Source organism: Watersipora subatra, chromosome 8, assembly GCF_963576615.1.
Source record: "Watersipora subatra chromosome 8, tzWatSuba1.1, whole genome shotgun sequence".
Lineage (NCBI taxonomy): Eukaryota > Metazoa > Bryozoa > Gymnolaemata > Cheilostomatida > Watersiporidae > Watersipora > Watersipora subatra.
In genome coordinates, this window is record NC_088715.1 from 32,978,481 (window position 1) to 33,050,569 (window position 72,089).

The window sequence follows — 72,089 nt, forward strand, 5'->3', positions numbered from 1 at the left end:
TGGCACAAAGCCTTGCTCCAGATTAAGTAAGTCATGACCCCGGCTTGACCTGGATCATGAGAAGGATGGATGGCTGTAGTAATTGGACACTTCAATGAATGAATAGGCTAGAACATTTTGCCATACTGATGTTGATTAGATCAAGCATCCATGTATGTAGCAGTGTCTCTATCTCTTTGATTTTCGCTCCAGCCATGTTCCACTGACCAGCTCTCAATAACATTTTACAGTTAGTATATACACAGTACTACTGCACTAGCATACCATAGGAATAAGGACATGTACATGTGCTGACACATGTTGTAATTGCAAACGCTTAGTAAATACTGTAGTTTAGGTGTTCTGAAGTATTGAAATTGTATGCCATACTTAATTAAAAATTAGCTTCTGTTTTGGTACTGGGTCTGAAAAATAAGCTTGCTAAATATGAAGGATTACTCAACTATATTGGGGATTAGATGTCATAGTTATGTGCCTTACTATCAAGCTTTCATAAATTGCTTAGAATTAGTAAATATAATGGCTCGAACTGATCAGCCACAAAAACAAGACGACAATTTGGTGTGCTGATCTCAACCTAATCACTACAATAACTTTTTTGGAAAATAAAAGGTTGTATAACCTTTTTTTAATCTTTTATTGTTTCCTTATGACAAAAAACAAGCAAATTTTATACAGAAAATTAAATTTGAGTAGCATTACAAACATATAATAATAAAACTTGGATTGAAATAGTTTTAATTAAATTACAATGTAATTGAAATCAAGCAGAACTGAAATTTGAAAAGAAAAAGTTTGTCTACCACACCAGGTAAAACCAACGACTCAAAAAAAAAATTTCATGCAATGTAGTTAAAAAAATTATGCGTTATATTTTAACATCAACCATATATTCTCATGATTTGAAAGGCTCATCAAAAAAAATAAAATATCTTTAAATGTTTAACTTCTAGCAGTTTATCTCTACACTAACATACTTAAAACTATAGATGTATGCAGAAGATGTCAAACACATCTAATTTTGCTTTTTTAATGTTATTTATTGTCTTCCCGTTTTCCTATAAACATATACAATTTGTATAAATAAAACTAATACATATTTGCTATTAGCTGACTTGTATGCCAGTAAGAATTTGAGTGCTGTTACTTTGTGATTTTACACTAACTTAAACATTCTGATTTGATTTAAGTGGTATTGTCATCAAAATATAGCTTATTGTAAATGTAGTTAAAAAAATTGGTCAAGCTTAGAACCTTAACATAGGAAACTCACGATTTGGTTACATATTCTAGATTGTAGGAGGGAGTATGTACTTTAAAGGAAAACTTTAATTGATTGCCTACCAGATCAACTTTAAAATTGCTTCATGAAGCATTGCCAACATTGTTATACTTCTACATGACAAGTTGTCTGAGAGAAAATGTTCATGAGCTGATGTTTATAAGGCCATATCTACGAGAAGATGTCAATAAAACGATATCTATAAGATGATGTCTACGAGATAATGATAGCTAGATTATGCTTCTAAGAGACAAGGTATTTTTATCTAAACAGCAAACTTTTTTTAAGAAGGTCACACATGACAATATTATTTAAATTGAAAACCTGCTAGAGATTTGTAAAACTAAAAAGACTTGGGTAACTTGGGACTGTTTTTAAATGTACTTATTACTTTCTAGATTGAATTGAGTGATGGAATTATATGGAATTTGTTGCTGGTGCCAATTTGATGTCATCAAACAAAATTTGTAGTCTCCATAGGTAAAAATGTAGAGAGGTAGCAAAATAGAGAAACTGTAATAAATATTGAGAAATAGATATATGGTCGCATATATAATATGTGATATATAATTGTTGAATTTTAATAAATAAAAAAACATAAACTTATCAGATCTAGATATTATTGATTGACCGCGATCGAACAATTGCTTAAATACATGTAGTTATACCTCAACATAGGAGCTTAATGCCTTCTGGAACTGAGCTTGTATGTCAATTTTATTCAATTCAATTAAAAGTCAATTCAATTTATAATTTAGTACGGCTATTAACAAATTAACAAATACTCATTTAGTCATTATTATGTTTATTAAAATGTACACAACATACATTTTGTACACTATGTACACTACGGAATGGAGTTTTACCATCGAGGCAGACATGGTGGATAACGGCGGTCGGAGAGAGACTTGAGAGCAACTTTTCGGTACACTAAACTTTTGGGATCATACGTAATAAAAAACCAAGAACTTAACTTGTAAATATTTTAGGTGATAACTATGTATCAATAAAATTGTCTAATATAGGTGAAACACGTTGTGATAGTGATGGTAAAGAGGAATCCATCACCCATCTTGTTGAAGTAGAGGAGCGTGAGAACGATGAAGACTGGATTACTACAATAAATGTATCAGATACACATGATGCAACCGAAAGAAAAGGTAGCATTATGATCTATATTCTTCTGTGTCAACATTGATAATTTAACTTGCATGTTGGACATGTGTGACTATCTACAAAATGTTGTGTCATCAGTTCAAACATGTCTGCAATAAAAGCCTGTAAAATTCTAATTTTGGCTTATTTTTTATGTCGTGTTAAAAAAAGTTAGTGTCATGGAACTTAATATTAAACCACTAATGATGACCTCAAAATTAGTATAAAAGGGTTAGGGAATGGTGTTTTATTGTACGATGTCATTTTATGTTTGTAAACTATAAGAATTGGTTAAAAGCTTGAAAACCATAATAGGATGCTCCGTTTGCCTACCATTGCTAAGTGGTATAATAATACTAATAGCAATGGCATGAATAATTGTTCGCATCAAGATTTTAGCTTAGATATTATGTAAACACATAAAAAGTACAAAGTCTATATTATTTACTGGTGAATTTGCTAGAATAGGGCAAAAAAGCACATTTTACCCCATACTTTAAAAAAATTATTTTGCCTCGGCAAAGTTTTTCTTTCATAGAAATGCAGCTCTAAAAACCAGGGAAAACTTTTTCAAGCAGGGTAAACATTGGGTTCGTAGAGTTCTGACAGTCTCAGCTGCTCAATACCTTTTGGTCTAACTATTTGAGTATTTACATGGGTTTCTGAAAGTAAACTGTCATCAGTTTGTGTGTGCAAATTGAACTGGAAACATTATTATCTGATGTTGTTCCAAATCCTTCAAGATGATAATGCATTTTCCTGGTATTCTTTAGTAAATTTTTAAGTTTTACAAATGCATAGTATACTGCCTTAAAACTTGAATTTTTAACTATTGCAACAAGCTATATTGAAGAAAAACTGCATGTTGTTCGGCTTTGTATTTCCAGCAACTCCTCCAACTTTTATGACTTACAATCGACTAAATGACTCATCTATTTTTCAGGGACCAAAAAACCAAGATGGACTCAGTTGGAAAAAGATGTATTCAACAAGCTATGGCAAGACAAAACAACTGTACTATCGAAAACGGTTTTGCTGAAAATTAAAGAGGCTCTCCCACACAGATCATTGGCGGTATTGCGTGCAAGAGCTCACAACTTCCTAAAAAGCAGTACAGCATCTAACAGCCAGCTCTAAGCAAGACCATTGTAAATTTGTTTTTTTCTACTTTGCCACAGTCACCTTGTTCATAATTGGTAGTCAATTAATGTAGCTACCTTATTTCTCAGTTTTTTTCCTAATTCTGATTAACAGTAGTTTTTGATAATAAGATTTTTTTAAAACCTAAATTTCTATTTCAAAGTTTCATGATTTTCTAAACATGTTTTTAAAATGTTGATTGCTGTTTGTAATTGTCGTTTGCTTTTTGTAATCTTTTGTTAAGGAAATGGCTTTTGTAATTTTTGTATTCATTTTGAAGGGAGTTGCTTTTCTCATGAATAGTTCAATATTATCTGCAAATACATTTAAAAATAGTGCATATTGCTATTTCTGTAACACTCCTAATTATGCACAACGATTTGAATAACGGGCATATTATTTCAAAAATTTTTGAGGGTCAGCACACAACCAAAAAGACTACCACCTTTATTAAAATTCTATTAAAAATTCTAATTAAAAAATCTAATTATACATTACCTGAGTAACAAATAATCTAATTTAGGAGCGAATAATCAAGTTAATCAAGATAATCAAGTTCAAGGTTAATATTAAGCTTAAGTATTGAAATGTAAAACTAATTGATAAAAAGTTTCATGAAGAATGCTATTCCATAATAATTAGAGTGACTCAGAGAGACACCAGTACAAATTTTGATTTTTCAAGCTATATTTGAAGTTGCCCACACAAATGATAATCGGACAGACAACTCCGAAATATGTTTCAATTTATCAGTTATGGGGCTAGTCCCACAGTGTTTTAATTTATTTGACAAAACATTAAATTTTTTGGAGCTGTCTCCCGGAGAAAGCAACTCCAACATTCATTCATGAATTTTTGTAATGTGAAAAATTGCTCGGAATCATTTGACACATTCTACAGTGGTTTACAATGTATTTAAGCACCCATCCACATATGGGGCGTCTCATATGTAGACGATTGCCCCCTAACAGGACCAGATTTTTGATTCAGGCCCCATATGTTCCTATATATGAATATAAATATATATATATATATATATATATATATATAAATATATATATATATATATATATTTATCCCACGAACACACGAGCCGAGCGGAAGTGTGGGAGTTTTTATGATAAATGCATGTGCACACAACTTACGAAAATTATTCATCAACAGTGAGACGAACCCTCGTCAAGAAATTTCATCAAAAAATTTAAGCATCGGAATGTAAAGTCGTTAAAGTATAATAACAATACAAAACACATTTAAACCTATTTAAATATGTTACCAAGTCTTTGTAAACCGTCGGTATTATTTTAAAACTTACCCATCTGATCGGATTATACACAAATAGACAGATTAATTTGAACGAAAATTGCCACAAAAAGCTTGAAAAGCTCGGTTTAATAAAAGTTAAGACCTATAATTGAAACGCCAATAAAGCCGTGCGACCAATTGTAGAACTATTTAGCAGTGCGCATTTCACGAGAAAACCGTGCTCATTTCATCAGTCTATGGCCATTTTTACTTGTATTCGAATTTATTCGAAGGTTTCTGTAATAAACGTAGACCGTTTGAGGCGTAGACCGATTTACAGGTACGAAATTGTGGTACACAGTTTATCAGCCTGTGTTTTTTGTCCAATCACCGAAGGTTTCATTATTTGAAACGTTAGCCGAAATTCTTTACAACTTATGTACAAGCTAGGGCCGAACTACAACGCCCCTTCATGACGAGAACATTTTTTATTTTACAACATTTTTATACACGTGAATGCTCCTATGTAGACGATTGCCCCCTAACAGGACCAGATTTTTGATTCAGGCCCCATATGTTCCTATATATGAATATAAATATATATATATATATTTATATATATGTATATATTTATATATATATTCATATATATATATTTATATATATTTATATATATATATATATATTTATATATATCCCCTTCCCCTTCCCTCCCTCTACAATCATCCTGTTGTGCTTGTTGATTTAGTGCTTTATCCTGATGTCAAGATACTTGCTGGCTATCATTCTTACAAGCTGGAGCCTATGTTACAACTCAATTTCAATCAACTCACATCGTTGTGTAAAAAGCCTGACTAGTTGATCTTCCACCAGGCTTTTGAACACTATTGCTTCTAGCTTAGCGGCTACACACTTTTGAGTCAGATACATAGGGTTCAGGAATGTGACAATGACCTGCTTACAGCGCTGCAGAATGGATGTTACTGGCTGTGAAGGAATGATAAGACCTCCCCTATCTTTTGTCTTGATAAGGCGATATTGGCTATCAATGATGGCAAAAAATCCATCATCACAATACGTGGGTGGTTTGAGATAGATTAGAGCAGAAACATAGGTATCACATTCGACTCTACCACTTAGTGATCTTACAATATAGTCCCTATGTATACAATAATGTTTCCCTGTGAGTGTTTGACTGGGAAACAAGAGTGTTGAGTCGGTCAACTAAATCTTGAGAAAGCTGGCAATCTTGGTTTGGTAGGGGAGCAGACCATTTGCTCCATTCAAGGAAAAACTGTGATGATGATGTGAGTGTGATGATCAATGTCATAGAATAAAGAAAGCACATGTAGAAGTAGTAGTAGTAGTAGTTTAGAATGAAAATATAGTGGTAATGTATGAATTAACTGTGTAGTAACAACTGTCTTAACTAGTTATAGTGAAGTATACAAATTCAGTAGCAGTTGCTTTGTAGGAAATGAGTTTCCACTATTGTGCATTGGTAGTGTTTGGCTTGTAGGTCACTTCCCTTGATACATGTGCTAATTGATAAAAGGCCTAGGTCTATATTTGTTCAGAGGTCTTCATTTTCAACAACGCCTTTACGTGACAATTTAGTGACAATCATATGAAGAAATTGCATATATATTTGTAATGAGTAATTTGTCCAGAGCACAGAAACAAGATGGCTGCTGCGCTTCCATTGTGACACAGCAATATGGCAGTGTGCTATCACTCTAGTGGAAAATAACTCTATGCTCATCCCTATGTGCCTGACTATCAAGCTTTCACATTTTGTTTAGAATTGGTAAATACAATGGCTCGAACTGATCAGCCACAAAAATAAAACGGCATGTTAGTATGCTGATCTCCAACCTAATCACTATAATAACTCTTTTTAAAAAATAAAAGGTTGCATAACATTTTCTGTTATTTTTATTGTTTCTTTATGGCAGAAAAAACAAGCGACTTTTATTCAGATAATTCACAAGAGTTTGTAGCAGTACAAACATAAAATGATTAAACTTGGATCGAGATTATTTTAATTAAATTAATTGAAATCAAGCAGAACTTAAATTTGAAAAGAAAATGTTTGTTTACCTTAGACCTACACCAGGTAAAACCAGCCACTCAAACAAAAGTATTTCGTGCAATACAGTTTAAAACAGTGGTTCTTAACCTTTTTTGCCCCATTCCCCCTTTTCCAAACCTAAAGACAGAAATTCCCTCCCTCCCAACTCTTTCAAATAATGCACTGCACCTAGATAGTGAACTTTATTTACATATATAACTTATATGCATATACATACATGTATATATGCATTTAGTACAGTCATAGTTACATGGAATACTAGAAATGAATGTATATTGAAACTCAATATATCTATCATTGTAAGACAGTCAGCAGACTAGTGCAATTTCTGTGTTTATTTGGAGCTGACCAGAATTTTGATGTTAGGACTTGTTGTAGATAGGGCACACCGTAGGTCAGCTTCTACTTCCAGACGGTTTCTAGATTTGCTCTTTATGGTTAGCATTGCTGAAAATGCTGACTCGCAAAGATATGTGGAAGCAAATGGTATGAGCATCTCGAAAGCGGCCGGGCTTATGTTAGGATACAATCTTTAGGCCTGAACCCAAAAGTGCTCTATTGATATCCCCTTGAAGTCATTTTTTAATGCAGAGTTGATTGTCAGCTCCAAAAACTCCTCCTGAAGCTGTTCCGGAATCTCGTGGACATTGCGCCTGAAAGGGTCTTGGGTCAGGCTCATTAATTGCTCTGTCCTAGGATCTAACTTTGGAAAATATCTCTCAAACTCTGCTATCAAGCTGTTCAAGTGATGCTTTATGTCGGTTAGCAAAGAAGCGGAATTGTTGTGAACTTTCTTTCACCAGCGTTCTCGTGAACTAATGAATGCAGAACCGTAAATGAAACTTATATTCCCAGTAGCCAGTCTTTTCACCCAGAGTTTGAGCTTGTCCTTGAATGCATTGATACTATCAGTTGCATTCAATACATTTCTGTATCTACCTTGCACCTTTGTGTTCACTTCATTGATTGAACCAAATATGTCAACCAGGTAAGCAAGACACTGATGAAAGCCTTCCACTTGCATTGAGGCCAGTAGTTTGGGTTTGTTATGAGTTTTCAAGAACTCATTGACCTCTGCTTGTAGATTGAAAAAATGCAGAAGCATGTTAACCATCCAACTTCGGTGTGGAACAATTATAGTGATGAGTGCACAGCATCCATATCTTCGCATAACTTGTGGAAGAGACTTTTTTGCAAGGCAGAGCCGTTAATAAAGTTTACTACTTTAATCACTGAAGAAAGGTGTTCCTGCAATCCTTTGGGAAGAGCTTTTGCTGCTAGCGCTTGTCTGTGAATGAAGCAATGGGTACTCACCATTAAAGTATTTTTTTCTTTTACCAACTGTGCAAATCCAGCACAACAGCCAAGCATGGCTGGATCACCATCAGTTCAAACTCCAATTAGTTTGCCCTAGTCCAGATGTTCTTTGCTGAAGAAGTCGGAAACCAGGTTCATAACATCAGCAGCTGTGGTGGTCTCTGTTAGAGGACTGCAGAACAGAAATTTTTCCTCAATTGTCTCTCTGTGTACATAGCGTGCAAACACCATCAGCTTTGAAACGCTAGGAACATCAGTCGACTCATCAAGTTGAATGGCGAACATGGGAGATGACTTGATCTTTTCAATTACTTGCCTCTTTATGTCCGCAGACATATCATCGATCCTCGATTTCACTGTGCTGTCTGAGAGAGATAAATCAGCTATCTTTTGAGTGACTGTGTCGCCGAGAATAATCTTAGTACACTCCAGCAGACAAGGTTTAACTGATGTTTGACCAATGGTGTGTGGCTTCTTATCTCTGGCGATACGGTAAGACAGAACATAGGGTGCCTCGGTAATGGCCTGTGCCTGGATATGAAAACTGCCAGTGGAATCCAGTTTTGCCCGCTTGAGTTCTCTCTCTTTAGCTTCAAAGAACGGCTTTGATTTATCCATGTGTTCTGCATGTTTATTTCTTAAGTGTTGCTTAAGTTGATGTGGTTTCATGGAGTCGTTAGCTAGCCCTTTCATGCACGAAACACATTGCTGTACTTCGATGCCACTTTTAATCATACAAGTGAATCCATAGTTAAGGTAAGAATCATCATATGTTCGTCTTTTTGTCTTTGACATTTCTAACACCTACAATATGGGATATGCAATCAAAATATTTGAACACGTTCAATATCTACATGAGCAAAACATCATACATATGTTAGGCTACAGAGCAAATTGTCAAAATGTTATACGTTTATGCAAACCAAATTGGTAACTGAACAATTAATATTGCAGGTATGTATATGCATGTAGTGTAGCAATCTTTACTTTTTCCACAGTTTTATGTAGATCTTTGCTTTGTTGAAACTACTGAAATTCATTCAGTCCTCGCAGCCCTTTATATAAGAAAAATTGGTGCCATGGAAATCCCCTTTGGCAAACTGCCAAATTCCCCCTCTTAAAATCCCAAAATTCTCCCCCTGGGGGGGGGGGGGGGGGAATTCCCCCTGATTAAGAACCACCGGTTTAAAAAGTCAAAATGTGTTATATTTTAACATCAACCAAATATTCTTTACACTAATATACTTAAAACTGTAAATGTATGCAAAGGATGTCAAACTCTTTAAATTTGCCTTTTAAATGTTATTTATTTTCTTCCAGTTTCCCTATAAACATACGTAATTTGTACAAATAAAACAAACACATTTTTTACTGACTTGTAGCCAGTAAGAACTTGCGTTACTTTGTGATTTTACTTTAACTTGAGCATTCCAATTTGATTTTCCAATTTATTTTCAATTTGAAAATATAGTTTATCGTAAATCTAGTTTAGAAAAAAATAGGTCAAGCTTAGAAACTTAACATAGGAAACTCACAATTTGGTTGCATATTCTAGATTGTAGGAGAGAATATGTACTTTAAAGGAAAACTTTAAATGATTGCCTACCAGACCAGAAAATTGCTTCATGATGCATTGCCAACATTGTTATAATTTTATGAGACAAGTTGTGTGAGAGGCAATGTCTGAGTGAAGATGTTTATTAGCTGATGTTTATGAGGGCATATCTACGAGAAGATGCCAATAAAGCGATATCTATAAGATGATGTCTGCGAGATGATGATAGCTAGATTTTGCTATCAGGAGACAAGGTCTTTTTATCAAGACAACAAACCTTTTCAAGAAATTCACACATGACCAAATTATTCAAATTGAAAACCTGCTAGAAATTTGGAAAACTAAAAAAACTTGGGTAACATGGGACTGTTTCTAAATGTATGAGTAGTATAGTGAGAGCAGATCTACACACCTATGCACTTAAAGTTGGATTTTGGGTACATTTTAGCCCGAGAACCTCGGAGAATGGTGTTGTCTGATGGAAAGTTTGGGGGGGTAGGTGTGTGAGTGTTGGGAGCTAAGGTTATGAAGTTTGAGAGGAATTGTGGGAAGGATGCGGTGCTGGTCGAGAGGAATTGTGGGAAGGATGAGGTGAAGAGGGCGATGGTTTCGGGTTTCGATGCGATGGGTTTGGGGTTCGGGTGTCGACGAGTTGAGCGATCGATCGTCGAATGGTTGGGGTCGGGTTGGCGACCGGTGGGGTGAACGGTGTTATGTCGTTTCGGTTGAATGAACGCTGATGTTGGACGAGTTCGGGCGTGTCTATTCGTGGAATCGGTTAAGTCTCCCTTCGTTATAAAACTCTTTAAAGATGAGTAATAAAAAAGGGGAAAGTCGAATGAATTATTCATTAGGAAAAATTTCTTTTGAGAAGACATGAAGAGTCTTTATAGAAAACTAGATGATATAATTCAAATTTCTCCAATACTATTTATTAGTTTTGGATTTTTTCCGGTTAACGGTGAATTTTTACGAAATTTAATTCAATTTGAACATAACCCCTCGGATTGTACCTATGGTATAGCTAGTTATGAAATTATTCAAAGGTTGGGAATTACTGAACGACTTGTTCAATGGGCTAATCCATCTTCACGATCAGCGAGATATTGTGTAGGCAACTCAGCTCGTTCAAACTTTTGTGGATGGAGATCAATGCCTATTAAGTTTGTTTGTTATCATCCACAATTCGAAGAAAATAATGGTAGATTTACAGCTCCAATTAATTCTTCCACTACTCGATCCACCATCAGAACTACACATACATCCAGAATTCCTACCACCACCACAACTACACTCGCTAGTACAATTCCTACTACCACCACAACTACACTCGCTACCATCATTCTAGCAAGTGGAATCACAACTCTTCCATCATCTGAAAATCTTAAGGAAAATATAACTAATACCCCTCCAAGTAATAAAGAAAGAGGCTATGGAAATGAAAGTTTTTCTGTAGACAAATTACAGGATGTCGAAATTTTTTATCATAATCACATACTGCTGCTAAAGTTGTAATCTAAATTTCATGCTTTCCTAAACTTTTATTGCACAATGAAAATGATATGTGAATATTGTATTGATTTTATTTTAATAATAGTATCTTAAAATATACAATAAAATATAAATTCTCCATCTTTGGAGATGAAGATTTTATTTCTAAAGGTTCTATTGATTTGCATATATATTCATTCAAAAAAAAAAAAAAAAAAATCTTTTTTTATAAATACTAATTGTTGGTTTTCTGTGGAGATGAAGAGCTTGTCACTTCAGAATATTGTAATTCTTTCTTATCGAGAAAGAAGTATGTGCTGCTTGACTCGCTTTTCTCATCATCTTCTTTTTGTTTTGCATCATCGCTGTTTAAATATATAAAACATTGAGGAATGAGAAAGGATGAAATAAATGGATAACTATATATCTTTGGTTTTAAAATTCTCAAAATCTACTTACCAAAATATACATTGAGCTAAGCCATCGTATACGTCTTGTCCACATGTGCAGGAAGGTAATCTGTCTATAGGATAATCCAATGGTAAATCCAATTGCAACTCCGTTTCACTATTTTGAGAGTTTGTTTCTTTCGAGATGTTTTTTTCATCACTTTCCTCACCATCTTCTTGATACCTGTTTAATTTTTTGAAAATCCATTGAAAATTGAGAAAAGATGATGTATATAAAATGAATAATTATATATTCATATAAAACTTTAGAATTTAAAATTTCAAAATGTACTTACCAATGTACACATTGTGCTAATCCATCATATACATGTCCACATGTACAGGAAAGTAGTCCGTGTGTACAATATTCCCATGGTGTAGCCCATATTTGAACACAACTATCTGTACATTTCCCTTCTGACATTTTACCCTTCTCAGAATTCTGTTAGCTTATGAAGAGTGTTATGATAATAATGATTTGTTCTCGATTGCTTTTATAAAGTTGAGCATCTGTAAAACGCTTGAGTGAGTTTAATGAAAATTTATAAATAGATTACAAAACATTTCTCTATGCTTACAATTTCGCGAAATTACACATATATATTATATAGTCAACTTTCGCGAAATTGGATTTCGCGAAATTTCACATTATATATATTATATAGTCAACTTTCGCGAAATTGAATTTCGCGAAAAGTGAATTTCGCGAAATTGGATTTCGCGAAATTTCACATCATATATATTATATAGTCAACTTTCGCGAAATTGAATTTCGCGAAAGTCAATTTCGCGAAATTGGATTTCGCGAAATTTCACATCATATATATTATATAGTCAACTTTCGCGAAATTGAATTTCGCGAAAGTGAATTTCGCGAAATTGGATTTCGCGAAATTTCACATCATATATATTATATAGTCAACTTTCGCGAAATTGAATTTCGCGAAAAGTGACTTTCGCGAAATTGGATTTCGCGAAATTTCACATCATATATATTATATAGTCAACTTTCGCGAAATTCAATTTCGCGAAAATCTGTTTGCTATTTTCGCCTCATTAATTCCTTTGGACACACCCATCATTCTTCAATTCACTATATAAGCATTGCATGATCTGATGGAATATTTTGCCTCATTAACCATCTCTTGATGCCTACTTATATTTGAGATTTTGGGTCGATCGAGCGTTGATACCATAAGGCTTGTATGCTTCAGCTAGAATTCGGTTAGTCGGCTACTCGCGATTAAGTTCGTTGAGTGTCGCTGTTTTCAGGGGCTGTTGTGTGGACAAGCGCCTTGGCATTCGACCTGATTGTTTTCCTAGGTTTACCTATGGAATTCTCCTGTTTGGTTTGGCTTAACCATTCCATAACAGCCTCTCGACCAGTAAATAGATGAAGATGATGAACTAGTAAAGAGGCATACATGGATTAATATGTGGATTATTTTGAGGATAACTCCAACTCAGCGTGAGTATATCAATATATAAAACTTATATCAAAAATGTTACGTTATTGAATCATTGGCTTTGCCGTTTCCGGTTAGTGCATGCGCACGCAGTTCTGTTTTTATCCTCGAGGATGCGTTACACGTTTTTCTAATGCTCTTGTATTGTATTCCTTATTCACATGTACTATTGTTCGTTATTCATAATATACGTTCTACAGCATTAACTACACACATATTCAACAAAAAAAGTAAATAACATTCGGTTGTATTTTTTACCAAGTTTATTTCGATATAAAGTATATATGTATATTCAATTGTAAAATATAGAAAATTTTTTTATGTCAGTTCTTCTAGTAATTTAACAATTTGGGAAGTTCCTTGAATATGTACATTGTCAATACCTTCATTTTCTTCGTTATTAAGACTTTTACTAATTTTTCCATTCCAATCATATCTATCTAGTATAGTTTTTCGAACTACATGATCTCGTGTATCTTTTTCAGAAATTTTTAGCATAACTGTTAGAAAATCTTCTATTGAACATCCTCTGCTCCAAAATATTGCAAAGAGAAGACAGTAATCTCCACATGTTGTTGAAAGAAAACCTTGGAGTAGAACATCATTCCATTTAATTAACTTTATTCCAGAAAGTTTTAAGATTTGAGCGACATCTGGATATGTTGAAGGATCTCGTCCTGTTGAATCGAAATAATTAATTTCGGATTTTGTTCGAATAACTCCTATCCATTGTTCTCCTGGTTGATAAGAATAGTGTGTGTTAAAAATATATATTCCTTCATTCGATAAAAATTGTTCTATAAATTCATTTCTTGCACAGACAGCAAAAAAATGATTATTAGTCATGTGATCTTGGGAAAGAACATCGAAAATATTTGCTGTATTCATCCTTAGAATATGCTTCCACCACTGAGTCGAACACTAAAGTCAGAAGCGATTTCCATCATTCCATCTTTTTGTATATATGTATTAAGATAGACATTTTCTGGTGTTGCAACCCGAAAACCGATATCGATTGTTAGTGAAACATGTCTCATTAAATGAAATCCTTCGGATGAGAGATCTCCTGTCAAATCGAAAGCGTATATTGCAAGTCCAGTTTCATATTCACTCAGTCCAATTCCACTTCCTTCAGAAGAAAGATCTTTTCCCATTGCATTTAGAAGTTGTACATATGGTCGAGTATACATTCTATTTACAAAATTTGGAGTATATCGTTTTCCAAAAGGTAGTCCATCAATTTGTAGTTCTACATGACTCACATCGTAATGACCAAATTTGAAAGGATTACGATTGTATGATCCATTTTCTCCATCGTGTGATGAAAGTGAAACAAGTATTAAATTTGGTCTAAGTGTGTTATCAGCAATTTTTATTTGAGTATGGGTTAATCCAGTATTCACATTATAAGATCTGGTGTATACCCGAGAAAGAGGATACTTTGCATTAACACCATTAAGTAGTTTTTCGTTATGTAAAAGCTGAATTGTTTGGTTGATTTTTAATTTTCGAAGATGAAGTACACATTTCGTCAACTTTACTTTTCCCCCTCCTCCAGGAGTAGCTGTTGCTGCCATCAAACAATAACTTGGTTTACTTCGGTCTAGTTCTAATTTACAATTCAATCCTGGAATGAGATATCTTTCCTGTTGAAAAATGCTAAGATGGAGTCGTCCAAAAAACTCAAATGAGTTTGAACCTCTAATAAGATTCTTTCTTGCTGTAGCCGCACTATTATCGAATTCCGCACCATCTTTTGCAAGATTATCATCTTGAAACCATCCTTCTGCTTTTAATTGGTATTGTTTTGCTTCTCTGCTATTATTGAGAAGGGTTTCTATGAACGATCTCATAGGATAATCACTTGAATGTTCAACAACAGATCCATTAATTTTGAATGTTGCTGTTTTGATTAGCGAATGAAAAAACGCATCCCCTGGTACAACATTTACATTAGCAGCAGTATTGTCTAAATTGGAACCATCGTCCTTGACTACTTTTCCTTCGATTTGCAAATATGAATTACTTAAATCGATATAGTGATCTACATCTCCAGGTATTTCAATTTCAATTGGCCCATATTCACTGAGACGTGACGGAGCTAATTCACTATAATATCCGCGCTCCACCGAACTATGTGTGCCTGGAACATCAAATATACCCAAACTTTCGTTTATCGTAAAAGGAGAACCCGATATTTTTAAACCTGTTGAACCAATCTCTCCAGAACTCATCTTTCACTATTGATGTATGTCAATGAAATGAACTAAAAAATATTGAGATAATAATATATAAAGCATTTTCAAATTTTAAAAAATATTTGGAGTGGCTTTTCTCCGTCGCTTTGCAGGTTTGCTACGGTTATTTAATTTTCTTTTCCCAGGTTTTCTAACTCTTGGAATTACTACTTCATCTGTTTCTTCTTCTTCTTCTTTTGGTCTCTCTACCATGTTATTAAGATAATTGGATGCAGCATCTAACCCTTTTTTCCCTAATGAGATAGCCGTTTTTTTTGCTAGAGGCGCAACAGCTTTTGCTAATTTTTTAAATATTCCTGATAGTCGTCCATTTCCCATCACTCTCTTTCCTTTATATGGTGTCAATCCGCCATTTCCTGATTGATTAGACGTGTAATATTGAATGTAAAAGTTTTTTGAGTCTTCTGGAGTATATGGAATTAATATGGAATTCATTGTTTCTTTCTGAAATGAACCGTTAGTATAACCTTCCCTCCATCAAATGGTACTTTTTCTCCATCATCACTTGTTATAAGGGTCTCTATCACATCAGTAGAAATTTTATCCACTTCAACGTAATGCGCTTGACTGAATTCTGTATAAACTCGAGAGAACTTCTTTCCACTTACTGGGACAACTCGTAGCAATCGTACATTTGCATCTCCAACGAGTCTGTTACTTACAATTGATGAATATACGTATAATGATGTAAATCCATAGTTGATATCCGGAGATGTGATGTTTCCGTGTTTTCCCACATTATAAGTTATCTTCGGATCTAATCCTAAGATATTTGCGAAATCTTGTGAAAACGAAACCTGAACACTCGAATCTCTTACATACAACATAGATTTGTTGGATATTTTGTCGTATTCGAATTCTATAGTTGGATGGAGATTGAAGGGTTTTAGAACATCATGAGTTCGTTGAATTACTTCATCTATATCTTCGTATCTTCCATTTCCAATTTTTATGTCGAAACGACGAAATCTCCCATTAAGTTCCGCTTTTGTGATGCTTATTATTCCTTCTACTACATTTGGCCAATTATTTAAAAACGATATATCTTTTAGAGCAACTTCCCATTGTCCTTCTGTAAAATCTACATATCTGGCTAGTCTAACTGTAAAGTTTGAATTAGTATTTTTAGGAAAGTCACTAAAACTAGCATCAGAAGGAAGAGTTACGAACTCCGACATTTTCAATTCTTTCAATGAAGTTCAATTCCTTATCATCCTCTTTTATTTAACAAAATCTCTTTCATTGACCCAGCTATTGAATGAATCAGGATATCCCATCCATTTAACGAGTATTTCCTTTGTTCTTCCTCGTTTCCGAGATTTGAGAATTTTCTCAATTCGAAAAAATACGGGTTTTTTTACTTTCTGTAGTTCATCTTCATAAAAAGTTCCATCAACCGGTTCGTTTGCTAAATCACGTAATTTATAGATAATCGGTCTTTCAAAATCAAGCACTTCTGTAATTTGAAAAACTTCAACTGTCCAATTTATTGTGAAACCTCTTTCGAAAACTGTTCTAGCTTTACTAATACGAACGTAATCATCAATATTGAATTTGGGAGTACTGTCAGAACTATATTCTCCATTTTCATAAATCCTATTCCAGATTCTTTCTTGATTTTCATAATTTACATCATTCGGTTTTATTCCTAATGTTGTGTGAATAGTATTGTTATATGCTTTTACCATTTGTGGTAAAACATCAATATATCTACGATCATCCGAATATGTCATGAATCTATACATCTTCACCCGTAATGTTTTGTTGAATCGTTCTATGATGGAAGCTTTAATTGTCTCATTCTCAGATGTAAACCATTTTACTTTATTTTCTTTCAAAACTTTTTTGACATCTCGATTATTAAACTCTTTTCCTTTGTCTGTTTGAAAAACTCTATAATTAGTTCCATCCAATACTTTTTTTAAGGCTTTTGCTACCAATATACCTGATTTGTTAACAAGAGGCTCTACCCATGCTTTTCTTGAAAAAACATCAATCATTGTAAGTAAAAATGTAATTCCATCATTTTCAGCTCGATGAGATCTAACATCCATTAAATCAGCCTGTAATTGTTCACCAACTCCTGCAACAATTGTAGGTCTTCTTCTAAATTTCGTTTTTATTTGTTTGTGTAACGTATAAGCATCTTCACCACTTAACCAATCTCTAACTTCTTGTTCGCTTTCTTTTCTCCGAAGTGCTTCATTCAGTTTTCGTGCTCCACCTAATGAAGATGGTAGATCCGGGGTATAATAGAATTCATTTAGTAAGTCGTCCATTTTCCTCTTGTTCCTACATAAGGTTTTCGTGAAGACGATCTATTCGAATTGGATTTTGATTTATTTGATAAATTCGAGTTCGACTCCTTGATAATTTTTTCAAATAAGTTATATTGTTTCTCAAATGAACTTGGAGAAAAGGGAGAAGATACAATTGAACTATCTTTAACTCGAATCTTTCTTTCAAGAAGATTTCGTAAGTTCTCAGGTTTAATCTCTCCTGTAGATCCTGTTATTTTCCCGGTTAAAGAATCATAATTTCCAGACTTTTTCAATTTTTCCAGAAGATTTTTCGCTTTAGTTCGATCTTGTTTCGAACCGAAGTTTTCAACTATTGAAGAAATGGAATAAGATCTAGAAGAATTTGACGATGGTTTTTCTTCGTTTAACTTCTGTGGTAATAATGTGTCTTCTTTTTTTGGCGATTCTTTTAAAACTGTAGAGTCTTGAGACGAATTATCTTCGGGTAATTCAGGTGTATCTTTCTTTAGAGTTTCTTTTGAATTTTGTGGAGCTGAAGGTGTTTGTGACATCATTGAAATCGGATTTCGAATAGTCGGAGACTGTTGAATTGGATAACTCCGAATTGAATTCATTTCATCTAAAAAATTTTGAAGTTCAGCTGCATACAAATTAACTTTGTTATAGTCTGAAATAGTGTTATCGTTATTAATTTGACGCATCCTATCTCTGGTCTTCTTAACCTTACTTACTCTTGGATTTTCTAATGGATTGAAACGAAGTGACGAACTATAGCCATCATTGATAATTTTTGAATCCTGTTGACTTTTAAATTGGTTCCTTTTGTACTCGTCTTCAGAAACCAAAAAAAATTTTTTTGTATACTTAGGAAAGCTCATCTTCCTGCTGAATGATTAATACAAGTTGAGGGATGGCTTTATAATCCGTTTCAATAATCCTTTTCCGTTTTGCAAAATCTTTCGTTTATATTTAAGAGGTTTGTTTTCATCGATAATATTCATCAACTCCTTTTTATGTTGACTCAGAGAATGGTATTGATTTTTCGTTAAAGGTACATTCCCATATATAATATTTTTAACAATTTCAAGTAATGTTCTAATTACTTCTTCTTTCATATGAGGTAAAGCAGAACTTGCAAGTTCATCGGTAAGACTGTTCAGTATTTGCAGAATTACTCTGTTTTTTTTCATTCTCTTAGAAAGTGGAGAATTATCCATGATAACTTAATTATTTTCTTCTTCGTGTTTTAAACAATCCTCCGAGCAATGGTTCAACTAATCCTGGGAGTATAGCACCCGCGATCGGACCTAGTAAAGCCGATAAAAACCCTCCTTTTTGCAAAAGTTGTTTCTTTTCCAAATTCGATGTTCTAGGACTAATCAGTCGAGCGATGTTTTTACTTTGTCGACTCAAAGCTTTATACTGAGCATCAGTTAGTCGTTCTTTTCTTTTAATGAGTAATTTCACACAATCAATAATTGCTAAAATTAAATCCGTTTTAGCATTTGTAATAATCGATTGTTGAGAAGAAATAGAATCTCCAACTAGAGATAATAAAGTTAGTAAATTTCGTTGAATTCTTTTTGTTTCAGCCATATCTATGTGATAATTTTAGTGATGTTATAGTAATCACTCAGAGGAAGATACAGAAGTGGTATGGTGAATATTTAAAGAGAACTTGGAATATATACTTGTTTTATTTAATTATGGAATACAAATCAAAATCGTTTGCTTAATTAGGCTTATAAATAATCATAGGCGTAAAGTCAACAGGAGGGAAATTTCCCATAATTCTCATTGTATCATCGGTTTCTTGTCGGAGGTCCAGTCTCATGAAGGAATATGGTGAAGATGTTGCATCTCGGTAGGATTCCTGAAAATATTTAACTTGTCCAGGAAAAACTTGTTTTCCTAAAAATGTGATTGATGTAGAATCCCTGGGGTTTTTTCCTATAAAAAAATAGTGACTATTCAGCGAAATTGTTCTAAGTTTACCAAAGAATAAGTTTTGTGTAATAGTAAAAATACTAATATTTAGATGGTGACTTTCTCGAGTATACAAATTGTTAGCCATCTTGATATTTGATGATAATTCCTCCATTAGATCATCAATGATCATCCATCTATTTTCTCCATCTTTGGGAAAAGTACTCGGATCTTTCAATCCTTCATGAAATTCCACTCCTTTCATATCCTCAAAAGCTTCCTGCCATATTCCATAGCAATATATAATTTCGATTGGAGGAGGAGTAGATATTAATTGAGATTGTTCAATCAACCGTTTAACGAGTTGAGTTTTTCCTGATCCTGTTGGTCCTGTTATCATAGATGTGAAAGGAGAATGTAACCTCACATCAATTGATTGTAGTCCGTCTTTCTCCATGTTTTGATAATTACTAACATTTGAAGTTTTCATTTAAACTAATTATAATGATGAGGAGATGTTTCAAAAATCATACTTTCATTATTCACAAAATTTTGAAAAAATACTTCTACATAGTTCACAGTAGCATTCATCTTTTCTCCTGTAATCCGAATAAAAAAATATTCAATCAAAGATGAAGCTACAGTTATTGCAAGTAATATTAAAACCACTCCAAAAAATTGAAGCAAACTTTGTCGAAGCGGTTTTGATGTAGATTTAGTGTTGTTATCAAAATGATTATGTAATAATACAGCCTCTTCAACTAATCCATCTGTTTCATCTTTTTCTTCTTCACAAGAATTGTAAACTTTAGAATTATCCTTATGAATAGTTTCCATAATTTTATATTCCTTCTAGTTGAACTTCTCAATGATATAATGTTCATATATATAAAACTCTTAACTTATAAATAGTGAATGGACAGTTAATCGATTCCACGAATAGACACGCCCGAACTCGTCCAACATCAGCGTTCATTCAACCGAAACGACATAACACCGTTCACCCCACCGGTCGCCAACCCGACCCAAACCCATCGCATCGAAACCCGAAACCATCGCCCTCTTCACCTCATCCTTCCCACAATTCCTCTCGACCAGCACCGCATCCTTCCCACAATTCCTCTCAAACTTCATAACCTTAGCTCCCAACACTCACACACCTACCCCCCCAAACTTTCCATCAGACAACACCATTCTCCGAGGTTCTCGGGCTAAAATGTACCCAAAATCCAACTTTAAGTGCATAGGTGTGTAGATCTGCTCTCACTATACTACTTGTATGTATTACTACTAGATTAAACTGAGTGATGGAATTATATGGAATTTGTTGCTGGTGCCAATTTAATGTCATCGAAAAAAATTGCAGTCTCTATTGGTAAAAATGTAGAGAGATAGCGAAACAGGAAAACAGAGATAAATATTGAGAAATTGATGCATCATTGCATATATAATATATGGTATATCATTGTTGAGTTTTAATAAATAGAAAATTAGAACTTATCAAATATGGATATTATTGAGTGTGAGCGGTCCAACAATGGCTTACATAGTTATACCTCAACATATGAGCTTAATGCCTTCTAAGGTTGAGCTTGTATGTCAATTTACTTGCATCTCAAAGCACTATTCCCTATATCAAATAACTAAGTACAGATTAATCCGCTACCATATTATAAAAAAGACCTTAAAAGATATATTAAATATGTTTGTAACTGTTATAATTGAGTATCTCTGTTAACAAAGTAACAAATACCAATTTAGTCTTTATTATGTTTATTAAACAATAGCTTATATAGTTATACCTCAACATAGGAGCTTAATGCCTTCTGGAAATGAGCTTGTATGTCAATTTCTTTATTCAATTCAAAGTCAATTCAATTTACAACTTAGTTCGTCTATCAACAAAATAACAAATACTCATCTAGTCTTTATTATGTGCATTAAAATGTACACAACATACATTTTGTACACTATGTACACTACGGAATGGAGTTTTACCTTCGAGGCAGACATGGTGGATAACGGCGCTCGGAGAGAAACTTGAGAGCAACCTGTTCGGTACACTAAACTTTTGTGATCATACGTAATAGAAACTAAAAATTTAACTTCAATAAATTTAGCTTACTAAACACACACTTGAAGTTTTAATAACCTCACTTTACTTTGGGTGTCATATTTTTTTGAACCTGTTTCTGGTTCTGAGCTTCTGCCTTGCATTCACTATAACTTTTAATCAACCTTGTAACAACTTTTTCAAACTGATTCGAAGAGAAAGACTGAGAGATGCTGTATTGGAAAGTGACTTCTCACATACTTGACCATATACATTTAGTGACCATCAAGAACTGGCTTGTAAGCTCGTATTTCAGAGATTACTCGTATCTCAAGAAATAAACATGCTAGAACATCTGCTTGTATCTAGAGTTTGTCAAATGTTAGAGAGTTTGTATGTAAAGATATGAATGTATTGCATGTGTATGCATTACTTATGGCTAACCTTGTATCCATCAGAGTCTGTCTCTTCAGTTCATTTGCTCTGTTTATCAACAGCAGAAGCAGAAGGTAACTGAACTCTACTGCTCTGTGATTAGGCTGTTGCTGGAATAGAGAAATACCTACGACTATTGACTATTAGATAACAGAGAAATTTTTTTTTGTCAGGAGAACAAAACTTATAAACTATTTAGGGGGATGAGATGACATAAAATAAATTGTTATGATAAATTGTTTAGCATGCCGTTGTAAAATACCGTATGTGTAACTTGTAGAAAAACAAAGACTAGTCACTTATTTTGCTTGCAGAAAAGAAGTTACTGAGCGAAACAAAATGACGGAGAACATAGATGAATTCAACAAATATTGTGAGGATTTCTGTCATGAATTTGTTAGATTCTTTATGAATGACAGCAATAAATTTCGCGGATGTCCCATACGACACCCTCATTACACTCTTTTAAATACTTTGTACAGAATTTGCTACGGTGGGAGAGCATTTACGAAGCTTCATAAAGATATACATCGTTTAGTTCAACAACCTTCTGAAGACACTAAAACTGGTATCCACAAGGTGTATGAGCTGTTTTCTAAACATCTGAATGCTTGGAAAAAAGATGAAGACCTCATCTTACAAAGCCCTTCTTCTGTAGCTTATTTGCGACCATTTAATGGGGATGTTTGCGTTCTGTTGCGATTATGTGCTCAACTTTGGTGGATAAATTTGGCTCTCAGTTGTTCAGACATTCGAACTCAGTCGTGGGCCAAATCGGGTGCAAAGCTTTTTCATGAAGTTTTCCAAGATAAACGAAATGCCCAATTTCCCAAAATTGGTCAATTGAATGCTTGCGACCTTATGAAAGGAATGCTGAAGTTGGAGGGACTTCGTGAATTAGTCAAAGAGCACTTCAAAGACTATGACAATGTGCTTGAAGTCGCTCAGACTATTTTCAGCGATCGCATGAGGAGCATCCTTGATAAAACTTCATCAGACTTTGTCATGCCCATTAGATTGCAAGAACCCTGGAAGTTTTTTGCAATTCACCTGCCATACTGGGACACTCCTAGAGGTAAACCTTTGCTAAGTTGTTTACAATACAACATAAAATGTTAATGTTTTTGTTTATTTTGAGCACTGTCTTAGTTCAAGTGACTCTGACTCTGAAGAACTCTAACTGCTTTCATGCAGACATGACTCAAGAATTTAAAAAAATTGTACAATTATATATTTTTCATGTTTTGAACTAATCCAAAATTAAATTTATGTTTACCTCTTTTAGTTTGTGATGTTTATATTGATTTGCCTTGGTACTATTACTTTGCAGTACTTTGTAAGCCCCTATACAAGAAGTTTATAAACAAACAAAGGTTTATATTTCTAGTGCAGATAAAAGTGTGTATCTTTAACAATTTTTAAACGAATTGCTCATAATTAATATTTTAATAGGTGTGAATAAAAAACTCAGCTAATTTTTGAACAAACCTAATTATGATTTAACATAACTTATATTTATTGAGTTTGACTCATGATAAGTTAGAGTTCCTTACCAATATATATTGGTAAGGAACTCTAACCCTTCTATAACATGTACATATACGTATGTATGCACCTGTTATAAAAGTGTGACACCAGATTTATACCGTCAGTAGTAATTGTTTATCTGAATAATATTAGGCTTGTTTATCTGAATAAACAAAAGTCTACAACATTCTCTGATATTAATTACATGGAACTAGACACCGAGTTGCACTAAATTGTTGATATATTTTACAGCTGATGGTAAGCCTGACGGTATACCTAAAGGTAAGATATAGCTTTTTTTGTATCACTTTATCTGTCTATGTTTAGCATATCAGATGCTGGTGTTATTTGCTTTTTTAAAAGTTTGTTGTTTTTTAGATAATGTAGTTTATTTTTACAAATGTTCAAATTTATAATTGTATACACCAAAGTTGAGACTTAGAGGAATACAATTTGCAAGTGGCAAGGTCGAAACTGCTGCTCTGTTTGTAAGGTCTCATTAGAACTGTATCCTAAGTTTGTACAGACGCTACAAGTTTAGGTAAGGCAAAACTTAGGCTTAGGTTTAGCTTAGGCATAATGTGTACAAATGTTAGCATTTCTATAATCTTGACCAATAAAATAGCAAACTAGTTAAAACATTAAGAATTGCTAGCTAATAACATTTAAAATTTGATGTTTGTGATTTAATAACTGCATTTCAATTAATGAAAATGCAAAGGGTAGCTTTAAAATGTCTCCACAAATATTAATTAGCTATTAAAATTATGCATGCATAAGATTAGCATAGGTTTAGCAACATTTTATGTGAAACTAAAAATATGATTGAATATTTAAAGTGGATAAACTAATTTTTTAAAATCTATGTTAGTTTCAGTTAGCGTATATGGATTTAGTTAGCGGATTATATGGAATTTGTTGCTGGTGCCAATTTGAAGTCATCAAACAAAATTTGCAGTCTCCATTGGTAAAAATGTAGAGAGGTAGCAAAATAAAGAAACTGTAATAAATATTGAGAAATAGATATATGGTCGCATATATAATATGTGATATATAATTGTTGCATTTTAATAAATAAAAAAACATAAACTTATCAGATCTAGATATTATTGATTGTCCGCGATCCAACAATTGCTTATATAGTTATACCTCAACATAGGAGCTTAATGCCTTCTGGAACGGAGCTTGTATGTCAATTTCATTCAATTCAATTCAAAGTCAATTCAATTTATAATTTAGTACGGCTATTAACCAAATTAACAAATACTCATTTAGTCATTATTATGTGCATTAAAATGTACACTACATACATTTTGTACATTATGTACACTACGGAATGGAGTTTTACCTTCGAGGCAGACATGATGGATAACGGCGGTCGGAGAGAGACTTGAGAGCAACTTTTCGGTACACTAAACTTTTGGGATCATACGTAATAAAAACTAAGAATTTAACTTCAATAAATTTAGCTTACTAAACACACACTTAAAGTTTTAATAAACTCACATTACTTTGGGTGCCATATTTTCTTTGAACCTGTTTCTGGTTATGCGCTTCTGCCTCGCTTCCGCCATAACTTTTAATCAACCTTGTAACAATCTTTTCAAACTGATTCGAAGAGAAAGACTGAGAGATGCTGTACTGGAAAGTCGGTTTTCACATACTTGACCATCTACATTTAGTAACCATCAAGAACTGGCTTGTAGGCTTGTATTTCAGAGATTACTCGTATCTCAAGAAATAAACATGCTAAAACATTTGCTTGTATCTAGAGTTTGTCAAATGTTGGAGAGTTTGTATGTAAAGATATGAATGTATTACATGGGTATGCATTATTTATGGCTAACATTGTATCCATCAGAGTCAGTCTCTTCAGTTCATCTGCTCTGTTTATCAACAGCAGAAGCAGAAGGTAACTGAACTCTACTGCTCTGTGATGAGGCTGTTGCTGGAATACAGAAATACCTACGATTACCGACTATTAGATATCAGAGAAAATTTTTTTTGCCAGGAGAACAAAACTTATAAACTATTTAGGGAGATAAGATGACATAAAATAATTTGTTATGATAAATTGTTTAGCATGCCTTTGTAAAATGACGAATGTGTAACTTGTAGTAAAACAAAGACTAGTCACTTATTTTGCTTGCAGAAAAGAAGTTACGGAGGGAAACGAAATGACGGAGAACATCGAGTAATTCAACAAATTTTGTGATGATTTCTGTGATGAATCTGTTAGCTTCTTTATGAATGACAGCAATAAATTTTGCGAATGTCCCATACGAAACCCTCATTACACTCTTTTAAATACTTTCTACAGAATTTGCTACGGTGGGAGAGCATTTACGAAGCTTCATAAAAAATACAGCTTTTAGTTCAACAACCTTCTGAAGACACTAAAACTGGTATCCACAAGGTGTATGAGCTGTTTTCTAGACATATGAATGCTTGGATAGAAGATGAAGACCTCATCTTACAAAGTTATTCTTCTGTAGCTCATTTGCGACCATTTAATGAGGGTGTTTGCATTCTGTTGTGATTATGTGCTCAACTTGGGTGGATAAATTTGGCTCTCAGTTGTTCAGACATTTGAGTTCAGTCGTGGGCCAAATCGGGTGCAAAGCTTTTCTTTAAGTTTTCCAAAATAAACGAAATGCCCAATTTCTCAAAATTGGTCACTTGAATGCCTGCGACCTTATGAAAGGAATGCTGAAGTTGGAGGGATTTCGTGAATTAGTCAAAGAGCACTTCAAAGACTATGACAATGTGCTTAAAGTCGCTCAAACTATTTTCAGCGATCGCATGAGGAGCATCCTTGATGAAACTTCAACAGACTTTGTCATGCCCATTAGATTGTGATAACCCTGGAAGTTTTTTGCAATTCACCCGCCATACTGGGACACTCCTAGAGGTTAACCTTTGCTAAGTTGTTAACAATACGACGTAAAATGCTAATGTTTCTGTTTATTTTGAGCACTGTCTTAGTTCAAGTGACTCTGAAGAACTCTTACTCTAACTGCTTTCATGCAGACATGACTCAAGAATTTAAAAAAATTATACAATTATATATTTTTCATGTTTTGAACTAATCCAAAATTAAATTTATGTTTACCTCTTTTAGTTTGTAATGTTTATATTGATTTGCCTTGGTACTATTACTTTGCAAGCCCCCTATACAAAAAGTTTATAAACAAAGCTCTTATATTTCTGGCGCAGCTAAAAGTCTGTATCTTTAATAATGTTTAAGCAATTTGCTTATAATTAATATTTTAATAGTTATGGATAAAAAAACTCAGCTAATTTTTGAACAAACCTAATTATGATTTAACATAACTTATATCTACCGAGTTTGACTCATAATAGGTTAGAGTTCCTTACCAATATATATTGGTAAGGAGCTCTAACCCTTCCATAACATGTACATAGACATATGTATGCACCTGTTATAAAAGTGTCACACCAGATTTATACCGTCAGTAGTAATTGTTTATCTGAATAATATTAAGCTTGTTTATCTGAATAAACAAAAGTCTACAACATTCTCTGATATTAATTACATGGAACTAGACACTGACTTGCACTAAATTGTTGATATATTTTACAGCTGATGGTAAGCCTGAGGGTATACCTAAAGGTAAGATATAGTCTTTTTTGTATCACTTTATCTGTCTATGTTTAGCATATCAGATGCTGGTTTTATTTGCTTCTTTAAAAGTTTGTTGTTTTTTAGATAATGTAGTTTATTTTTACAAATGTTCAAATTTATAATTGTATACACCAAAGTTGAGACTTAGAGGAATACAATTTGCAAGTGGCAAGGTCGAAACTGCTGCTCTGTTTGTAAGGTCTCATTAGAACTGTATCCTAAGTTTGTACAGACGCTACAAGTTTAGGTAAGGCAAAACTTAGGCTTAGGTTTAGCTTAGGCATAATGTGTACAAATGTTAGCATTTCTATAATCTTGACCAATAAAATAGCAAACTAGTTAAAACATTAAGAATTGCTAGCTAATAACATTTAAAATTTGATGTTTGTGATTTAATAACTGCATTTCAATTAATAAAAATGCAAAGGGTAGCTTTAAAATTCCTCCACAAATATTAATTAGCTATTAAATTTATGCATGCATAAGATTAGCATAGATTTAGCAACATTTTATGTGAAACTAAAAATATGATTGAGTGTTTAAAGTGGATAAACTAATTTTTTAAAATTTATGTTAGTTTCCGGCATATTTGAGGCACGTTCTTTATTTTTGTATTAGCATTTTATTTAGATTTAAAAGTGCTCATAATCGCAGATGAAAATGTACTCCACTTCTTTACTGCGCTCAGTTTTTTCATTAGGTGTCCAATTCTGTCTATTGGGTGGTCTCACTAGCCAATCTCATAGCTAAATAATTATAAATTGTTGCAACTGTGATGATCTTAAATGTTTGTAATTATAATGATTTATTAACTCCATTCCAACGAAGTTTTGTATGTTGAACTAAAATTTTGACAAACCTTGTAAATTTTAGAACATGCTCTGACAGAAATGGGCATTATGAAAGATGGCTTGAAACACTGTGGATTTACTGTGCTCGAACCTCCTACAGAGTATATTGGAAGTCAGCTAGATTTTGGCATCATAACAGCATGGCTTGCTGAGAAGCTTGAAGAGATTTCCAGTTACTGCGGCTTTTTCTTCATCATCCTAAGTCTGCATGGATTTCAAGGTCATATCTGTGATGCAATCAGCCATAAAAAGATTCAAGAGTTTGTGGAATTGATTAACAAATACCTCAGATGGACAACAAAGGTAACTTTGTGTTTATTCTTGCACTATCAAATGTGTTTGAGCATTCAGCTTGTCTACTCACAGCATATCACTTTTTTCAATTCATTTTATTGACAAACTTCAATTTGAGCAATTGATCTTTAGAATATTTTTAAATTTGTAGCATTCTAATGATTGTTAGGTAATTTGTTTTGAAAAGAAACTATTTAGTCATAAAATTAATTGGTTTTTATTAACTGCCCGTTCCATCTGATGACAAAATTTTATGGTTTTCATTAAATTGAGCTGCCAAATTTGCATGTAGATGCTGTAAAGAATTTGTAGTGAACCTTTACTGCCCACTTTGAGTCAGCCACTTTGTTCAAGTAAATAATATACAACGTTTGAAAGTAAATATAATGTACAGTCGAGATACGATGTTGATCCGTTCCAAGGTTTGCATTGTGTGGCAAAAAAATCGTATGTTTGGGTATAGAAACCAATGCAAAAAAATTAGTAAAAATCGTCCAAAATTTTATAAAATTTTTGTACATATTGAAAATTAGTAACAAAATAATATACTAACTTTACTAACTATAGTTACCTACCGTAGCTGCATTGCATTAAGTGCACCTAATGATTATAATCTGCAATACTGTAAAATGCAAAATTGTAATCTGTGTACCAAATGCAGATCATATGGTAAGGAGTTCTTACATTCAAAATGTACGCATAGCATAAATTTTGAATTCACTTAAAATAATTTTAGCTTGCCAAACTCACACTCACACTTAAAACTAAGTTTTAGTATGTATTTTGAACTATTTTACTGAATTTCAACTTTTTATCACAAAATTTTATCCTTCATAAGTTTCTGTCTTCACATTCATTATAAAATTTAGCGTGTCTGGTTGAAACCTTTTTCAACCAGAATTCAATAAGAAATGCTGAGCGATGCAGCCATCGAAAGCGGCCTCTCACACACCTGACCATTTAATGGCTACCGAAAAGAAAAAATAATTTTACTTACTATTATACAGGATGTACATACATGTACCTTTGGAGTAACGTGACTCTAGCTGGTACATGTAACGGATAAAGCAGAGAGGAGGCAAAAACGTATCAATGCTTGTTATGTTGCTGTACACTTGAAGATTAATTTAATACGTAATGAAATCAATTTTTTAGCAGGCTAAAAGAAGCTGTCCAGTCCTGTTCAATTTTTCTTCAGATTTAAAAGAAAAAAAAAGCTGTTGTAATGCAGAAAACTGCTAGCTACCGTATATACTCAATTATAGGACGCACCCTAGTATAAGACGCAGCATAAATTTCAGCCAATTATTGAGAATAAAGGGTAATTCAAGTATAGGACGCACTTCAATTGATCTCTTCACAAGTGAAATTTTCGCACGATCAATCGATTGTTTTCTCACTTTTAGGGCTCAGTTGACTGACTGACAGGTAAGTTTTAACGCTGGAGTGAATTCAACTGAAGTCTGCCGGCAATCAATTTTGCAATTGGAAACAATAAATCTTTTCACATGCGCTGTTTTTTTGTGTTGTTTTTGTTTGACATGAATAAATCTTTTGAAAACGAATCTGGTTGTTCTTTTCTTGTCAGTCACGTGACTATATCTTGGAAGTGAGCAATCATTCTTAATCTTCCTTATAAAGGCGTCCGTTTGACTCAATAATAAAAAGCTACGAAAACGTGAAATAAAAACATAATTCCATTTATTTATCACCTCACTCAGACATAGAAATATGAAATTCATTGCAATTTTTACAAGTAAGTGTATACATAATAAAGTGACAAATGTTTATTTTCAAAAGCCGTGGAATTCTTCTTCATCAGATGAATCTTCAAGGAGTTTCTTGGCTTGATCCTCGGTGAGTATATCGTCATAGATTTCACTTCATAGTGTATTGAACAACTTTCAGTTTGAAAGATGCGTCGTATGCAGATCGCTTACGTTTGTTGACTGAAGACATTTTTGCGAGCAATAAGTGGAGTTAAAAACAGTTAAAATCGCCGCGATTGTCTTCTGTCTACCGAGTGTCCATTCCCCTCTCGTATACATGGTATATGGTATAGCAGTGGCCTGATAATCGGTGCTGCTTCATAGAAACACATGGACCCTCGTGGTATGTTGCGATTAGAAGACGCAGGTGAAACGTAGGCTGATTTTCAGGTCAAAAAAGTGCGTCCTATAATTGAGTATATACGGTAGCTAACGCTTGTAAAAGGATCCAGAGAAGGTGCTGCAGTAGTTTTTCATGTATGATATGTGCACAAGAATCAATGTAACCATACATACAATGTTTGCACGTCTTTATACCTTAGAGGACAGGGCTTTAACAAGTTTCAGAAAGTAAAGTGGATGCGTCAACTATCTTGAGTAGCTAGTTATATGAGTTACATACGATGAATTGTATTCACATAGGAGATAACAAGCCCACCTGCAAAGACATGGTCAAGCAAGGAAATGAAACATAAAATCAAAAGGAAACAAATAAAATGAATAAAATATGAAAAACATGCCACACAAAAGATAAATAATATATATTATACATGCATTGTTTTAATGTACCAGTCCACATCAGTAAATAAACACTTGAAATATTTCTGCCGATGTAGGTTTTTCTGTATCTTCTACTTCATCGTCCTTACTAAATGGCTGCTCCTTTTGAATGCTGATCGTGTGCATGGCCTTCTAACTTCTTCAAATCTTCAGTCGTAACTTCCTTCTTGTGCTTGCTGTAATGGAGTTCTTGTTTTATAATAATTGCAAATGCTGATTGGTTGCAATCATATTCCTTGACAATGTTAATAATACAGGTGCCTTTTTCTTATTTATCTATGGCATCCAACTTTGTTGACATGGAAATCATTTATCCTTTGTTTTGTAATGTTTGTATCAGTCTCAGATGCTATAGCTAAAGAATTAAATATAGATACTTGTAGTTATATACATAAGCTGACTAAAAGTTTATAGTAAAATATATTATAGTTTATAACGCTACAAATGAATATTTACTCTCGCTTGTGTATTTTACACAAATTTTTTTACGCGGAATGCTGACATGAAAGAAGTTGATCATCGTGTCTCTTCTAAACGCTCTGAAAATATTTTCGGCAAACTATATTTGGGTGTCTTTTATTATTTTGACGTGTGCTATGAGCACACAGACTGCCAAATTTTAACTCAGGCGAAATTTTTCTCAAATTCGTATGGTGAAATAAAATTCATATAGGGAGGTGAAGATCTCACAATTTTCGACTTCGTAAGGTATAGGTTCGTAAGGTTCGACTTCGTATATCAGAGTAATCGTATCTCGAGGGTGCACTGTATAGTGTACAATCAAGAGCGTGTGCAATACAATCAAATGTATGATGAGAAGCTTTCCCATGTACTCCTGTGCTGACAATAAACAGTCTATAGGAGGAGTCTGCAGTCTGAGGAGAAGCTCTGCCCTTTTATTTATGCAATACATGCAGTTTATTAATTAGAAAAGGCACTACACACTCGGTGAATAAGAAACGTAGTTACTTGATTGCAACTGCAAGCACATGGCTTTTATAATAGTAATGATTTATGTAATGGTTGTATGTTTGAGTCACCTGATTTGAAACGTAATTACTCGATTGCCAATTTTCTGTACTTTCTCGTCGAAAACTTTCGACAGACGCTCGCACATGGTTTTTAGAATAGTAAAGATTTATGCGATGCTTGTAAGTGTGAACCATCAGATTTGCTAATTTATGCAATTCCAAAATGTCTAAACAGTCAACTCAGTGTAAAAAGTTTCTTCCTTGAGCCCAAGCTTATCAATGAAATTGTACGTGTACGTTAATGAATGTATGTTCTGTAATGTAAGTTAATAAAACTTTACCAATAGGTTTTGGTTTTGGTTGGTTAAAGGTTGACTTGCAACAAAATTCACATTACAGTTATTTGATATCAAAAGATTCGCCATGTCTTACTCTGTTGTGTGGTAGGTGCCAAATATGTAAAAATGTGATTAAAAGCTCTTAAAAGCTCAAAAACAAAAAGCCGCCGTAGATTGGAATCTCTTCATTTCGATGACGTATCCGCGCTATTTGGTTATTGTCTTGTCACGTGATGTTCTCGCGTGAATTGAAAGGCCAATAAAAAGCTCAATATAAAACTTATCGTAGCGATAGTTTATGAGAAACACTTCGGGCTTTACCTAAGACCCCGTATCAAATATAGATGCTCGCTACTTTACAGTTTCAGCTTGGGCATTCCGTCCAACGATTCAACGTACGTGTACATGTCTCAGTTGCGATCATAAAAAAATGTCAAATTCTGAATAGTTAAGACCCTGGCGTTTCGAGCCTAACGCTCTATCTGAAGAACTGATTCTCAACAGAATCAAACCTCACAGCAAGTAAGCACCGCCACTAGCCAGCTCTTATGTGCCAAGCTAGCTAGTAGTAATAGTTTTAGCTTGAGAGTGATAGAACGAATATTATTATATATATGATTTTAGTAATGATAATTATCGTTTCATATTGCGAAAAAATAATTACAGATTTTTCTCGAATGACAACATTAACAATTTTAATCTAGTGCTGCACTGATATACCGTTGGATAACATCGACCCGATGTATTAGCTATGGTTGCATAGACATATCTGTTCATTTCTTTAGGAGCTAATACCACCGGCTACAGAGTGGTGTGTCTGCAAGCGCTGACAAGACATGCCATCTCTTCCTGAATGTTTGCGCTGCCATGATGCTGAGTTTGTGCATCGTCTCCATGACCGCGGGGAGCATGAATGCCTGTGTATGCATCCTGGTGTGGACTAACTCGTAGTGCCTGCACCCCTTGAGTTGGGGTGGAATAATTACCTGCGATATCATAGAGAGTTGGATTTTCATTTAATGCCAACAACACCAAAGCTATGCTAATGTGTCATGAATTATCTACAATTCTTGTGTTAAACATTTAATGCATCGGTTGAACACACATATTCTGAACTCGTGGAACACAAGGAGAACTGTTATATTTGGTTTGTACACTTATTACAGTAGAGAGTGTATTAGTTTTATGATTTTATTATATAAAGATCCAGATTATTTTGATGATCAGCAATTATTGTTTTTCAATAATTGTTTGGTAGATAATCTATTCCCATTTGGAGAGCCATCGCCAAATGCTCGGAAAAGGTTGTGTGCATACCGCAATCTTGTGTTTTGGTTTATGCCGCAAATCTTGTTTGGGTAAGGCCGTTTTTGGCAGGATTGTGACGCGCGGGACATTTGAAAGCTTCCTCGCATACTTCTCAGCTCAGATGCAACATTTTGGTATTATTCATACCGTTTTAGAAAGCACTTGACATCAACTATCACTGAATGAGATTTCATCTTTCTCATGCAACGCATTAACAAATTATGAGCCATTAAAGCTGGTGTGACGCGCGGGACCATAATTTGATGTAAAAAACTACATTTTGATCAATTAGAAAAATCTTCTGAAATTTTGGACTCATAACATTATTATTTGAGGCGCTGAAAGCTCTATTATCCTTCTATTAGGAATACAGATCATTTTGTTTCCAGGCCAAAGTTTAATGATTCTGTAAGATTTGAAAGAAGACTACCACCTGTGACGCGCGGGACGAAAATAGCATTATTACAAAATCAAGCATTTTTCTATGCTTTGTAGTTGTTAGACCACAAATTGTTATGAATTGTAGTTGTAACATTGCATATAGTTGTGCTGAGCCAACCAATAGTTTAAAATTGCTATATGTTGTATTTATTTTATTTAAACATAAAACACATAACTTAAAGATTGTCAGATTTTCATGCAGTAAACCATTTTTTCTTAAAAACATTCTACCGTTACGATTGCCTCATTTCCTAGTACAAAGTATCTCAGTGACCTGGTAGTTGCTGCTGGTACAACAACTGGGCATACTTTAGGAAGACAATTCCTGAGGGCGGTTCTTATGTCCTGGGGGTTTGGCAACGTGAACTGCTTGCGTGCGCGGTGCATGTACTTTATAATGTAGCTATCTACATTAGCTTCCCCTGTGAGAATTTCTCCAATGCTGACTTCACAGTCATAGGCCACTGCGACCAGCATTTGTGGTAAGAACTGAGTCCGTGTTCGTGGAGTATCTCCTATGGTTGCCTTTTGATTAGGTTCGCTGCTCGGTGTGGATGGAACTGGCTGCCAAGTGGAAGGGCACCATTCAATCAGAGTAACATCACCATCTTCTTTAATTGCTATGTGATGGCAAGATCGAATGCCATGAATTGGAGGTGCAGTGGATCAGCGTTTTTTGCAGGTCCTGGCTGTTTTAGCGATCATATTTTCTGAGACGTTTAAAATCTTCATTGGTTTTACTGATTTGGAAGTTATTATTGTTGCAGCTTCTGCAAATGACTTTGCCGAGTTTGCGACGTACCATCCTCGATATACTACCATTAGAACCTGTTGTTTGATGCTTCCCCCATTACCATCTACTGCACCTTCGCCATGCAATGTCTAAAAAGAAACTCCAGTCAGCTGGCATACCCATTTCTTCCTTACGGCCAATCAAGTTCTGAACTGTGAACTGATTTTTGTTTTGCGATGCGGATCCTTCACTTACATAATGAATATGTTGCAAGTTAATATTTTCTGCTTTCAGAAATTTATCAAGGTCTCTATTAAACGTGTAAACATCATCCTTAGTGTGCTCTAGGCTATCACCAACTATTGCACAGCATTTGTGGGCTAGGACTCCATCCAGCTTATAATAAATCATGACAGTGAATACTGTCACCCCTACTGCGGTGTAGTAGGTGCTTTGATTTTGGTTGCTTGCTTACAGTTTAAGTTATCACTGAAGTCTTTGTGAATGATCCCTGCCCCATTTTTCAAATTTTGTTTGAGGTAAATGATGAATTTGTGTTGACAGTTGGAAGTGTACATATGATGGGAAAGTGATGTCAGTTGTATTTCAGCAGCACAAGCGAGTCAGGCGATGGCATCTGATCTTCGAGCTTGTTTAGGAAGCCGTTTTCACCATCTCTCCACTGATAAAAATTCACATGTTCTTTATTACTAACAACCAAACTATTGATTGAATCAGCGCCACAAGAGTCAAATTCCCTCTTCACACATGATTAATTTTCCATATTACACACAGTTCTTTTCAGTAGCTGGTGGACAGTAGTGGGCATTTCTAAAAAACAGACACTGGCCTGCCGCAGTTCCAGTAGAGCTAATTCGCATTTATGTAGTATTTGCAAGCACAGACAGTTTGATCATGTCTAGAAACTGGCTGGACAATTTACTGGATCAAACTCTTTAAATTTACTAGGGCTCACTTTGACATCTGAAATCTTGACATATTCTTCATTGAAAAGCTCAAAGATATCACTCAACGTATAGTTCTGCAGGTGTTTCCGAAGCTTTCATTGCTTGTGGACAGAAAGTGTGGCATGATGTTAACAGCAGTTTGGCAATCATTAGAATACATGCCAGTTCAGAAGAAAATTCTTACAGTATCTATAAGGGAAACCTACTTTCTCTACTGATTGAAAATCCAATGCATGAGTAAAAGAACTTTTGTAACTGTACTTTAAAAATACACATTTTACCTATTTTTACATATTTTCCAAGATTACCTCGTGATTTGCACACTAAGTGTGTGCATGAGAAGAGTAAGCTAATATTGACGAGCTCCATATTCTGAGTTACAAAACATCATAAAATAATTCTAATTCATTATTTTTCTCAAAGAAACTGGCTTTATAGAGTTGGAATATCTAGCATTACTTTCACATGCCAGGGTATCAAAGAGAAATCCCAAACAAAGGCAGGCATCACCATATTATTAAAAATGTCCCGCGCGTCACAAATGCTTCCATGTACCTATAAAACAGAAACGTGCAGTATTTTCAGCAAATTGGCGAGTTTGGCTAAGCTATAGCAGTCCAAAATCAAATTATAGATAATAATTTTTTATCTCGGATAGCTTAGGAAGAACAGGCTGCAACTAAAAGCCCTAGAATTGTGACGTGCGGGACAAACTGATTTTTGCTCACCTGAATTGTAAGGAAAAATTTGCATTTGCTCGAAAAAAACACCTGGGCTAGAAAATCCACTCTTGTATTGATAATAAAATGGAAGTAAAACTTATTTCAGAATGAATTGCAAAGTTTGAGAGGATATGATCAATTGTCCCGCGCGTCACACACCATACAGGAAAAACCTCCCTGCATGGTCAATATATTCATGAGAGAAGATTTCATTATGAAAACTTTTGTGTTTCCAAATGTCTGAACATGTTTGCTTGTTAATTAACTGAAAATTATGGCTGCAAAAGGCAGAAAAAAAATTGCCTTTGCGTGTGACACCATGCTTGGCTATGCCCGTTTGCAAGTCTGCAAACACTTCTTCATCATCCGTTGGTGGGAAAAGAGCCCGAATCTTAGACACCAAGCAGGCAGGTAGAGGCCGTCGCTCACGGCGACGAACTTGCGGCATAAGCCAAAACACAAGCTTGCGGTATGCACACAACCTTTGTAACAACATCCGTTGTAATGGACCTCACTCTCAGGCCGTGGGAAATTAGATCGGACTGGCATCGCTTGAAGCCTTCCAGCTCCATGGTGTTAGAGCTGGTGGTCTCTGTTGACTGCAAAGTAAAGAAAGTTACGACCAACAATCACTTTCACATTATTTGAATGAATTATTTAGCTAAATCAGCAATTTCATGTTTATGTATTGATAACTACTAAAACATTTGGGTTTTTGTCAGGCTGCGAAGTAAAAATTGTCAAAGTTTTACCTTTACAAGATGGCTGCTGACTATTAAACCGCAGCTCTGATCCATCATAGTGTAGGCCCTGTATAGTGCGCAGTGCCCCGGACTATCGCATCTACCGTCACCTGCCAAATCAAGCTCCCAATCGATTGCTGACATCAATCCCTCGTTATGCAGGGTGTACTGCTCAGCAATACACTGTAAAATATTGTAAAACTTCATTATACAAAATTAATTTGTATCATTATCATTAGTCTAAGAATGTAGAATCCTCTTCCCCCTTTTTGTGCTATATTATGATGAAGAATCAGAATTTTAAATTATAATATATTTCGCTTGAAGGATGACATATTTTCATTTCAAGAAAAAAATTGTTTCTAAATGTCGTTATTCAATTAGTGTGCCAAGCTTTTACTCACATTTTCCAAGTTTATGAGTAAATATTAACACTTACACCATGTAAGTATTCTCTTTGTTGGTAGAGGCAAACGCTGTGGCTTGGTATCGCGATGTTCAGGAGTGACAGAAAACGGAGGTTCTGCGTAAAGCATCTGCCAGAAAAGAGCGATGCAGCTGCCAGCAGGGGGTTGATGACGTGAGCTCTGTTCACCCTGGCAGTTGTTTCCCAAGTGTACGATCGGTGACAGGAGGCACGTGTAACCTTGAACTCGACCCATCCGCCTTCTCGCACCATCGTGAATGAGCAGGGGAGGGCGCAGGCGTGACAGTGAAATAGTCGCTGGAGTGCTGTCACACTTACTATTATTTTCTCCTCTTTGAAGGAGGATTCGGGTCTGAAATCACAACACAATAGTTGACTTGCAATAAGATTTGTACAACATCATTTCCTGTTATTATATCATATTTGCTTGATCAGAAAAAGAATAAATATATAGCCATGCAATCATGACACAGATTTTACAAAACCTTATCAGAATCCATGATATTGTAAACATAAAAATGTGAGTAATAACTCTATGGATATTCTTTATATTTTGTCAAGTTTGGTTTAGTTCAGCTCTATCTTACATGTAATTGGAGAGCGTTTGACGCTGGCCAACATAGCGCTCAAACTCTTCCCAGTCTTCAGTGGTTGGCACAAACTCTTCATCTAATACTAATAATAATCATCTAGTAATATTAATATGCTATTAACGATGATACCAGAAAATGACAATAACTATTTTATATAACATATCTATTAGCAAGTGGGGTTAAGAAATTTGGCGAAATTAATCGTGAAACAACATTATTTTATCAATTATATATTAATATATTACGTTTTACAGATAGATATGCAGTATGAATTAGTTTTGTTATTATAATAAGAATAATACACGTAATTAAAAAGATAAAATACTAATAATATCATATTACAATTAAATGACATTAATATCGTTATATTAAATATAGATTAGTACAGTACTATTAGGAGAATACTAGAAAATAACCCCAGTTACAACTACTAATACAGGTAGTTCATAAAATAAATTACTTACGTGCTTTGGTGATATGTGGAGTATGCAAACAGGTTAGAAAACATGTCGTCTTTGAACTGGCCGAAAACAAAGGTAAGAGTAAGCAGGCGTATAAATAGTTTGTCACATCCAGCTTCACCCAGTTGCTCCACGCCCGGTGAAGGTCTGGTCTTTTCTCAGCTCCTGGCCAAAAAAACGGTGCTTCTCAGCTTGGCAGCTGCACAAACACTATGTGGCGCGTTAGACATTATGACGAATTGAAATTAACAAGTTTAATATGAGAAAGCGTGTTTGCTATTTGCGATAGATCAAACTTGAACTGAAACTAACATTATCTGATCATGTGACTTACAATTCCCGCCATATGGCGCGAACAATTTCTACAGCATTTTTCAACCATCATAGCGGACCAAAAGGCTCATCATTTTTATCAGAGGATGATATGCAATCGCTCAAGCTAAATTTAAAATATTAAACATATTTTTATGCTATGTTTTGAGATATCAGTGCTCAAAGTTGCAGCACTACGATGCCGATAAAATAGACGCGTAAGAACAATAGACATGGTTTTTATCGCAAGCGTGAAGTATATTTGTGAAAATAGTTCGACGAATAAGGATGCATGAAAGTGTAAACATAAACTATCTCGCACACATTTTAGCCGTTTTAGCACACATACGTCACATTTTAGCTGTTTTGGAAAATGAATCCAAACTAGGGCGGTCTCGTGTGGCTGCGATTTTCTGTTCGTTTTTGAGCTTTTACGAGCTTTTAATCACATTCCCACATATTTGGCACCTACAACACAATAGAGTAAGACATGGCGAATCTTTTGATACCAAATAACTGTAATGTGAATTTTGTTGCAAGTCAACCTTTAAAGATTCCGGTTGTTGAAGTTTTTCTGAGCACCCAACAGTTCAAAAAGATATATTCCAATGATGAACTAGACTGAATTGTTTGCTGGTCTATGTTACAGGCGATGGCACTTCAGACCTGCCAACATGTTCCTGATGACTGGAACAATGTGTTTGGCAGACGAACACTGCACGATATTAGCCATGAACTGAAGGAAGCCGTAGTTCTATTTCCGAAAACATGATGGTAATGATGGCAGAAGAGATGGGAAAGAAATACTATTCTAGTAAAGCCGAGAACAGCTATGTCAGTAAGTTCGGGAAAGCGATGCACCCAGGCAACACGATTCAACAAGCCGACCATGAACAAGTTTCATGTTCAAGGTCATGATGGAGACCAGCTGAAAGCTGACAAAACGGTTTACTATACCCATCCAAGATGAGTTATTATTATGCCGCTAGAGAATACGTCCAAAAAATCAGTTAATCAAAATCACCCACATGATGATGACTAAATCTTTACGCTTTCTTGTCGATGTGATCTATTTACCATATAACCTGGTATATTCTGCTCTATAGAGCAGCTTTCATGGTGTATCGTGCCTTGTTAAACAATTGTTTACTAGGCTTAGATAGCCATGGTAATATCTACTCACAACCCTATAAATAATAGTGATAGCTTTCCTTTAATTGTATGAACATTTAGTTACATATATTTGGTTTCAGTCAATTACCAGTTTACTTGCTATGAGTACAGTTGTTATAGTTTACGTAGTAAACTTGATCTCGCACTCTTGCATTTGATAGCTTCGATGATGACTGTTTTATGGTTTACATTTGATTCCTGATTTTTATGTAGCTCTTTTTCAACTGTGGCCATCAGTTAGTGTCTTGTTCCCTCCACTTTATATTATGATTTGTTACATCTTTGTATTTCAGTCGTGGTCTGCCCGGATTCTTGTTCATTTCATAGAATTGTGATTATAATTATAAAATTAAAATAAACTGATCTTGTTGGGCTGGTGACAAATATTAAAACATACTATAACATAAAAAGGAAAAAACACCGCAATGACGACAGATGACGGTTTAAACAAAAATAATTATTTATTACACACACAAGGCTTATGAATCAAATAGTAATTTAAAAGTTTGCTAAAACAATATGGGTTTAACATAGGAGCTACTAGAAAGTCCAATACAAATAGGGGTACTATAAAATTGATAAGAAAGGTCAATAGGTCAAAAAGTCATACGAACACTGAGCAAAGAAACCAAAGTGCAGTGCAAGGCGTTTACAGAATACTTCAGCTCTCAAAGATCAGCGAGTTGAATTTTGAAGCAAAGTTAAAAAAGTGAGTAAGCCATTTAAAAAAATAAGACCAGAGAGGATCAAAAGAGACCAGAGATGTTGTTGTTGCTGAGGCTATGGAAGACAAGTTAGAGATTTGTTAGCACAGTATTCAGTTTGTCAGGAAATCAGGACATCAAAAGGACAATACACCTTGAATTATGTGCTAGCTATATATATATGTATGTGCTATGCTTACATATACATTACATACCTACACCATACATACATATGTACATATGTATGTATGTGACTAAAAAGCTAGATTTCAGGTTAAACTGCTCTGATTTCACTTCTGAAAAGAGTTGAAAAAGTCTGAGAAATTTCTCTACTAGATAGAGCTCTAAGACAGTTTGGTGATCCGGTTTTTTTGTACAAAAATGGTATGACCTGTCGCATATGGTGCATAAATAGTGTAATTTTAAAGTAAAGGTCTTTGGCCTTTTGTTTTTGATATCGCGAGTTATGCTCCTAATGAGAAGATAAGACAAAACAACTTCAAACAAGCCGACTAGTTGTTATTTTTGTTTCATGTTATAAGTATATCGTAGATGAGTACTAAGACTGGCATTTGTAGTTTGGAAAGGTGTGATCGACTATCGTTGGAGTTGTCCCACCGATAGCGATAGCTGTCAAATTATCAATGAGCAGACAGAGTTCACCGATAGTTATCCCGTGACTTGGCAGCTGTTAAAACTATTGTATTATTGTTCCTGAAAAAATTGAGGATTGTGGGAAGGAAGGAGAACAGAAAAAACTGCAAAAAAATCTGCAGAAAAAACAACAAAAACTACAGGCAAACTCAGATACATGTAACTAAAACTTCACGGGACCGAACGAAAGTGTTCGAGTTATCAGAGCGTTCAAGTTATCAGAGCACTGTCACAAGTCCATGTAATTATTAGTAGATAAATATACAAATACAAACTATATATAAATCAAATGCATTGATGGCTTGTGGCAAATTAAAAGACTTCTACTGTAAAGTTAAAAAAAATTTAATCAGAAAGTATAAAGACTTTTCTCTCATTTGAGAATGGTTTGTTGTTTTAGGTGATGCGATTTCCAGGATGTTTTCAGATTAAAATTTGCAAAACCTGATTGCTGTTGAAATGCTCAGTAAAAAAGACATCTTTTTCTGTTTGGCGCTTTAACCAAGATCAAGTTTGCCAATTTTTCTTTAAAGGTTTACTTGCAAAAAAATTCACATTACAGTTATTTGGTATCAAAAGATTCACCATGTCTTACTCTGTTGTGCTGTAGGTGCAAAATATGTGGAAATGTGATTACAAGCTTTTAAAAGCTAAAAACGAACAATTAATCGTCGCCTAGCACGAAACCGCCGTAGATTAGAATATCTTTTTAAAACGGCTCAAGTGGGACGTAGATGAACGAGATGGCTTCTGTTTGCACTCTCATGCAACCTCATTCGTCGAAGTATTTTCGCAAATATACTTCACGGATTCAATAAAACCATGTTTATTGTTTTTACGCGTCTATCGCATTGTCATTGTAATGCTGTCACTTTCAGCACTGATATCTTATAACCTATCTTGAAAATTTGTTTAATTTTTTAATCTTAGCTCGAAGGAGTACATATCATTGTTTGATAATCATGACGAACCTGTTAGTAAATTCTTTGTTTATTCATTTATTAAAATCCTGCAAGTAAAGAATAATATTGAAGTATTACTGCTGAAGATGCATCTAGTTTTTGGTTATTTGCAGTACGCTTTGCTACATTGTGAGTTATGCTCCCTATGGTAAAATAAGGGAAGGCAACCTTAACTAAGTTTGTCATTCTGGCTTATTGCGTCACTGCAAGGCTGTTTCTCTATGAAAACGTTGCTAATAAAATTGCTCAACGTACAATTATAGGGGTTTTCGTCATGCTTTTTAGTATTGCAAGTTATGCTTCCCACAGTAGAGGAAGGCAACTTTGACTAAGTCAGCAATTTGCATTTCTTTGCTTCACTGTTGTTTCTCCTTAAAACAGATTGTAAATAAAATCACAAATCAAACCACTGCACACCCTCAACAATCCTGTATTTTTTGTTATTCTCTCTGACATATATTAGCTCGGTGAGCTTTTTTCATATCAACCTGTATGCTAGCTGTCCCGTGCACTGTGTGAGATCATCAAGGATAATAGCTATCTGTACATAATTATTCCTCAATGAGTAGTGAAAACAGTGAGCATATCAGACTAAACTGCATTGCAAAGATGAAACGCTTACAGGGTGCTTCAACTTCCAAGGACCAGTTTCAAATTCCTCAAAAATTAAAAAAAATGATTTGATTGTTTAGAGAAAGGGCCAGAAGGGGTCAAAGAGACCAAGCGGTAATGTTTATTGCTGTGGCTATGTAAAACAGATTAACAGATTTGTTAGCACAGTATTCAGTTTTTCAGCAAAGCAAGACATAAAAAAAACAACATACCTTGAATTATGTGCTCGCCATAAACACTCTCTGCACTTAGGATGAACGTTTGCTACCTACGCCTGTATGTATACCCTACAGGATGAATTTATTCGCAGAGTTATATTTCGCGAAAGTTGCTATTTCGTGCATATTCGCGGATTAATTTATTCGCGCCTGAAAACTGTCGCTCTCTATGAAAAGTCAACTCTATTACGCTTAGCAATAGGGTTAACCCTACGCATGCGCACATTGCGTGTTTCGTTTTTTATTTAGCTTACAACTACACGTATACGGGTCAATTGTGCTAAGCTATAATTTTTTTGTTGAGTTCAGAGGTTTTCACAAATGTTCATAGATTTGGAGGCCTCTGATGAACCAACAATTTGTGGTAAGTAATGAGTTGTTCACATTTATTAAATTAGTTGAATTTTACTTTGGTTCTTTGGTAAAACACAATATTTATTTTTTCCATCTCTCCTGCTTCATTATTTGTTTTAGTGTGAGAGAGAGATTTTTCATCATAAACGGAAACAAAATGATTGCAAGGGTGGTAGATGTCATTCTTAGAAGATCACCAATCATTCAGGGAGGTCTTGAAATTGATGTAGAAGTGACCACAGCTGCTAACGAAGAGAATATATATGTTTTAAAAAAGGAACAAAATGCCTTTATGAGCACAAATCTTTGGCCAACCTGCAGAACTTTGCAATAGTAAGCCACGAGAAGAGTCCTGATGATAACTTTCTTACCACTCATGTAGTAGCGAGATAATCACCTTTAACATCTACCCAAGACAGTGACAGCGACAGAGCTGCTATGGCCAAAATAACTAGGTAGTCAGAGAGCACCATTACACACTAGTATTCACTTATCAAGAGTACCAGTTTAATTTTATTGCTAGACAACCGCCATATGGACTAAACTGTTTATATTTACTCCATTCATCGTTTGTAAAATTTTATTTGTATTTGAAGTATTTTATTTGTACACTCAAGTTTGTAATAAATTATAATATATCTATACATGAAATAAAATATATAATTTAATCATGTTTGCCGCAGCGATATCAAGGAGTTGTTGTTGATGAAGGGGACTAGGTTGACTGGTTGCTTCTCTGCCAACATTCCTGCCTTGATGAATATTACTACTTGTCTCTAGTTTTCGTAATCGGAGTAGGTTGTTTCATTCTCAATCTGCAGTAAACACACAAAAAAAGTGTTATGAAAGTACAAAAACAATAGCTGAAGTATTTAATAAAAGTGATCAGTTTTTAAACAAAAGAATTAACTAATGCAGATAATTATGGAAAAACGTATCCGCACTGCAAATCAAATTCATACCATAATGTCCAGATCAGAATCATGATTGTCTTCAACTTCGGTATTAGAGATTGATGGAGTTGATTTCAATGTAAAAAGACTAGGAGAGTTTTTTTGCGATGACAAAGTCATGCCGAATAACTTGTGAAAACCTTGAATAATATTGTAAAGTTTGATGCAATGGCAATAAAACTTGAAGCCCGGCAATGATTTTAAAGAGGTTTTGAAACTCGGCTACGTTTAGTACTTCTGCCTAGCGACTATTTTCACGATGACGCCATTCTGCATATCTTGTGACAACCTTGAATAATTTTGTAAATAAATGTGATGCATTGGCAATGGTGTTAGCTCAAAGCCCAGGTAATGATTTTAAAAATGTTTTGGAACTCAACTACGTTTAGTATTTATATTAAAAACTAGACTAGCGACTAGTTTTTAATTTGATGCAGTAGTTATTCTCTCTTGTGATTAAAGATAAAACTAATTATTCACAGAATTTAATAATTCGCGGAACTGACTGTTCGCAAAATCGCGAATTTTTATAACCAACGAATATTTTTATCCTGTAGGGTATATGCGAGCTGATCTGTATTTTAAGTGACTAGCATTTTGAAAAGTATTTAGCCTATAAAAATCACAGAGTTACAAAAAAAGCATTCATAGACTGGTAAACCTAAATCTCAGTAAAGTGACTAAGTTGCATGTTTTGAAAAACAGAAATTTAGACGCCTCCCAGAGGATAATGTTTAACACACAACAGCTTCACCATATCATTCCTATTTCAATGCTGTAGAAATACAAATGAACTAGTCTACTCTAAACCGTTTAGTAACACAATGAAATTTACTCATTGTGGGATATTTTTAATGGGAGCAATTGTTATAAACTTTTTGTAGTTGTGTCCTCTTGTCGTTTGCAACAAAATTTCAAGACTTCACATACAGTGTATATACGTAAGTGTAAGTAATCTTAAAATTTAGGGTCGTATTCCTGATGGTTTTCCATGAGTAAACTTTCATTTGTGTTTTTTATGCTATCACTATAGCTGCTTGTTTATTATTATTTCAACGTATTATTAAGTGGCTATTTTGATCTTTTTTTTGCAATAGGCTGTTAGTTGCAAAATGTTTTGTTAGATTTGTAGATCAGGCACTAATAAAAGTAAGCTATAAATTAAATGATTTTAGCACGTTTTCCTGGAACACACCTACTCCCGCATGCACTCACGCACACACACACGCACACGCGCACTTGCGCACACGCGCACACACAAACGCACATTTGCACAAACGCACGCACGCACGCACCGCACTGCACCTTACCTCACCGCACCGCACCGCACCACACACACACACACACGCATGCACGCGTGCGCGCACACACACACATGAAATATCAATTTAAAGGTATGAAATGAGACTTATTACCTAAGTGCTGTAATAAATTTGAATGTCTACCAAAGTCCCATTTGGATTCGTCTGTCATAGTCAGCTTGCACGTCCACATTTTCTGAAGTATTTTCAATATTTTCTCATGCGCCATATGAGCAGTTATAGAAACATTTAGCCGTTTCCATATTTACAGCACAAAGATTCAATTTAAAATAATCTGTAACTATTCTAAAGTTCTGCGTTGCACAGGCAATAAAAAGGTTTTTACATAAACAATTTATTTTTAATCATTATATACAACATTTACCGTTCTAACCTTTAAATGAAGTTGTTTGTTTATTTTTGTGTGTGTGCTTGTATGGTGCGTGGTGCGTGGTGCGTGGTGCGTGCTGCGTGCTGCGTGCTGCGTGCTGTGTGCTGCGTGGTGCGTGGTGTGTGATGTGCGTGATGCATGGTGTTTGACGTGCATGCATGTGTTTGTCTGGTCAATACATAAAAAATTTAAATATTTAAAAGCTCAATGCATAGCTAAAACAAGTTGTTGAAAATCATTTTTCACTTCTTATGCTACATATTTGTTAAAGATTTGAAACAAGTGTTAAATCAGTATTAATTATCAGCAATCAGCGTTAAATATTGGCTGGTGTAATAAGTATGACGTGCATAAGTAGTTTATGGTATGGTCAGCTGGATGCATAGTGCAATGAACTGAGCACCTGTCTACCCAATGGAGGTTTTGAGTTCGATTCCAATTCGAAGTAGAGCTTTTGTTTCTGAAACTCTATTACTAAAGCTGATCAGACAAAAAGTAAATGCTGAGATTTATATACACAAATTGGAAAGGATATAAAATAAACAGATTAGAAACGTTGTCACAAATATTATTCTGTCTAAACTAAGCTCTGCAAAGGCTTGATATATTAAAAAAGTATTTTCCCATGAAAAAAAAAATCTGTTTTCTTTAATTTTTTTTGATGCTTAGGATGTATCTTGACAATGTGTTATCTGCTGCTTGACCCTGCCCTATAGGTGTCTGTAGGGTGTCTGTTGGAGACAAAATTTTTTCTAACAGTGCATTGGGGACTTCTTGACAATACATTTAGCATGTTCTGGCAATGATCTGAAGATGACAATTATTCTAGTATATTATATCCTAGGATAATTGTCATCTTCTGTATAACTGTATTGTGAACTTATTCTACGAGTAAAATACTTGTGAACAAGTATGCTACGGTATACAGGTATAGAACACGGTATACAGTATAAAAGTATACACTTGTAGAATACTTGGCTCCATCATGGCTATGGTATACTTGGCTCCATCATACTACGGTATACAGGTATAGAACACGGTATACAGTATAAAAGTATACACTTGTAAAACACTATGGCTCCATCATCATTATCTCGTGCTCAGGTTGAGTGAATTTTGCTATACTCTTTTCATTTTCTCACTAATTTGTAATTAACCTGATATATTTACTAACATGCAGTTTATTTTTCTGTATTGTTTCTGTTGATGAAAATAAATACACACACACACACACACCCGCGCGCACGCACGCATGCACACACACTTGTTCACAAGCATTCTTCATACACATACATACACAGAGAGTGAACTATTAGTTGAAATACTGTCATCAATAGTTGGCACCACAATTCTACATGTTGTATTTTTTAAACACCCGAGAGATGAAGTATGTATGGTTGGTGCATTTTAAGAGATTCGTTGATAACTAAAACAGATCTACCACAAACATAAGGAAGAGGAACAATATCTTACATTTAGAACTTAGAAAAATAATTTCATGTTCGCAATTGCTATGTACGTAGACACGTTTAGCACCATAAAAACTGCGCAAACCTATTGGTTTTAGCAATTTGTAAAACACTTGGTTGCAGATAAATAAAGATTGTCTCAGTCCGTAAAGTTATCACTAGATTTATAGACAGCTTTCTCAGATCCAGGAAATATCAACTATTTTGTGTGAATGTTTTCTGCTAGTTCACCATTAAAAAATCCCCATCATGACATTTATTTGATGCAGTGTCTTGTTTTTTCTGAAAGAGTATAAAAGAAGAACGCTAGCAACGTTTTGAAAAGCAATAGAATGAATGTTAATTAAAATCACTGCTGTTTTATGACTATTGTTATGGGCTACCAACAGAGCTTTCTGACAATCAATATAGTCATCAGTATTAATCTTGAGTTTGAACACCCAGTTATAGTTAATACGCTGTAAATCTTGTGGTAACAAAATTAGAGTCTAAGGGTTCATGACTAAGAGTGACTTATACTCTTCATTGGCTGCTTGAATAAAATTTTAAAACTGAAGACTTTAGATAGCATTGCTAAAGCCTGTGCATAAGCTGACCAATTTTATTTACTTAAAGAGATTAATGTTACATAACTCATTGAATTCATATCTTACTAGCCTCTTGTGTTGTGTGCTTCAGAGAAAAACAGTTGTTAAGTAAAACAAAAACCAACTGACAGATTTGTGCATTATGTCTCAAAGTGAAACAACATCTCAAAGTGAAACAATGGTGAAGTGAAGCAAAAACAAACATACTGACTTAAGTGAAGTTACCTTTCCTTACCTCATGAGCGCACGCATACATGTAACTGACAATACCAATACAGCAAAGAGCAAAAGAACGAAAACCTTTTAGATGACTATCCTAACCATGATGCTCTCTAAGTCACCACAGATAATTTAAAGTATCATAAAATCATATCATCTTGCAGTTACTTGATTTTTTGTCTACAAAATGCCTATTTTTACGTTAGCTGTAAGTCTATGAATAAAATTGAAAACGTAAAATTAAACAACATCTATAGGGACCATCTGTATGCATTTATGTCAAGATTGAGTCAGCTCTGTGATCTTCACTGAAAATGCCTGAGTCCAGTAGGTAGGAAACCTCAATAATTCGGAGACATGACCAGTTATACGGAGTGCAATTTAAAGTTGACGGTCATTACTGTCAACTCTAGCGGCTTTATTTGGGAATTCATCCCAACCAGTTGGTTGCTCTCTGAGACTTGCCACTTTTTGTCTAGTGTTGTGTTTAAGCGTACTGGCAGTTCATGAGTCTGGTTCAGCGAGTGACGATTGTTATTACATTGTTGAGTACAGAAGCTGAGTACCTGGCAGCCTTTGATGCTACTAATACGTATGTCAGCTATACAAAAATATAACACAACCAACTGTACATCATTGGCGCTTCCCATTGATACATATTCAGTTATAAGGAAAGCAAAGAACATTGGTACACTAAAGCCAAGCAAGCATACAAATGAAAAATACCATATTGTGTGCAATGGAAGTATAGAGCAAACATAAAGAACTTAGTTTTGTCTCACTTGTGATAATATGGTCACATATGTATCTTCTTTTAATAAAGATTTATTGAACTGGTATCAGGTATCAGGTATCAGGTATCAAGTATCAAGTATCAAGTATCAAGTATCAAGTATCAAGTATCGGGTATCGGGTATCGGGCATCGGGTATCGGGTATCGGGTATCGGGTATCGGGTATCGGGTATCGGGTATCGGGTATCGGATATCGGGTATCGGGTATCGGGTATGGGTATCGGGTATCATGTATCAGGTATCAGGTATCAGGTATCAGGCATCAATATTAAGGATGGCATAGTTTTGCTTAGTGAACTGTTTAGGTAGGATACAGGGTATAATCGTTGCATAATTCTGTGTTATGGCTTTAAACATTTTTTATGTATTCTTTGTTTATTCATTTATGTAAATCCTGCAAGTTAAGGGTAGTATGAACGTAGTGCTGCCTAAGATGCATATAATTCTGAGTTCTTTTCAGTTTGCTTTATGGTATTGTGAGTTATGCTCACAATACCATAAAGCCATAAACCTTAATTAAGTAAAGGAAAGTAACTTTAACTAAGTCAGTCATTTTGGTTTTTACTTCCCTTCAATGCTGCTTCTTCATGAGCAAGCTCTTAATAAAATTGTTCATCATGCCACTGCAAAATGTTAACAATTCTTGCTATTACTGTTTTTCAACTTAAGGGTCTCCTGGCACTGCTTTTGGGTCAACACAATCCTGAACGTGTTTTACAGTAGCCTGGATGTCTCGTGTTCTGGTGAGGCTTTAAGGATGCCTTAGAATTAAATTTGATTTGTCCTAAAAGTATCCTGATTGTCTTTAACAAAAACCTGGGTTTACCTTGAAAATGCTCTGAGTGTTTTCTGGTCTACGAACTGAATGCCTCCAATGATAGGCCTTGATGTGATAATAGTGTATTTCAATTTTACATCAAGTGTTTTTGCTAGTGAAGCTGAAATCCTTTTTCGAGCTTTTAATAGTTTGTAATCACATTTCCACATATTTGGCACCTACAGCACCACAGGGTAAGACATGGCGAATCTTTTGATACCAAATAACTGTAATGTGAAATTTGTTGCAGATCAACCTTTAAGTAAAAACTGAAGAACAGTAGCATATTGGAGTTGAAAATTCTTGAAGGCTTCTGTAGTTGTATCTTATTGTAACAATGAACTAAACCTAATGTATTTTTCTGCTTGTTTTCGTTGTGGGTGCTGGCGAAACAGGCTTGCCAACATATAGATAAAGTCATTTAATCTTTAAATCAAGTGTTTCTACATATTGCATAATCATAGAAATTTGCAGTTCAATCATGAAGTCAAAAACCGTATACAAAGTTGCTTGTTAGTTTTTTTAACGGTCAGCCAAATTGTCAACACTAATTATGTAAACTAATACAGAGCAAGGAAAGTCAGCTAGTTCTAGTGATGCCAGTAAAAAGCCTGCTTAAGGCTTACAGCCTCAATGTGAGATATGGCTGCCATAAATATATGGTTAAAATGAATATGTTAAAAATAGAAATAAGGTCGTACAAATGTCAAATTTCTTGTCATAAATATCCAGGAAGGATTTTACTAGGGAGCTTGACACTCAGTCATAATGTCAATGATTTAATTGATAAAGTTAAATTGAGTTAAAAAACTCGTTTTTTAAAATTTTATTTTGCATGACTTTTAAAGCTACCACTGAAAAAAAATCAAAATTCAGCAATTCAATATCTTGTAAAACGCTTTAGTAATAACATCCTATACATACAAAAGATGAATTATTGAACTATATTTTTCACTTTCATTTTGATTTAGTTTCAACCAACTTAACATATTAATTTAACTTTTCACTTCACAAAATAAAATCATTAATGTTATACACTAAAATAGGGAAAAGATGCGAGCTTCTTTCTACATAGTCTTGCTCAAGTGAACTGAAGAACAGTAAGTGCTTATTTAGGGAGGAGAGTTGACTGCTTTGGATACTCCTATGCTATAAAAGCAATGCGGTAGAAGTTATCGTTTGTCACAAAGCATTCATGGCATTATTTGGAATCACCAAACAAAAAATTTAGACCATTAGAGCTGCAATCTCAAAGACCTGTATTTAAAAAAAATTGAGACTTATTGAAAATTGTTTATTTTTACAAGAATTTATCTAAAACTATTACCATATTAGTTCAGAAGCCACATATTGTGATTATAAGCTCACGCTCACAACATGCCATGGACATTGAAGGAAAAAATACTCATGGAATTGAAATATTGTTGAATTAAAATTTTACACATCCTTAATGAACCAACCAGACCTCTAAATAATTTTTAATTAGGTAAATTTATAACGAATAACTTTTTTTTAGTTAAATGTAGCTGCACATGACATCAGGATTGTCATTTAAATTTGCGGATTGCTCGTTTTATTTACATTTGGGCTTCTGTCAACAGATCAGAGCAAACATAGCAACCGTCCTCACAAGTTAAGTTTATAGTTACACAAGTCGGTAGTAAAACATATCAGTTCATTTAAAGGCTTCAAGTTGCACTGATTCAAAGCATATTTCCAGGAAGCTGTACATTCCAAAAAAGCTAAGCATTCCAGAGATAATTGATTTGTTAAAAAAGAGCTTCTAGGTACTGAGTTGTGCTATAAAACATACCGTAACATATTCAATACTAACTTAAATATATTGCTAGGCTTATCATCTCTAGCTTATTCATTTTCATTGTATGTTTGATCAAATTCCTACATGAATCATTTTGTAGCAACACAGTATTATTGAGATATGACTCATATCGCCTGATATTCCTGATATTCCAGTGTTGGCCCTTTTGATAATGGAAATTTTGTTTTATTGATGATGCCTACATGTATTGTATACTCGCCTATAGGTTTTTGTGAATGAACTTATGTTGGGTTATTTCGGCTAATTGTTTTAAAAGGTGAACCTACAATATTAAAGTGAATTATATGAAAATATTATCAATACAAAGCTAGAACATCAACCTGCAATTTAAGGTAATTTTTATGTTGGTAGACCTGCCCAGTTCAAAGCTATAATAGTTAGAATGAGATCCTTTCTCGGAATGCTCAGATTCCAACCGAAGTGTAATTGTTATTTCTATAGTAGCACTTCGACAAAGAGACATACAGAATAAAGTCATGTAACACTGTAACTAGACCACAACTTTTGATATCAATAATGATAGAAACAGTAAGCTGCTGAACTAGTGAGCTCATTGTGAGACACTTTTTCTCTGAGCCTTTTAATCACGATAAAGTTTTGGTCAATTTTAATCTAGAACATTCCGCCCGTCAGCTCACCTCGAACATCAAAAAGAATTTCAACTAATAGAAAAATACTGATACTCTCATAAAATCTCCTAATACTTTGTACAAGTTCACTTTTAAAGCGAGTTTCAGGATTCTGGATTTGAGAGAAGATTTTTAGCGAGTCACGAATAAATGAGTATAGAAAAACATGAAGTGTTATGTCAATAAAATATAAATTGATGCTTACATGACTAATGATTCAATTTTTTTTCTTTTTCACACGAACTGACTTTAATTGAGATTATCTGTTAAGGGTTGGAGTGTTGGAGAGGTAGAAACTAGAATGAATACAAAGTCCATATATACACAATAAAGTCTATATATACACAATAAAACAATGAGGTGAACAACGAGCTAAATGACCCGCCTCATGTGGCTGTAAGCGTAGAAGAAGCTGAAATAATGATTTTATTTTGGTGCTACAATGTGTAAAGCCCAAGCGCTATCAAAAGTAAGACCCAAAACGTTGACACCGAAGCATCGAGGCAAGAATGGTGGCACCAAAAAGCATTAGACCTCCAGCTAAAACAGCTCAAAAACATTTATCAATGTCTTTAGCTGATTAAATCTATTGAAAAACAAAGTTTTATTTTTTGTTACAGTTGTTTTTGGAGCTCGGCTGTTTGCTTAGAAGTTAGCCAGTTGCTCTATAGACATAGCTATTTTAAGAAAATTAATAGAGTTTTGCTCCTACAAAGTTTTGATAATTCATAAAATATTGATAATTCACACTCTGTCTATGTCTCATAAAACAAACAAGTGGGCATTTAAGTACTAGCCTTCCCCTGTTTAGCAATGTACTAGCCTGTACTAGCCTGTACTAGCCTGTACTGTACTAGCCTTCCCCTGTTTGCTCTAGCGAACCCGTATGCCAACCAAATCGTCGTTTTGCATAGCGGCCTTAATAGTTAGTGAAGGACACGACAAATGACTCTTATCGGGTGTTTGCATTAGTGCTACACAAAGTTCACAGGGTAAAAATAAGCTGATTAGATTGATATATACAACATTGCCATAGCATTCAGCTAACACACCGCCAATGCAAACATTTTAGAAGGGAACCTTAAGGGATGAAGTTGAACCTGTCAACCTACATTGGTTAATATGTAGTCAGCCAACCCTTGAGTATACAATATACAGGATTCATACAAACGGTATAAGGTAAGTTGTTCTACCTCTGATGTGTACAAACTGAGTAAAAAAGTAGGCTAAAAACTAAAACATGTTAGTAGTACTAAAACTCACTTATAAGTTGCGTACATCTATGAACTAAAAAATCAAAGCAGTTCTTAGTGCATAATAGTGTTTTAAAGTTATCTAGTTTGCTAGAGTTAGCTTAGTTTCATTGGAATTCATTCCAGGCTTAATGAAAAAGCACATCAAAACAAGTGTAAGTACTTTTAATCTTTGAACCATGTTTGTTCAGCTCATTCAATAATTCCTGATTTCTGTATTCCCCTTTTTTTCTAATATCATGTAACAGAAAAAATCATTTTTTATGATTATTAATGCCAATAACAAGTTATATATATGTATGGTGATATAAGGCTGTTTTAAACTAAATAAAACTCGGTGATATTGCCATTTACTAATCGGCATCATTATAAAAAGCTACCTGGTCTTTTGCTACTCTGTAACTATCAGACACACTAGCAGCCATTTAAAAGTTATGCTTGGCTGACATATGCAGCTGTTAGTTTTCTAAAATAAAACTTTTAAGAGTTCTAAGCTCAGCTAGTCCTAGGTTAGTCCTAGAGTCTCAAATTTTGCTATAGCTGAACACACCTACAGCTGACTATGCCCTTAGGGTCATTTTTGACCAGTAGCTTTTATAGCAGCTATAGGAGGGTAGGGTGCTATGCCATCATTGCTTTTATTAAACCTCAGCAGCTTCTACATGCAGGTAAATTAAGCTTACTAACCACTTCAATGTACATTAAAAAAAATAAAAGATACGGAATTTGGCGATTCAGCGTAATCGACTTTCTTTAATGACAAAGTGTTAGCATATTACTTCTAGCAAAAGGTGCCAACCAAGTCTTTTAATCCCACTGGTCATTTGGATCCACTTTAATAGGCCAATTCTTTGCACAGTACTGTAGTTGATATGCACAACATAAGTTGCAATGTACAAGCAATGCATCCTAACCAAACTTATTCTATATCACGCTGAGAAAGTTTTCCATACTCACTCAGTAAGCCTATATGAAATATACTGAGTGACTAGTTTTGTCTCTTGTTACACATCCATTTTGGGTTCCTTCTTACCTCACTATATTGATTTCACCATCTCATAGTTGCCACTCGGTCCTGTGCTGCACTTATTGGTCTCTCTTAGAAATATGTCTCTTTTTAAAATTTCTAGTATTTGTATTACTCTTCTCCTAGGTATTTCATCAACTCTCGGTCAGGCTGCCATATACCATCGTCCTGTTCTCTTTCCTCCTTGTTTATCACTAATGCAGCACACTTCTCTACTTCAAACCGCATTCTGATGTCTTCTGTGCTGTCCGCCTGCCCTAGGGAATCTAGATCATTCTTTGTCTTACTAAATATTTTCATTTGTCCATGTAGAGCAAGTGGTTAATCTTATCATACTGAGATCTGTTAAGGTTATATCTTTGCATAGCTTTTTTGAGCAGCAGATACTGTGAAATCAGGCATACAACCAATAGTGAGTCTTAGAGGTGACGCTGAGTCCTCCTAAAAGATTCATTTCTGTACATCGACTGCGGCCAAGTTTGGACTTGCCAATTTATATGGCATATTTTAATAAGTCATACTTAACTTCATAAACTTCGTTGCTTCCTTGGCAAATACAGCCATTCTCATTGTCTCCAAAATCTATGAATGTAGTCCTTGATCATAAGGCTTTTGGTAATCTATTTAACCCACCGCAAAGTTTTTTTGTTGTTGCAAAGCTTGAATATCAAGGCTTGCGACAGGGATACCATCAGATGACCTTTAGTTTTTTATAGTTTCTCCTACATCCTTTAAAGTTCTCTTCAATCAATTTGCTACATGTCAAATGCGGTTATTTTTTCACACAGCGATGCTGTAAGTACCTTCCAAACTATAGATAAGCAGATAATGGGTTATGACCTCTTGGGATATTAGCCTTTTTCTTATCTTTTGGTATCAATACCATTCCGCTAGGTGTCATCCATTCAGGTGTGTGTGCTCATGCCATTCCCAGTCACTCATTGATATATTTCAGTATCACAGCAGGTAGTTCATTCAGATTTTCCAATCTGAAGCCCCTTATTAAAATTTGAAAAATTGTTATTACTGTCAGTTTATTACAGCTGCTGTTATTTCAGTGCACCAGCCTAGTTTCTGGGCTCCAGAAACTAGGCTGGGTTAGATAAGGAGTTCCTGAAAATGTTAGCCGATCCTTTTAAGGCTGTCTGTTGTACCAATGGCTATTTCTTCACATCACCACTCAGTAGAGTCATGAAATCAGTAGCCCAGAAGCTCTTGTTTTTTTACATACGAATTGCCTCCAGTGCAAGGTACTGGTATTTTTCAATCTTCTACGCTTTTTCAATCGGAAATCACCAGAGACAGTAATATCAAGAATCAGTGTTTCTAACTTCAGCTTATCCACTACTGCAGTATTAAGGCCTTCTACCCTTTATGACCTATGCTATGCTAGCAGCCACTATGTCAATGTGTATGTTGGACTGTCACAACATCTTTACATTGTCATTTTCTAACACTGATTAAGGCTGGCAGTCAAACCAGTTTATGCTTTTTTGAATTCCATGGGTACCAAATAGTTTCCAGTAAATGATTAATAGGAACTCAGTAATGTCTCTTTTTCTATTCTCTCTGTGTCAACTTCTCACATTCACGACAGAGCAGGTGCATCACTGACTTATCCTACCAACCACACATTTGACAATTCTTGCTGCCTAATGCATTTGTGATGCTCATTTTCTATTTTGTAGGGATCAACTGATCTTGAGTTGCTGCTGTTGTTTTCTTTTTGAGTCATCTAGCTTTTTCAATATTGCTTCAAAAAACAGTTAAGCTTAGCGAGCTATGAGATATTCTAGCTGAATATTGGTCTAGCAAATTAATTACTATAGGTATCACTTTCGGTTGAAAATTTCACAGATTTCAAAGCTCAAATCTCCGCTCTTTATACTTCTCCATTTTAATTTCTTTTACTTTTTACCCTAGTGTCTTCTAGAATTGCTATATCAATAACCTGACACTCTGTTGTTTCTTTGGTTATTAGTACAAAAACTGGCCTCCTGGCCTCTTTTGTCTTATTAGTCTGATTGTTGAAGTCCCATAGCGGCTTCACTTTCCCGTTCTCCAATACAGCTTCTGCACGGTGGTCGAACCATTTTTTTTGTGGGGGCAACTCATGTTTCTTGCATATGCTCCAGTGCACTGCACTTGCCACTTTGTCATGCCACCTTTCACATTCTGTCTGTGCAATCTTACTGCACTCGCTGACAATGTGAGACACTGTTTTATCTTTCTGCTTGCTCAATATGCATTTCAGATCATTTGTTGATTTTTCTATCTTGGCCTTCCTATAGTTGGTTCTTAATGCTTGATCCTGGGCAGCAATGATCAGGCTTTCAGTCGCTCGTTTGAGAAATCCCCTTTTCATCCATTGGCATGTCTCCTTTGCTACTTGATCTTCTGTCTGTCTTAGATGTTGTTCGCTCATTGGCTTATCATGCCAGTTTTGCTTTCGTTCAGTTTTCTGATGATTTCCATACTCTTGTCTTCCATCTTCACTGTTGGTATTTACGATCTTACCCGCTGTTCTTATAAATTCGACTGCGCTGCTTTCTGTGTACTTTTTCAGTCTGTGACTTTCGTAATTTACAGTTTCCTCAACACTCATTAATCCTTTTCCTCCTTGGTCCCTTTCAACATATACTCTATCTACATCAGATCTTGGATGAAGACCTTTATGCATTGTCATAGGTTTCCGCAGTCTTCCGTCCAGTTACTGTAACTCAGCCTTTGTCCACTGAATAATCCCTACTCCGTACCTGTACAAGGACACATCCCATGTATTGATAGCAGTAATGAGATTTTCAGCAGTCAGCTTTGATTTCAGTACTTTCATGAGCCTGTGAATGTATTCCTTTTTGATCTTAGCTTTCATTTCAGATTGTTTTATGTCATCTGCCTCCATAACTCCTAAATATTTGTAGCTTTCATTATCTTCTAGTTCATGGATATCTGTTTCATTTGGTAGCATGATATTTCTTCTGCCAGTTAGTTTCCCTCTTATCATGGTGATGGTAGCGTACTTAACTAATCCAAACTCCATACCGATGTCATCACTGAAGATTTTTACTGTGTGTATCAGCGTCTCAATCTCATTCTTGTTCTTACCATACAGTTTCAGGTCGTCCATATACAGTAGGTGGTTAACTGCACATTTGTTTTTGAGATGGCATGCTGGTTTAACTTTGTGCAGTACAGTTGTGAGGGGTGTCATTGACATCACAAATGTCAAAGGAGAAAGACTGTCCCCCTGAAAGATACCTCGGTTGATCGATACTTTTCCTAGTTCTTTCCCTCCACTTTCTAGCTCTGTTTTCCATTGTTTCATACCTGCTGTCATGAACCTCTTGATGTTTTCTGATATCCCTAACATATCCATTACTTTGATTATCAATGAGTAGGGAACCATATCATACACTTTTCTGTAGTCGATCCATCTCATCACCAAGTTGGTTTTTCTTGCCTTACTGTCTTTCATAACACACTTGTCTATTATCAATTGATCTTCAGTTCCTCGACTTTTTCTACCACAGCCCTTCTGTTCCAATGGTAGTAGGTCATTTCTCTCCAGGTGTTCATAAATGCTGTCCGAGATCATTGCAGTCAGTACTTTGTACGTTATTGGCAGGCGGGTAATCGGTCTATAGTTTGATGGTATGTTGCCTTTGCTTGCATCCTTAGGTATTAGCAATTATTATTAGGTATTATTATTACTGTATTATTATTATTATTATTATTAGTCCTGCTTTAGCAGAGCTGAGGTAGCTAAAACATGTCATCTATTAACTTTTTGAAACAAGTAACAAACTTCTGAATAAATTCTATTTTTAGGGACGAGATTAAAAATGCTGAAAAATGAACAACATTGATGGGCTTGAGTTAATGTTTGCGTTAATCTGATCGCCAGGATGATTCAAGATTAAATCAACAAAACGTAATTGCTATTACAAGTAAAATGCTCAAATGAAGACAAAATGTGATTATGACATCTATTATAGTTGTAAGGAGACTGACAGAAAACATATGCATATTGCTGCAACTTGAACACAATTAAGCAACTACAGCAGAAATAGTAACTACAGACATCGTGTTGTGCATATTTTTTGTTAAAAAAACTTTAACCACAAACAGAATTTGTCGATTTTAAATTTGAAACATCCTGACAGTCAAATCCCCTCAAAAAATCACAAATGATAGAAAAATACCGATAAATTTAGATAAAATCTGCTGAAACTTTATGCCAGTTCATTTTTAAGATAGAAAAGGAAGAACATAGAGCATGATCAGCAGATAAACCTAAATCCTTCATCAGGTATCTCTTTAAGTTATATGAAGTTATACTAAAGCACACAATAAACTAGTTTAACAGGTGAGATCTACAACAACTCTGCTACAGTTTTACTACATTCGGATAAAAAATACTCTAACATAAAATATGCAATATTTAGTGATGATTTATTTTATACTGGTGCTGCCTCTACAGTCAACTGATAAAAAATAGCAAGAGCCTTGATAGCTAAATGAACTTAGCATTACCACCCATAGCAGTCAATATATAGTAGATGAAACTAGTACTATAGCAATTAAGGCCGAGTTGCTTTACAGAAATATTAATTAAACTAGCACAAAGTTATTAAAGAAAATAAACATATAAATTTTTATATTACCAGCAAGTTGAAAAGACACAAACACTGAGAAAAAAACTTTCATGAGTTGGAATATTAGAATACAACCCTTATCATATTAAGGCATTACATATATATGAAATCGTAAAAAAAAGAATTCGTTATCAAAGCAGTATTAGAAATGATAATTATAGACAACTACCAACTTTGACAGTTTCCTATATTAGCATCAAATGCTTCATACAAACTAATAAAAGTTTTCCAGTCTCTCAAGCTACATAATGGATATTTACTCTGAAATGAAATAGCAAAAAATTAAAATAATAAAAGCGGTTCAGAAAGTGCGCGACATAATTAAGTTGCAGCTTTTCCCTTTAGACAATTACTTTTTACTGTAGGTGCTCTTTTAATGTCTAAACATTGGAGTGACTTTTGTACCAATATATTTGAATGACAACAACAGTAAAGTGTTAATATGTATAAATGAAATTTTAGTTAATTAGCTGATAGACTAGATTTGAGATAACATCATTAAACAATGCCAACAATTGTTGTACTTCCTTGCGACAATGTCTGTAAGAATATGTTTGTAAAATGATGTCTATGAAACCATGTTTCTCGGGCTTTTAAAAATATAGGTTCTGTGAAAGGATGTTTGTAAAATGTTATCTGTGATCAAATGTCAAGGAGATAATGCCTGTGAGATGATGTTAAGTTATTAGGGACCAAATAAGAGAAAAGTACTTTACTAAGTGACACCAATCTTTATTATAGTTAAAATTGTATTAATCCGTCTCTCTGTTTGTAGCCACAGTTATGGCGTAAAAAGAAAAAAGATTACCTCAGACTAGAATTGAACTTTGAATCACTGCAGGATACTTAGAATATAATAGGGCATGCGTGCTACCAGTATATTACTCAATCAAATAGAAAGTTCTAAAAACCATTGTTTGCACATTGATTACTTATGACAATCAATCATGGTGCACGGAACTGTCATGAGCAAATAATTTGACATTACATCGACTACAAAGGCTGCTGTAGCGCAATGCTTGCTTACAACAACTAAGGCAAGAGACTAATAGAATATCTATATATAGAATGTATTCAAACATATATACACACACATATATATGTATATATATATATATAATAATAATATATTCCTCACCCCGAATACCCCGTATGAGTGGTAAATTCTGCTCTAACTCGAGTCTCCTACCAGAGACCTGGGAGTTTGAGCACTCGCCTCAAGATCTTAGCTGTTCCCAATAGCGCACTTTTCTGCAACTCATCTGAGTTGATTGTTGTTGGTATTTGGGCAAGCCACATTTTATGCGCTGGTGTTATTGCGCCCAGTGCTCCAATGACTACTGGGATTACAGTTGTTCTTACATTCCAGCATTTTTCAATCTCCTCTCCAAGAGGGCGATATTTCTCTACCTTTTCTTTTTCTTTGCTGGCTATATTGTAGTCATTGGGTACCGCTATATCTATTATAGTAGCCCTCTCGTTTTCCTTGTCTACCACCACTATATCTGGTTGGTTTGCTAGGACATGCTTGTCAGTCCGGATGTAGAAGTCCCAGAGGATCTTAGCGCGGCCATTTTCATTGACCTTACCCGGAGCTTCCCACCAGTGTTGTGGTTTATTAAGGCCATACTCGTCACATAGACTTCTATACACAACACCTGCGACATGATTATGCCGCTCAGTGTATGCGTTTCCTGTTAGCTGCTTGCATCCACTGATGATGTGTTGGATGGTCTCAGGTGCATTTTTGCACAGTCTTCATCTGGAATCGTCTCTAGTGTGATAGATTTTTGTTTGGAGTTGCCTTGTTGGGAGCACTTGCTTCTGGGCTGCCATAATTAGCGACTCTGTATTGGTCGTCAGGTTTCCTTTGTTCAGCCGCATATATGTCTGGTGAAGATCGCCAACCTCAGATACATGTATTTGTCGGTGGTAAGCACCATGAAGAGGTTTCATATGCCAGTCAATTTCCTCATCATCAGGGCGAAGGTCCATTGTAAGAGCAGCCGATTGAAGTTCAGCTAGCAACGTATTTGAAGTGGCCATGGAGGCTGCATAGACTTTGATGCTTTGCTCATTTGCTTTCACTGTCTGCTGTACACTTTTGAGTCCCCTACCGCTATCTTTCCTATCGAGATACAATCTAGTAGTATCAGATTTTGGGTAGAATGCTCCATCCATCGTCAGCAGTTTACGAGTTGATATATCTGTTTCCTTGATAGCTTCCTCAGTCCACTTTATTATGCCTGCTGGATATCTTACTACTGGCAGTGCGTAGGTATTTATTGCCATGACTTGGTTCTTGGCATTGAGCTGGCTCCGTAGGACCTGCCAAAGGCATTTCTTGTATTTAGTAATGGCTTTGTGACGTACTTCGGCTTCGTGGTTGATGTTGCTTTGCATAATCACCAAGTACTTCTACCCTTCTTCTATATCTTTGATGGTACCATTTGGCATTCTTAGGCCATATGTGAGCGTAGAATGGTCTTTCTTGAGAATTAGCCTTCCACATTTCTCAATACCGAAGGTCATTCCGATGTCCTTGCTGTATACCTGAGTGAGGTGTATTAGCGAATCAATGTCCCTTTCTTTGTTAGCATACAGCTTGATGTCATCCACGTAAAAGAGGTGGCTTATCTTGGTGCCAATCTTAAACTGGTACCCATAGTGAGTCTTCTCCAGCATATTGCTTAGAGGGTTTAGGCATATGCAGAGGAGCAGCGGTGATAAGGAGTCACCTTGATAGATGCCTCACTTAATTTTTACACTCGCCAGCTTTTTGCCATTAGCCTCCAGTTCCGTCTTCCATTTGGTCATTGACATCTTGATGAATGCCACAAGAATAGGGTGAATATTGTACATACTGAGGCACTCAAGTATCCAACTATGGGGAATTGAGTCATAGGCCTTTTTGTAGTCAATCCAAGCCATGGCAAGATTGGTTTGCCTTTTCCTGCTGTCTTGACAGACCGTCCGATCTACCAGTAACTGATGTTTGGGTCCTTGGGTGTTGCGCCCAATTCCTTTCTGACAACTGGTCATATAGTGACTCATGTGCTCTTCTAGTTTTTCTGCAACTATTCCTGAGAGCAGTTTCCAGGTGGTGGGCAAGCACATTCTTGGTCGATAGTTTTTGGGATTCGGCCCTTGCTTTGGATCTTTTATCAGAAGTACAGTGCGTCCTTTGGTCAGCCATTCCGGATATATATATATATATATATCCGGAATATATCGGATATATATAAAAAACAATTGTTTCCTCACCCCGGATACCCCGTATGAGTGGTAAATTCTGCTCTAACTCGGGAAGTACTGTAAGATTAATCTACCTGGGTGTGAAATAAACTAAAAGTTATTGCAAGGAAAAATCTCAAAAACTGTAACCTTCTAAAGTAGTTGTAACAGGCAGACTGCATGTTCGTTATGTGGCTGCTCATACGCTAGTCACTGTTAGTCTTAGAAGGGAATCAGATAATCAATAAGGAACAAAAACAATAACTTTAAGTAATAGTGTTGAACAGCCGGCATTTGCAACTACAGATTATATTCATAAAAACGAATAGCTGGGGTCAGGTATCCTTAACAAGCACTCTCAGCTTTGTGTATACAAGATCTGCTCATTTGTTCAAACTCACCAGCAGCACAACAGAGATATTATTGTTTTAATCGGAGTGATATTTGCCTAACTCTAATAATAGCTTGTATGCTAAGTGAGAGAAATGTGTGTCAAGTGGGAGAAAGGAATCTCTTCAAAAAAAGGTTCTGTGCTGTACCTTTAAATGTATAAACGCATTGAAAGGTTGTCCTGTGCCTGCATTTAGATATGCTCTCTAAATTAATATGGTGTCTATACTGAGTGTTTAATATCATATTGTGTGTAACAATTCAGTGGTATAACTTCATTTTAAGAGGTTGCAGACTTATGGATATGTGATAGTTGCATGACATCAACAGATTAACTTGATGTAGACAGTTAAAAGGCTTGGCTTACTAGCTTATAAAATTGTTGGACAAGCAGAAAGGTTTAGTGAGAGGACTAATTATCAGGTTGTCTTTAAAAATAGACTTAAGACATTTCATTTCATTGCTACTTTCAGTCATGTTTCTGTTAGCTATGAATGGCATGCTGGGACATTTTTATAGATCAGTTTAAGGTAACATAGCAAATAATGCTGTTAGAGTTGCAAGTTTTGGGAGAGAAAAATACATGGAAATAGCTTTTACTAATAATAAAACTTCGAATTGTACATCACTGAGCGACATCTTTTTACATATATATATATATATATATATATATATATATATATATATATATATATATACAGCTTCTGCACGGTGGTCGAACCATTTTTTTTGTGGGGGCAACTCATGTTTCTTGCATATGCTCCAGTGCACTGCACTTGCCACTTTGTCATGCCACCTTTCACATTCTGTCTGTGCAATCTTACTGCACTCGCTGACAATGTGAGACACTGTTTTATCTTTCTGCTTGCTCAATATGCATTTCAGATCATTTGTTGATTTTTCTATCTTGGCCTTCCTATAGTTGGTTCTTAATGCTTGATCCTGGGCAGCAATGATCAGGCTTTCAGTCGCTCGTTTGAGAAATCCCCTTTTCATCCATTGGCATGTCTCCTTACCTTACCCTATATATATATATATATATATATATATATATATATATATATATATATATATATATATGAACTTTAAACTTTGTGGTAATAAGGTAAAGTATCACATGCTGATCTATGCTGCAGGCTTAGAAAAGCTAGAGTTAAGGCAGCTGTGAATAACACAGTTCTATTATTCACTTTTTCATTTCAATGCAGAGAAACAAACAGTAAAAAATTGATATAATATCTTTATGTTTAAAATGTTCGCTTTCTTTATCATACTCACTTCTATTTGCCCACAAAATATTTAAAATATTTTTGTGTTAGCAACAATATTCATGTAATGACTAATTATCTTATGTGTTGTTAAACTTTGTGCTACATGTGAAAAAAAAGTGTAACAACCCAAAAGTTTTTACACATTTGCCCTATCCGTTCTGTTCAATAGATCTGTGCAAGGAAGTTTTTTAGTTGTGATTAAGTATAAACAATAATAGTATGAAAACTCAGAATAAAACAACTGCTCTTGATTTCATGTATTAAAAGTTCTATTATAATAGTGGAAAAAAGATGTCGCTCAGTGATGTACAATTCGAAGTTTTATTATTAGTAAAAGTTATTTCCATCTATTTTTCTCTGCCAAAACTTACAACTCTGACAGCATTATTTGCTATGTTACCTTAAACTGATCTATAAAAATGTCCCAGCATGCCATTCATAGCTAACAGAAACATGAATGAAAGTAGAAATGAAATGAAATGTCTTAAGTCTATTTCTCAAAGACAACCTGATCATTAGTCCTCTTGCTAAACCTTTCTGCTTGTCCAACAATTTTATACGCTAGTAAGCCAAGCTTTTTCACTTTCTATGTCAAGCTAATCTGGTGATGTCATGCAACTATCACATATCCATAAGTCTGCAACCTCTTAAAATGAAGTTATACCAGTGAATTGTTACACACAATATGACATTAAACACTCAGTATAGACACCATATTATTTTAGAGAGCAGATCTAAATGCAGGCACAGAACAGCCTTTCAATTCGTTTTTACGTTTAAAATTAATTGTACAACACAGAACACTTTTTTGAGGAGATTCCTTTCCCCCCCCCCGCTTGACACACATTTCTCTCACTTAGCATACAAGCTATAGAGTTAGGCAAATATCACTTCGGCAAAAACAATAATAACTTCATTGTGCTGTTGGTAGGTGCAAACAAATGAGCGGATCTTGTATACACAAAGCTGAGAGTGCTTGTTAAGGATACCTGACACCGGCTATTCGTTTTTATGAATATAATCTGTAGTTGCAAATGCCAGCCGTTCAACACTATTACTTAAAGTTATTGTTTTTGTTCCTTATTGATTATCTGATACCCTTCAAAGACTTGCAGTGACTAGCGTATGAGCAGCTGTAAAAGTATAAAGAATATGCAGAGTTTGCCTATTACAACTATTTTAGAATATTACAGTTTTTGAGATTTTTCCTTGCAATAACTTGCAGTTTATTTCACACCCAGGTAGATTAATCTGACAGTACTTTCTAATTATATATTCACTACAAAGATAACATTGTGAAGATCTGAGCTTCAAAAAATTACCCCAATTATTATTTTCAATAAACCTTTCTGCTTGTCCAACAATTTTATACGCTAGTAAGCCAAGCCTTTTTATTTCTATGTCAAGTTATTCTTGTGATGCAATACAACATCTACATATCCACAAATCTACCAGCTATAAAAATAAAGTAATATCTCTAAAATATATTGATACACAAAGTTTTGCATTAAACGCTCAGTGTGAACTCTTGGTGCTTTAGAGAACTGATCCAACAGAACAACCTTTTAATGAATTTAAATATTACAAGGTACAGCACATAACCTCATTTTTAAAAGAGTTCTTCCCATCGTTCGAGACGCATTTCTTTCACGTCACATAAAAGCTATTGAGTTAAGCAAATATTACTTCCATGGAAACAACAATAACTTCATTGTGCTGCTCAAGGACTTGAACATTCTAGCAGATCATGTATTCACAACACTGAGACTGCTTCCTAGGGATACCTGACTCAGTCATTGGCCTATATTAGTGTCATATGTAGAGGCAAATACTTGCTTTTTAATGCTCTTATTTAAAGTTGTTTTCATTGTTAGTCTTTCTATTCCTTTTTATTATCTGATACCCAGCAAAGCCTACCAGTGACTAACATACGACCTGCTGTGAAATAATTTGCAGAGCCTGCCTAGAACAACTACCTTGAAACACTACACTTTGTTAAAACTTTTTCTTGCAGTGACCTTCAGCCTCTTCTACACTCAGATAAATTAATCTTACAATGTACTTTCCATTTGTATCTTCTTTATGAAGCTGACATTGTAAAGATATAAACTTTGCAGAAAGGTACTTTTAGAAAGTGCGAGATCCTTACGGCTACATTGCTAGAATAGATAAAAACAATATGAATGTCAAAACCTTTTACTTTTTGTGATAATAATGGATGTTTTTTTATGTGTTTTACTTTTATGAAACCAAAAACACACAACCCCAGAGTTTTATACACCTTGATTATGAAATGACTATAATATTGGACTACATGAGCCTCAAAACCCTTAAGATTTAACCATAAGATTAGCACTCTAACTGAGATACCTACCACCTTCTGGAGTCATGAAATAATCTTTCCTCTCAGAGTCAAATAATTTCTTTGCTTTTGCTGGTGTACTTTTATCACCATACTTTTATCACTGTACTTTTATCACTGTACTTTTATCACTGTACTTTTATCACTGTACTTTTATTACTGTGCTTTTATCAATGTACTTTTATCACTGTACTTTTATCACTATACTTTTATCACTGTACTTTTATTACTGTACTTTTATCACTGTACTTTTATTACTGTACTTTTATCCCGGTACTTTTATCCCTGTACTTTTATCTCTATACTTTTATCACTGTACTTTTATCCCTGTACTTTTATCACTGAACTTTTATCTCTATACTTTTATCACTGTACTTTTATCTCTATACTTTTATCACTGTACTTTTACTACTGTACTTTTATCACTGTACCTTTATCACTGTACTTTTATCACTGTACTTTTATCTCTATACTTTTATCACTATACTTTCATTTCTGTACTTTTATCACTGTACTTTTATCACTGTACTTTTATCACTGCACTTTTATCACTGTACTTTTATCCCTGTACTTTTATCAATTGTACTTTTATCACTGTACTTCTATCACTGTACTTTTATCACTGTACTTTTATTTCTATACTTTTATCACTGTACTTTTATCACTGTACTTTTATCACTGTACTTTTATCACTGTACTTTTATCACTGTACTTTTATCACTGTACTTTTATCACTGTACTTTTATTACTGTACTTTTATCCCGGTACTTTTATCCCTGTACTTTTATCCCTGTACTTTTATCACTGCGCTTTTATCACTGTACTTTTATCCCTGTACTTTTATCAATTGTACTTTTATCACTGTAATTCTATCACTGTACTTTTATCACTGTACTTTTATTTCTATACTTTTATCACGGTACTTTTATCACTGTACTTTTATCACTGTACTTTTATCACTGTACTTTTATCACTGTACTTTTATCACTGTACTTTTATCACTGTACTTTTATTACTGTACTTTTATCCCGGTACTTTTATCCCTGTACTTTTATCTCTATACTTTTATCACTGTACTTTTATCCCTGTACTTTTATCACTGAACTTTTATCTCTATACTTTTATCACTGTACTTTTATCTCTATACTTTTATCACTGTACTTTTACTACTGTACTTTTATCACTGTACCTTTATCACTGTACTTTTATCACTGTACTTTTATCTCTATACTTTTATCACTATACTTTTATTTCTGTACTTTTATCACTGTACTTTTATCACTGTACTTTTATCACTGTACTTTTATCTCTATACTTTTATCACTATACTTTTATTTCTGTACTTTTATCACTGTACTTTTATCACTGTACTTTTATCACTGTACTTTTATCACTGTACTTTTATCGCTGTTCTTTTTTTTTGTTCTTATACAATTATTAATTTATCATCTAGAATCTCATCCTTGTTCATATACTTTATTTGCAAATAATCCAAGCTTGCTTTGCCTTTTAATTTATTATGTCAAGAGACTTCCAATTCACAACTAGTAGCATAGCATTATTTTCTGGGTGACCTAAACCTATCTACAAATACATGTATGTCACAGCATAAATTTGTTTGCAAGTAGCCATCAAATCGGTTTCCCTAATGGTCAACATAGTTATTCCTCTCACTAAACCTCTCTCCTTTTCTAACAATTTTATATGCTAGTAACCCAAGCCTTTCCATTTTTTATGTCAAGTTACTTTTGTGATGTTATGTAACTTCTGTGAACCCATAAGCCTGCTATTAAAATGAAGAGATACCAATAAAATATTGATACACACAGTATGGCAATAAAATCCTCGTGTAAACTTTATGTATTTAAAAAACTGACGCAAATGCAGATACAGGACCAACTTTTTAACAGATTTATCCATATTGATTTATTCCCATTTCTCATGAATGCTCTGTTATGCTCTGGTGTTGGACAAAAATTACATATGCTGAAACAACAATATCTTCATTGTGCTGGGGGTGGGTCTAAACAAATGAGCAGATCATATATACACAAAGCTGAGGCAGCTTGTAAGGAATACCGGACCCCGCCATTGATTCATAATAATGCAAGCTGTAGGCACAATCAACTGGCCTTTTTAATGCTAATACTTGAAGTTACTCTCATTGTTATTTATTCTATGCCTTATTGATTATCTGATACCCAGCAATGGTTACCAGTGACTAGTGTATGCCCTGTCGTAACAACAACACGTATAGCCTCCCTATTAGAACTATTTTGGAATATTACAATTTTTTTGAGACTATTCATAGCAGTAACTTCCACCTTATTTCACACCCAGGTAAATTAATCTTGCTTTTCATTTGTATTTTCTTTACAAAGTTGACGTTGCAAAGATATACACTTTGCAGGAAGGTCCTTAAATAAAATAAAATGTGTTCATAAAATGAACACATCATAAAAAGAGCCTCCCTATTAGAACTACTTTGGAATATTAACTACCTTTGAAACAAAAGATGTATGTATTGAAAGTGGCTGTTGGTGATAATTCATTCATAAACTAATATTATTCAATATAAACCGTGGGTTTCAGCTGCTTTGAGGGTGATGGAAGTATATCATATAAAATATCAAAACACAACTGATTCTTTCAAGTGTTCTACTTTGTTACCATTTCCAGCTATATCTGCCACTCTCTTGATTCATAGGCCTCCATGACATAAAAATAAGGGAAAGTTTATGTATATTTAGTTTGTCGAGTTGAGTTGTTTTTGTTAGAAGAGCCCCACTTCCATTTATTTTATCTTAACTCAAAACAGCTTCATTTAAAATTTATTTAAAGGAACTCATAGATGTATCAATATATATAAATTTCAGTGTTTCCTTATTATTTACTATTCGTGAGTCTAGTTATAGCTATAGAATTTTGACAATGGTAAAACCACGTCACACTAGAATTGCACTCAGAAGCCTCAAATCTGCAGAACAGTGTGCTCTCAACTATGCCATACTATAATAATATCCTTTACTGTTGAATAAATGTGAAATAATTATTACAAATGGGATGAAAATTGTAATCTTCATTTGAAAATTAATCCTTCCAATGTAGTTTATTATATCCCAAATCATGTTCATTTGTAATTTGCTTTGGGTGGGTAACAGATTCACCTTTTAGTTTTGTGTTACAATAGTGGATGTTTTATCTGTGCCACTTTGTTGGGCCATATGGAATATGAAATTTTGACATTCAGACATAAGACTGGCACTCTAACCGATGTGATCCAATCTATATATACAGAACCTATATATATAGCCTATATATAAATATATAGATATATTTGTATATTTATATATACAAATATATCTATATATACAAACATATATATATATATGTACATATATACAAATATATATTTTTATATATATATATATAACTTTAGATAGAACCTTTCATCGCTAATACATTTGATAGAATAAAGAATGGCATATTTTTTATTTGCAGAAAAGAAGTTAGGAAAAGCCAGAAAATGACAAGTCAAGGAAATGAAACTGATGTCTATAACAAGTGGGCGGATGACCTATGTGATGAATTTGTTAAATTCTTCATGAATGATGGAAACCGATTCTTTGAACTGTTATGTGAAAGGGCTGTTGATTCTAGCCTTTTAACTGTTTGCAAAAATCTCGGTTATGGTATAGCAGCTGAGGTTCTGATGGAAAATTTGAGTAACCATTTTTGGTCAAAAAAGAATCACAACCGGCAGCTGTATGACTATGTTTCTAGGCGCCTGGATAGATGGAGTCAAGAGGACGATTTTACCAAGCAATCTGATCGTGAACTTACTCCCTATAGCAAAACTGAAAATTTATGCATGCTGGTACGCCTGTGCATAGAGCTTTGGTGGGTCAATTTATCCCTCAAAAGTGAAACCATACAGATGATGTGGTGGGCTGACAGAAGCGATAAACTTTTTATGAAAGTTTTCATGAATCAAGACAAAACTGCGTTACGATTTCTTTGTAAGTGGAATATTTGTGACCTCTTAGAGGAAATGATAAAAGTAAAGGGATTTAGGAATGCAGCCAAAAAGCATTTCAGTGAGGGGTGGAATGTATTGGAGGTCATGCGGAATATTCAAAGTGAAAATATGCGAAAAATCCTTGACACAGTTTCCCCAGACTACGTGATGGTTGTTGGAGCAGAAGCACCCAAAGGATTTTATGCAATTCACATGCGACACTGGGACATCGTTGAAAGTAAGTGTTTACCTACAAAAGAACTAGCTGATTATAAATCATTTAAAAACATACATGTATTAAGTATAGTGATACTAACTAAATTAAGATATACACTGTGCTAGCTACAGATAGTCCAACACATTTTGCAGAGACATCTTTGATGTATCAGTGCTAGAAATACCGCACATGAAATTCATTTTATTTCTAGATTCTTACTTCTACAACCAAAGTTGTAGGTACATAATCGCGTGATTGTTCTGTTACACACCCAGAACATATATAAAAAAGTAAGAAAGTAGGTAAAGCCCTGCAGTACACTCACTAACAGGACTGTTTTGTTTTACACTAAAATGCCAAAAAATTAATAGTTGACAAAAGATTAACTTAAATTACAATATGAAAAACTTTACAATTCTGTCTACATTGAATTGTAGAATAGACTGTTAACATGAACAGCCTTCGTTCTGAAGTTTTCAGCTACATGAAGCTTTTGGTTCTGATAACTGAGAAAGGATATTTTAGACGCTTCAAAATTTAATATAATAGCAGTTAACGGTAATTACTTGGTTGTCAATAAACCAAATTCATTTAACACACAACAGTCATAAACAGGCAAAGTCAATAAACAGAATTTGGTGCAAGTACAAGCTTATACTATAAAGTCTATTAAAATGATTTCTTGACTTCCTGCATGCAATATTGGAAATTGTTTTTACATTTTTGAACAATGTACTTTAATGACAAAGAACCAGCATTTAATAAAACATACTCTTCTCTTATTATTAGATTAAACTGAGCTGCTATTTTAAGATTTTATTTCTATAAACATTGTAGCTGCAAGTTTTTTAAAAGTAATGCTATATCTTGTAGGTGATGGCTCGAATAAAATAACCCAAAGTAAGTGATAAATTGATTAATTTTTTTTATTGAATTATTCTTAGCACTTTATTCAAAACCTCCCTTGGGCATGTCTA

General features: G+C 34.6%; 4 protein-coding genes across 4 annotated transcripts; 1 reads left to right on the forward strand and 3 right to left on the reverse strand.

Annotated features, from left to right (window-relative positions):
* Positions 1-7,446: 7,446 nt before the first annotated feature.
* LOC137402472 (protein FAM200B-like) lies at positions 7,447-7,938 on the reverse strand. Its single transcript, XM_068088973.1, has 2 exons — positions 7,715-7,938; positions 7,447-7,567 (listed from the first exon to the last, which is right to left on the reverse strand). The coding sequence occupies exons 1-2, from the start codon at positions 7,936-7,938 to the stop codon at positions 7,447-7,449; spliced, it is 345 nt and encodes a 114-aa protein (XP_067945074.1).
* Positions 7,939-8,324: 386 nt separating this feature from the next.
* LOC137402473 (protein FAM200C-like) lies at positions 8,325-9,026 on the reverse strand. Its single transcript, XM_068088974.1, has one exon. The coding sequence runs from the start codon at positions 9,024-9,026 to the stop codon at positions 8,325-8,327; it is 702 nt and encodes a 233-aa protein (XP_067945075.1).
* Positions 9,027-23,039: 14,013 nt separating this feature from the next.
* LOC137402141 (uncharacterized) lies at positions 23,040-30,004 on the forward strand. Its single transcript, XM_068088611.1, has 4 exons — positions 23,040-23,200; positions 23,905-23,934; positions 28,172-28,452; positions 29,850-30,004. The coding sequence occupies exons 1-4, from the start codon at positions 23,092-23,094 to the stop codon at positions 29,862-29,864; spliced, it is 435 nt and encodes a 144-aa protein (XP_067944712.1). The 5' UTR covers positions 23,040-23,091; the 3' UTR covers positions 29,865-30,004.
* A 26,858-nt stretch (positions 30,005-56,862) lies between these two features.
* Positions 56,863-57,645, reverse strand: LOC137402474 (uncharacterized). The gene has a single exon (XM_068088975.1). It carries the CDS (start codon positions 57,643-57,645, stop codon positions 56,863-56,865), a length of 783 nt encoding a protein of 260 aa, XP_067945076.1.
* Between the last annotated feature and the right edge of the window lie 14,444 nt (positions 57,646-72,089).

Coding starts and splice junctions, on each gene's coding strand:
- LOC137402472 (XM_068088973.1), bottom strand. CDS start 7,938: ATGCAAGTGGAAGGCTTTCATCAGTGTCTTGCTTACCTGGTTGACATA. Junction 7,568..7,714: donor ATTAGTTCACGAGAACGCTG/GTGAAAGAAAGT, acceptor AGACCCTTTCAG/GCGCAATGTCCACGAGATTC.
- LOC137402473 (XM_068088974.1), bottom strand. CDS start 9,026: ATGTCAAAGACAAAAAGACGAACATATGATGATTCTTACCTTAACTAT.
- LOC137402141 (XM_068088611.1), top strand. CDS start 23,092: ATGAGGAGCATCCTTGATAAAACTTCATCAGACTTTGTCATGCCCATT. Junction 23,201..23,904: donor ATACTGGGACACTCCTAGAG/GTAAACCTTTGC, acceptor TATATTTTACAG/CTGATGGTAAGCCTGACGGT. Junction 23,935..28,171: donor GCCTGACGGTATACCTAAAG/GTAAGATATAGC, acceptor TGTAAATTTTAG/AACATGCTCTGACAGAAATG.
- LOC137402474 (XM_068088975.1), bottom strand. CDS start 57,645: ATGCATAAAGGTCTTCATCCAAGATCTGATGTAGATAGAGTATATGTT.